Source organism: Bufo bufo, chromosome 1 (genome assembly GCF_905171765.1).
Source record: "Bufo bufo chromosome 1, aBufBuf1.1, whole genome shotgun sequence".
NCBI classification, from domain to species: Eukaryota; Metazoa; Chordata; class Amphibia; order Anura; family Bufonidae; genus Bufo; species Bufo bufo.
This window is the reverse complement of record NC_053389.1, coordinates 605,667,089-605,739,177: the sequence shown is the minus strand read 5'-3', so window position 1 is coordinate 605,739,177 and position 72,089 is coordinate 605,667,089. Positions and strand designations below refer to the sequence as shown.

General features: G+C 44.0%; 1 protein-coding gene across 1 annotated transcript; it reads left to right on the top strand.

The window, feature by feature from the left end:
• The first annotated feature begins 16,087 nt into the window (after positions 1 to 16,087).
• CHRNB4 (cholinergic receptor nicotinic beta 4 subunit) lies at positions 16,088 to 50,891 on the top strand. The gene is made up of 6 exons (XM_040413598.1): positions 16,088 to 16,143; positions 24,462 to 24,603; positions 36,543 to 36,587; positions 40,483 to 40,592; positions 42,534 to 43,482; positions 50,724 to 50,891. The coding sequence occupies exons 1-6, from the start codon at positions 16,088 to 16,090 to the stop codon at positions 50,862 to 50,864; spliced, it is 1,443 nt and encodes a 480-aa protein (XP_040269532.1). The 3' UTR covers positions 50,865 to 50,891.
• The last annotated feature ends 21,198 nt before the right edge of the window (positions 50,892 to 72,089 follow it).

The window sequence follows — 72,089 nt, the reverse complement described above, 5'->3', positions numbered from 1 at the left end:
TATATATATATATATATATAATTACACTGCTCAAAAAAATAAAGGGAACACAAAAATAACACATCCTAGAACTGAATTAATTAAATATTCTTCTGAAATACTTTGTTCTTTACATTTGCTGACAACAAATTCACACAAAAAAAAATAATGGAAATCAAATTTTTTAACCCATGGAGGTCTGGATTTGGAGTCACCCTCAAAATTAAAGTGGAAAAACACACTACAGGCTGATCCAACTTTGATGTAATGTCCTTAAAACAAGTCAAAATAAAGCTCAGTAGTGTGTGTGTGGCCTCCACGTGCCTGTATGACCTCCATACAACGCCTGTGCATGCTCCTGATGAGGTGGCGGACGGTCTCCTGAGGGATCTCCTCCCAGACCTGGACTAAAGCATCTGCCAACTCCTGGACAGTCTGTGGTGCAACGTGACGTTGGTGGATAGAGCGACACGTGATGTCCTAGATGTGCTCAATTGGATTCAGGTCTTGGGAACGGGCGGGCTAGTCCATAGCATCAATGCCTTCGTCTTGCAGGAACTGCTGACACACTCCAGCCACATGAGGTCTAGCATTGTCTTGCATTAGGAGGAACCAAGGGCCAACCGCACCAGCATATGGTTTCACAAGGGGTCTGAGGATCTCATCTCGGTACCTAATGGTAGTCAGGCTACCTCTGGCGAGCACATGGAGGGCTGTGCGGCCCTCCAAAGAAATGCCACCCCACACCATTACTGACCCAATGCCAAACCGGTCATGCTGGAGGATGTTGCAGGCAGCAGAACGTTCTCCGCGGCGTCTCAAGACTCCAGGATAGTGTTCCTGTCAGTTGGCTTGATGTATAGGCCTGTATTAATCAAACCATCAACCAATCTGACATTGGTGTCAAGAAAGGATAATTCTGTCTTGGAATAAGACACAGTGTATTGGAGGTCAGGGTCAATGCTATTCAGATATGTATGGAACTCAACCAATTGTGTTTCTGTACCTGACCACAGGAGGAAGACGTCATCTATGTACCGCCACCACCCAATGACATATTGGAAGTGGTGGGATACATAGATGAAGTCCTCCTCCATGTGCCGCATGTAGATATTTGCGTACGTTGGGGCCACATTGGACCCCATCGCAACGCCACGTTTTTGACTGAAAAAGGTGTCCTGGAAAAGAAAATAATTATTTTCCAGAATAAGCCTCAGCAGGATATTAATAAAATATTTTGAATGTTGTGTGATGGACGACCCATCCAGATATTTGTTGACAGCAGAAATGCCCTTCTCGTGTCCTATTGACGTGTACAAAGATACAACGTCAAAGGACACGAGAGTAGCAGTCTGTACATCTGCAGCATCAACAGATCTCAATTGTTGCAAAAAATGCCCAGTGTCCTGAATATATGACTTTCCAGCTGTCAAATTCTCGCAGGATCCTATCAAGAAACATAGCGATTCTACTAAACACAGAATCAGTACCAGATGCAGCCCAGTACCAACTACAGTGTCCTATCGTATATGCGCTACTCCAGAGACATTATTAAGCTACAGTGCGATGCTGTTTTCTGTATATGTTGAGGGACAATCCCTCTATGACCGCTTTTTCCAGCAAGTGGGTTAGGTAGGTCGGTGGGGCTCATGGAGATGTCCCCCTCCGACGTACACGGCCCCAAGGTCTGGTGTCCCTCCCGAGAGGTGGGGATCCCGGTCCTGATGCTGGCACCTGTAGGAGATCCCTGCTGCGGTCTGCTGCACATTTTCTATGTGTTCCGTTCTATGGTCACGACTTTGAGTATATACTCTGTATGGTTATTATTCACGTGACGAACATAGAGCGGACATCTAGGGCATTCTTCCCTGAACCAAAATGGCGCTGGTAGATGTTACCCTATAGAGCGCATGCGCACTATTTTGACATTGTGATTCACATGATGTTGTTACTCTGGGCATGCGCATTGAGGAGATCGAGACGCATAGGGAGCATGATGGTATATGTGGGCTCCATGGCTTTCCGAATTTCACTCCTGGGATCCCCATTCAGTATGTCTGCACTGTTTTATGATTCTAATTGGAACACAAGTTCTACATATATTTTGTTCTATATAAGAGGGATGGTATCCTGGTATGATAGAACGTATAACACTAGTCACTATGTTAAACATGCACTTTATAATTGTATCACATGTCTGTAATTTAAGATGATTGTAACCACACCCTGATGGGAGTAACACTTTTTGTAATGCTTTAAATGTGCTCACTTTCACTGTCTCCATGCTTGAGAAAGGCTCGCAAGAGCTGAAACGTCGCAAACTTTGCCATAACATGGGTGAATAAACAGCTTTGATTTTTTCATCACATATTGGAGTGCAGTCCTGCTTTCTATTTGATTATATATATATATATATATATATATATATATATATATACAGTACAGACCAAAAGTTTGGACACACCTTCTCATTCAAAGAGTTTTCTTTATTTTCATGACTATGAAGGCATCAAAACTATGAATTAACACATATGGAATTATATAAATAACAAACAAGTGTGAAACAACTGATAATATGTCATATTCTAGGTACTTCCAGGGGACTACCTCTTGAAGCTCATCAAGAGAATGCCAAGAGTGTGCAAAGCAGTAATCAAAGCAAAAGGTGGCTACTTTGAAGAACCTAGAGTATGACATATTTTCAGTTGTTTCACACTTGTTTGTTGTGTATATAATTCCACATGTGTTAATTCATAGTTTTGATGCCTTCAGTGTGAATCTAAATTGTCATAGTCATTAAAATAAAGAAAACTCTTTGAATGAGAAGGTGTGTCCAAACTTTTGGTCTGTACTGTATATATATATTAGTACCCCAGAGGATTAATTGCTGTAATTTTATTGAGTCAAATGTTATGATTTGTTATGTTTGTATACTTAATATCACTGTATAGACAATCGTTAACACCTTGACTGTGTCAGGTTTCCAGGGTGATGGACCAGGATCCACCCTTGATTAGAACAGTCTAAGTATAGCTGAAGAACAGTGAAGGGCAACGTGCACAAGCTCCTTGCAACAAGGCCCAGGTTTAAAGAATCTTCATTTCTGAGACTTCAACAGCCAAGGAAGCAATTTCGCTACCAGAATACTGCAGAGAGAAGGAAGTTAGAGGGGTTAGAACGAACAAAGCCATGCATCGGACTCAGACAGCAAGGTACTGTGCAAATTTATAGATAAACTAAATCTGAGGTCAGTGCAGGCAACGGAGAATGAGAGTCGGTTAACAGGCATAAGTTTGGTACATGTGCAGACAATCAGAGTAGAATACATTCTAACGTAAACTAGAAAACGAAGAACCTAAGCTCAGACGAGTGAGAGCGCTCTGCAGCATTCATAGCAGAAGCTGATTAACAAGTAGAAGCAGCCGTACAAAGGCATGTATGAATATGCACAAGATCCCCAAACATTATTTGCCACTAATTGGCGAAAAGCATCAAGTGAGATTTTTTTTAACCAGAGTTTCACTTTAAAACATATTCTAATAGATTTGCTGATGTGATCACAAGAAATAATGAAAATGCCATTGCAGTGACCCAGAGGATCACTGTAAAGTGTAAATTCACTGCTAAAACGAGTTAATATCCATCATTAAGTGTTAATGTATTTTTTCTGCTTGTTGTGTGATCCCAAGAGCTGAAATAGAAAAACAGCATAGTTACCATGCCCTACTCAGCAGGAGGCTGACAGGACCTGCCCCCTCTGAGGGAGGAGCTGTGTAGTCTGAATGTATCAGCCAGAGAGCCTGGCCTAAGCAGCCGAGGTGAAAGGATGCTTCCTCCTGTTTGTCCAGTAAGCACACCGTCACTGGAAGCTGCTAAAAACGACATAAATCTCTAAATTCAAAGTAGAGTAGTAAAGGACTTTCACAGACTGTTTAGAACAGGGTGAGTTGCAGCATGTGGAACGGTTTGTAGCCTGTGGTACCTACCACATTTTTACAGGCGGAATGAATTGTAGCCTCTGGCGCCTACCATATTTTTGAGAGCTTTGCATGCCTTGGTTATTTGGGAAGATTAAAAATTGTATTAAGAGAGAGAGAGAGAGAGACTCAGCGATTGCTTCCATACAGCCTGCTTTCCCATATCCAACCTTGGAGCTCTGATACCAGGGAGTGCTCTCAGGGAAGAAAGGTTGCCCCCCCATTCACTGCATAGGGAGCGTTGGAGTGAACCACAACAAGTCATATGTGTGCCATATCTACTGCTCCCATCTCCTCTCAGCACTCCCCCTCCAGTTTGCTGCACCATGTTTTTAGAGCTGTCATTTAAATGCAAGGAAGAAACTGTAATTTTACCGTTTAGAAAATGATCTAAGTAAATTAAAGAAGGTACAAGGAATCATCGTGGATGATAGGTACGTGTCACCGAGGTTCCTGGCCTCGGTGGAGTAAGAGCTGGTTTTTATGTGTCAGGAGCAGTTGCTGTTTGACACCTTGATACGTTGTATGGCTGTAATAGCTGATCCGGGACGGCTCTTACTGGGAGTAGTCAAAGTGCTTGGTGGGTGACTACTCCCCATGTTCCAGGCTGGGTTTTGCCAGGCATAAAAACCAGCCAGCACTGCCAGGTGGAGAGGATTACCTCCATCTGACAATGGAGCTTATAAGGTCTGTGTGCTGTGATCTGAGGGCTGTGTTGGGATCCGCGGCTTAAACCGGGCTGGAGGGCTCAGACCCCTGTGAGGGTGAACAGGCCGCCTAACGCCTGCCTGTGGACTTGACAAAGCAAAACTTCCAACAGGGTGTGAAGTAACACCCAGGAGAAAAGTTGACTGTTTTGTATATGAACATTTCATGTGTGTGAATGATCACCAAGGAACTTGCGTTTTTGTTTTTGCTTTCACGTGTGAATAAACACAGATGTTTTGAACCAAGAACTTGTACTTTGTCTCTGTGCTGCACCCGCTAATCCTAACTACCAGAGCGAATCCCCACATTTGGTGGAGGATGCAGGCAAGCGCAGTGAGGCTGGGGTGAACGCTGATATATTTTTTCGGTCTGCATTTTTGGGCACAGTTGTATGTCGTACATCAAACCAGCGGTATTACAACCCATACCCCACAACAAAATAGAGGCTGTTGTGAAGGCCCTGGAAGCTAATCTACAGCAGTGAAAGACCAATCTGCACCAACGGGAGACTAATAAGCAACAGCAAGAGACCGACCAGTTGCTGCTACAACATGTGATGGCTTTGCAGACAGCAGGAGCAACCACAAGCGTCCACGATGCCTGGAAAGCAGTCCGTGCAGCGATCCCTAAGATGACACCCGCAGACGACATAGAAACCTACCTGGCGATGTACGAGAAAGTGGCCACCAGGGAAAAGCTGCCCCAAGACCAGTGGGCTGAGGTCATCGCTCCTTTCCTGGCATCAGAGTCCCAGCGTGTATACAGTATTTCGACTTGCCGGACGATCAAGCGGCCGACTACCCAAAGGTAAAGGGTGAGATTTTGGCAAGATTGGGGGTAAATGTGTTGGTCCGGGCCCAGCGGGTATATCAGTGGGGGTTTATGCTGGCTAAGCCCACAAGATCCCAGTATTATGACTTACTCCACCTTTTGCAAAAGGGGTTACAGCCTGATGTGCTAAATCCCACTGCTATGCTGGATAGACTATTGGCTGACATATTCTGGAGGGCTCTGCCACCCCCTCTCCAGCTCTGGATCGGCCAGGTGTCTCCTGGAAATGCCTTGGAATGGACCTGGTGGAACGCTGTGAAGCCACTAAGAATCTTAAGGGGCGTTCTTTCGGGATGGGGGCAGGTAAACCCCAGAACTCCCCGCCCCAGGCCCAACGGTATGAGCTGGTGAAACCTACCTGGGAAGTTCCCACTATGGGCCGGACCAAGGTAATCTGCTGGCGGTGTTAGGAACCTGGCCATATAAGGACTGAGTGTCCCCATCGGGTTGAGCCCATGGACACTAATTGTGGTTACCATCAGTCACTGTATGCTATGAAACTGTGTGCCACAGGTACCCCGGAGGCTCTACACCACTTGTGCCAGGTGGAAGTGGAAGACACTCAAGCTGAGGCTCAGGGAGCTTGGTGACCCTAGTAAGGGCTACCCTAGTACGGTCCACTGAGTATACTGGCCAGAAAGTTGGGGTGATGTGCATTCACGGAGACTTAAAAGACTACCCCACAGCGCTGGTGACTCTAACCACGTTAGCCAGCAGGTGGACCCACGAAGTGGCAGTCGCTGCACTGCAAACTCATAATAGGGAGAGACTTTCCGGGTTTCCCGGCCCTATGGGGTGAGTCAGGGGTGAGCCCAGGAGATTGGCCTTGTTCAGGAGGACAGCCAGAACCCTGGGAACCTGAGGCTGAAGGGCCAGCAGTAGGGGTGACCACCACCTCAGTGGAAGAGGGGGAGATAACCCTGCGTAGGGTAATGGTGAGAGACGTGTGGGAATTGCCACCGGGACCTGAGTTGGCAGACCTCAACGTCTTTGGGGAGAATTTCGGTACAGCCCAAAGCCGAGACCCAACCCTATCCCGGGCTTGGGAAAATGTGGTAATAGTTGATGGGGTACCCCAACAACCTGGGGCCAAGTCAATGTTTCCCCATTTTGTGGTCAAGTAGAATATGCTATTTTGGGTAAACCAGCTGCGGGGTGAACCCATTGAACAGTTGGTGGTGCCCCGTGCTTATCGAAAACTTGTGTTAGAGTTAGCCCACCAACATGTTCTCGGGGGTTATCTGGGACTGCAGAAGACACAGGACCGGATACTCCAATGGTTTTACTGGAACAGTGTGTTTAGAGAGGTGGATGACTTTTGTAAGTTTTGCCCAACCTGCCAAACAACTAGCCCCCAGCACTTGTTCTGCAGTCCCTTAGTGCCTCTCCCAATTATCGAGACTTCATTTGAAAGAATCACTATGGATCTCGTAGGCCCAGTACCGAAGTCCGCTAGAGGGCACCAACATATCTTGGTAGTCCTAGACTACGCCACTCTGTACCCGGAGGCGGTGCCACTGCGACATACATCGTCCCAACTAATAGCAAAGGAGTTAATGGAGATGTTCTCCAGAGTGGGGCTACCTAAAGAGGTTCTGACTGACCAGGGGACCCCTTTTATGTCCAAGGTCATGCGGGAACTCTGTAAGTTGCTGAACATCAAGCAGATACGGACGTCCGTCTATCACCCACAAACTAACGGCCTAGTAGAAATGTTTAATAAAACATTAAAAACCATGTTAAAATGAGTAGTGTCTAAGGATGGGAAGGACTGGGACCTCCTTCTGCCCTATCTTATGTTTGCAATGCGAGAAGTGCCCCAGGCCTCTACTGGGTTCTCGTTCTTCAAACTTCTATATGGCAGACATCCACGTGGTCTGTTGGATATAGCCAAAGAGGCATGGGAGCAACAACCTACACCATATAAAAGCGTTACTTAATATGTTACCCAGATGCAGAAACGTATGGAAACCGTTTGCCGCTGGTAAAGGAACATATGGAGGCAGCTCAGTGAGCTCAAAGTCGGGTGTATAATCGTCAGGCTCGGGTCCGGATCTTTAACCTGGGAGATCAGGTTTCGGTTCTGGTACTGACAGTGGACAGTAGGTTACTGGCTAGGTGGCAGGGACCCTACGAGGTACTCAAAAAGGTTGGAGAAGTAAACTACAAGGTACACCAGCCAGGGCAGTGGAAGCCGGAGCAGGTGTACAATATGAATTTGCTCAAACCTTGGAAAGATAGGGAGACCAGTACTGATGATGGCCCGCGGGTGAATTTTCTAGGAGGAGAGTTTCTGGCCCCTCAGTCTGATGTAAGGGAAGCGGTTGCCACAGTGAAGATTGCTGACAGCCTCTCCTCTAAAGAGACTCAGGAGGCCAGGGAGTTCATCAGCAGGAACACGGACGTGTTCTCAGACCTCCCTGTACGCACTTCCATAATCCAGCATGACATTGTCACTGAGGCTCAGGCAAAAATCCGGTTGAAACCATACCGGATACCTGAGGCTCGGCGACAAGCCATCTTGGAGGAAGTGCAGCTAGATGTCATTGAGGAGTCCAAAATTGAGTGGGCCAGTCTGATAGTCTTAATACCAAAGCCGGAAACTAAACGAAATCTCCAAGTTCGATGCGTATCCCATGCCCCGGGTAGACAAGCTGATTGAGAGGTTAGGACAAGCCCAGTATTTTTCTGTTTTGGACCTCACGAAAGGGTACTGGCAGGTACCCTTAACAGAGGCTGCCAAAGAGAAAACTGCCTTCATTACACCAGAGGGGCTATACCAGTATAAGGTGTTACCATTTGGTCTGAATGGTGCCCCCGCCACTTTCCAAAGGCTAATAGACATTGTGCTGCGACCACACAGTCAGTACGCTTTGGCTTACCTGGACGATATCGTCACCCACAGTACCGACTGGGAAAGTCACCTGCCCAAAGTGCAGGCTGTAGTAGACTCCCTTCGAAAAGCTGGACTAACCGCTAACCAAAAGAAAGGCGCAATAGGGTTAGAGGAGACAAAATACCTGGGGTATGTCATTGGGCGCAGAGTGATCAAACCCCATGTAAACAAAATAGAGGCGATAAGAAATTGGCCCCGACCTGTCACCACTAAACAAGTAAAATCATTCCTAGGAATGATAGGCTATTACATGAGATTTATTCCCCACTTTGCTACTGTAGCCACGCCATTGACAGGGTTATTGAAGGGACGCAAGTCAGTGATGGTTCACTGGAATGACCGGGCGGAAAAGGCTTTCTCTGCTTTTGGTGATGCCCGACTTCAAGCGGGAATTCATAGTACAGACAGACTCCTCCGAAGTAGGCCTTGGTGCTGTACTTTCTCAGGAAGTCAATGGGGAGGAGCATCCCGTTGTGTTCCTAAGTCGCAAGCTCATCCCAGCCGAGACCAGCTACTGTATAGTGGAGAGAGTGCCTGGCTATCAAGTGGGCACTCGAGTCTCTCCGCTATTATTTATTGGGGAGAACATTCCGCCTGATGACTGACCACTCCCCTCTCAAGTGGATGAGCCAGGCCAAAGAGAGAAATGCCTCAGTCACCAGGTGGTTCCTGTCATTACAAAGCTTTAAGTTCTCCGTAGAATACAGGGCAGGCTGGTTGCAGGGAAATGTGGATGCCCTGTCCCGAGTATACTGTATGGCATGTGTTCACCCCCTCAGGGTTGAACAAAGGGGGGAGGTATGTAAGAAGGTACAAGGAATCATCGTGCATGATAGGTACATGTCACCAAGGTTCCTGGCCTCGGTGGCGTAAGAGCTGGTTTTTATGTGTCAGCAGCAGCAGCAGTTGCTATTTGACACCTTGATACTTAGTATGTCTGTAATAGCTGATCAGGGATGGCTCTTACTGGAAGTAGTCAAAGTGCTGGGTGGGTGACTACTCCCCATGTATACTGTGTGTGTGTGTATGTGTATATATATATATATATATATATATATATATATATATATAAATATATATACAGTACAGACCAAAAGTTTGGACACACCTCATTCAAAGAGTTTTCTTTATTTTCATGACTATGAAAATTGTAGATTCACACTGAAGGCATCAAAACTATGAATTAACACATGTGGAATTATAGACATAACAAACAAGTGTGAAACAACTGAAAATATGTCATATTCTAGGTTCTTCAAAGTAGCCACCTTTTGCTTTGATTACTGCTTTGCACACTCTTGGCATTCTCTAGATGAGCTTCAAGAGGTAGTCCCCTGAAATGGTTTTCACTTCACAGGTGTGCCCTGTCAGGTTTAATAAGTGGGATTTCTTGCCTTATAAATGGGGTTGGGACCATCAATTGCGTTGAGGAGAAGTCAGGTGGATACACAGCTGATAGTCCTACTGAATAGACTGTTAGAATTTGTATTATGGCAAGAAAAAAGCAGCTAAGTAAAGAAAAACGAGTGGCCATCATTACTTTAAGAAATGAAGGTCAGTCAGTCAGCCGAAAAATTGGGAAAACTTTGAAAGTAAGGGCTATTTGACCATGAAGGAGAGTGATGGGGTGCTGCGCCAGATGACCTGGCCTTCACAGTCACCGGACCTGAACCCAATCGAGATGGTTTGGGGTGAGCTGGACCGCAGAGTGAAGGCAAAAGGGCCAACAAGTGCTAAGCATCTCTGGGAACTCCTTCAAGACTGTTGGAAGACCATTTCAGGGGACTAGCTCTTGAAGCTCATCAAGAGAATGCCAAGAGTGGGCAAAGCAGTAATCAAAGCAAAAGGTGGCTACTTTGAAGAACCTAGAATATGACATATTTTCAGTTGTTTCACACTTGTTTGTTATGTATATAATTCCACATGTGTTAATTCATAGTTTTGATGCCTTCATAGTCATGAAAATGTGTGTCCAAACTTTTGGTCTGTACTGTATATATTTGAGAGATAGTTACTGATATATATTATATAGAAAATACTTACTGGGGATCCAGAAGATACGATTTCTCTTTGTGGACAGTGCCTAATAGGCCAAAGTTATGCAATTTAACTCTTTCTTCAAAAAAGAAAGCTGAGCCTCAAATTCCATCAGATGTAAGGAACAGGGACCTGTCATACATAAAATAGTAAAAGACTGCGCTGCTCCCAGCAGATACAGATCCGGCCAGTTCAAAATATATAGACAACTTTTTCTATGTAGTCAATCACTGGATTATCAGGCGTGGACTCCACAACAACACCTATCCGCCCCTCCTGTATTAAAACAGACAGAGCTGCAGAAGATAGTGAATTACTGCAACCACTTTTGCAAATCCAGCATTTATTGTACTTACAAAGTTGCTTAAAACCCAGGCATATCAAATATAAAACCGGTCTCCCGTCATGTGCCCGACCTGGATTTCACCTCTGCTTCATCAGGGGCATATGCAGCACCTGGACTCCACAAGAATGGGTGTAATTTTTGTTTTTATGCTAAGACATTGAAGTGTATATTTTATGGACATAAATTTATGTGGATATCATTTTTAAAGATTCTCTAGGTACTGGTACAGTGCCAAGTGATTGGCGCAAGGCAAATGTGGTGCCCATATTCAAAAAAGATCTAGGTCCTCCACAGGTAATTATAGACCCAGAAGCTTAGCTCTTTACACACTTATATAACACACTGTAGTGGATTTCTGAATCAGGTTCACATGAAACAAATAATTTTCATTTTTATTTAAAATTTTAAACAGAAGTGACTTATAGGGGTTTTCCGAGTTAAATAGAAAAAATAGCAAAAAAAACAAAACAATATTTACCTCTTTTCTGCCTTGTTGCTTCCAGTGCCTAACTTTAGTCTTTTGCGCCACTGATGCCATCTTCCTGGCTGCAGCAGTGATGTTTCATGTACACCGCTCAGTGGGAAGCCAGTAATTGGCCTCAGCAAAGTACAGAACGTCCCTACTGAGGCCAGTGATTGGTTGCAGCAGTGAACTGTGTGCATAGAATATCACTGCTGCAAGCACAAAAAGAAGCAGTGTGGAGGACCAGAGCACAGTGATGGAAGTGGAAAACAAGAAAAGGGGTAAGTGTTGCTTCTTTTGTCATTTTAGACCATTTGCAGTGGCTCAGCAAGTTTTTATTTACCTTGGACAACAGTTTGTATATTGTCGGCAGCACATTACTGTTTATATGGGGAGATGTGCGGACTGCAAACTATGAATTTTGTGGCAGCATAAAAGGTGCGATCAGCTCTCAAATGAGCATTCATCGGTACATATGAATGGGCCTTAAGAGGCACTGATTAAGATTCAACCAAATCTGGGCTCCCCTCATCTTTTATGATCTTCCTGTTCTCAATAATGGAGTTGTCTTCAGATCTCTTTTACATGCTGTTTACACATCACAATCCAGTAGGCCAGATACGTTTTTTGGCGGACTGAGTGAATTAAAAATTGGACAGAAATCTGTATTTGGAAAATCTGTTCATCCCCTTTAAAGTGTAACTGTCATATTTTTTTTATTTGCTAGTTTATTACAGCTAGGCATGTATACCCGAGTTAGTCTGTCAATGATTGTCAAAAGATGTGTAATTACCTTATAATAACAGCTTTCATTAAAGGGGTTATCCAAGTTATATTTATTGATGACCTATCCTCAGGATAGGTCATCAATATCAGATCGGCGGGGGTCCGACACCCGGCACCCCCTCCGATCAGCTGTTTGAAGAGAAGGCATGTGGTGTCAGCGCTGCCTCCTCTTCACTGTTTACCTTCTAGCCGTTGCATCTGCAGTGGTGAGCAGGTGTAATTACACCCAAGCCGTCCCATTCATTTCAATAGGAAGGCTTGGGTGTAATTACACCTGCTCACCACTGCAGATGCAACGGCTAGAAGGTAAACAGTGAAGAGGAGGCAGCGCTGACACCACATGCCTTCTCTTCAAACAGCTGATCGGAGGGGGTGCCGGGTGTCGGACCCCCGCCGATCTGATATTGATGACCTATCCTGAGGATAGGTCATCAATAAATATAACTTGGATAACCCCTTTAATGTTCCCTGTCCCTTTCCAGTGGTCTCTTAAAAAAACCATTGCTAGGGCTTTTCTGTCTTCCCTTTAGTGTAAACAGAAGACAGACACTTCACACTGCATGCCTGCATTAGGCTTCAGAGTGAGGAGTGGTGTCTCAGTAATCCAATTTGATTGGCTGGCAGGAACCTGCTGGCTAAAGCAAGTGTGTCTGTTAAGTGAGGGAAGGCAGTTTTGGCCTCAGAACTGGCATGACAGATGAGCCATCTTGAGAAGATACTCATATTGTAGGGTTAAAAACAGCCGTAACTAAGGGAAAAGCTCAAAGAAAACAGTGGTATGTGAAGAAACTAAAGATTGCTTTATGCATAATGCTGCAGCAGCAGTAACATATGCTTAAATAGATTTTTTTATTAAAACTTGACAGTTACACTTTAATATTAAACAATAAAATCTTGCTACAGGAGAATATACCATATATCAAATATTTTTATATTTCCATAGTGCTTATATCAGTATCACTAAGGAAAACTTGAAACTTAGCTTTAGGCTACATGCACACAAACGATAGGGCTCCATGCCCGTGCTGCGGACCGCAAATTGCGGTCCGCAATGCATGGGCAGAGACCGCGGGGCAGCCGCATGCGGATCGCGGACCCATTTACTTGAATGGGGTCCGTGATCCGCATCCGACAGTCCGCACCGCAAAAAAAGTAGTGCATGCGCTACTTTTCTGTGGTGCGGAGGCACGGCCAGAAACACCACGGAAGCAGTGCTTCCGTGGGGTTCCGATCCGTGCCTCCGTTCCGCATCTCCATGATCTCAGACCCATTCAAGTGAATGGGTCCGCGATCCGTGATGCGGAATGCACACGGCCAGTGCCCATGTATTGCAGACCCGCTGTATGTGGGCCGCAATACGGCCACGGGGTGCACACGGTCGTGTGCATGTAGCCTTAAACTGATATTGAAAACGTTCAAACTAGTGATAAACAGTATGTGCAATATGTGCCAAACATGAAAACACAAGCCGGTCAGCCTGTTCAGCTATTAGATACAGTAGTGTTTGCAGTGTGTATGCAGTGTGTGAATGCGTCTTGACAGTTATTGACAGTGTCAGACAAGTGTGCTGTGCTGTGAGTTTGTATACAGCAGCACAGTAACCTGCTTCATTCAATTATTCCTTGTATCCTACCACTGTCAGTTTTCGTACACTAGGCAACTCACACATTGCCCTCCTAGGTTCTAGCAGTATATATATAGTTGTGGGGAATAGGAGACTACTTACTAGGAGGGTACTTAAATTTTCATGCTCTAATGTGGGAGGGAAACCCCACGCCGAACACAGGAGGGAAAGGGGAAAGGAAATAAGGCCTGAAAACTAGGGAAGGAAGATGGACACCTCCTAGTGAAAACCCTAACCAAGGCCCTGACTATCAGTATGAACAGACCCCAAAAGGTAGGTGAGTTCATACACAGGAATACCTAAGGTTCTATCAAACCCTAAAGGACCCTGGTACTAATGACAGGAATGAGACTACCTGTTCTTCCAAAAGGAGGGATGAATGGGAGACTCCATGAGGCCTATTACAAGACAACAAGGAAATGCAACTAACAGAAAGGTCAAAATAAAATACAAAAGGGAAAGGTAACACTTAACTTCCAAGAAGCTATGGCAGCACCAGAAACTCAGCCGAGATCCAAACACCAGCTATCCACAGGTCCAACTGGAGCTATAAACCACACAGCATTGTGGGAGAAACAACTATAAACAGGGAATGTTAAATGACCACAATAGTAACACCTGAAAGTTAAGGGCGTGGCCAGTACCAGAAACAACACAGACGCCTATTGATCCACAAGGTAAACATGTCAAATCAAACCACGTGTTGCCAGTCTCAAAGATCACCTGCCCCTCACTGTCGCGGGGACGTCATATGACTCGGTACGTCCGTGACAGCAATACATCAATGCACAGGTGGATGTTGGTTGTTACGTCCAAATGCGTTTCCCCAATGTCAGTGGTTCATCAGAGGGCAGATAGCTAAAAGGGTAGGGGGGGGGGGGGGCACCAAGCTATCTGCAAAAATGCAACAAAAAATAGTTACCTAACAGGAAATGGTTGTAGGCTCTGCCAGTAACCGACGATCTTCTTCGTATCTGTTACAGTCAACAAGTTGTGGCTATAATGACTACCTGTACACAAAGTAAAATGGAGCTGCTCATAAAGTATACTTAAGTATACTTTCTGAGATTCTGATATTGATGACCTATCCTCAGTGTGACTTTGCTACTTTCACACTGGTGAGAGGTGGCCGGAATAAAACTACAGCACGCTGCATTTTTTGTTGGCTGCACGTTTGCTGTGCTGCGGCCGGACCTCCGGTGGACTTGCGGTAGCACGGATCCAGCAGGCTGTTTCCCCGCCGGCACAGCCTGCCGGAAAAGGCTACCACCGCAAGTGTGAAAGTAGCCTAACGAGTCCATTGGAAGTGGAAATCCAAGGTGTATACATGCCACCGGGTAATTAATTGGATTCCTTATATCCAAAATAGATGCTTTCAGAAAATAGTTTACCCAGGACATCACTTCTGCAGACAGGGATCCAGGGTTGATACCACAATCAGATTGTTCCTGTTCTGTCTGGTTTCATGGGGATATGACAGTGCCTGCAAATTGCGTTTATGTGCACTCTTGCATCTAGAACTATTCTTCTTGCAGCTCCAGAGTCAAAGCCTCATGCATACAGTAATGTGGATACCAAGCTATTAATTCACCAATTCACCAGCAGAGGGCCTTCCAGGACAACCTACTGTGGGAGATGAACACTGGGCAGAAAGGTCAGGAATCAGGATGCATGCTGCTCCTCAGCAAGCAATTCGTTGCTTGACAGAAAGAGAGAGGGACTCTTACCTATGTCTCCTTTATAGTAAGGAATGTGGGAAAATCAGGGACAGTACATGACGCTTGGTGGTGTGAACTTACTACTTTGCATGCGCAAAAATCATGCATAGTGCTGGCTTCACACAACTTTAGAAGGAAGGGAGGATCCAGAACAATGTGTCTTCTATGTACACCGCCAATATCTTCAATATCTGTAGGAGAAAAAAATTATTACAGAGTAACTGAAGAGAAACAGCCCTGAACAGCTTATACCCTTTATTCTGGAGAAGACAGGAAATAGCTAAAGTGGAAGAGGGCAGGAGGCTGCGTTTACAGAGGTTGTAAAAGAGCAAACCACTTAATCCGAAATTTGTTCTACGAGAAGGATTAACCTCTTTGTGTGCTACCGCTAAGGATGTAAAGGAATGAATAGTTACATATGTGCTCCAGTGAGTGTGGTTACACGGTGCACACCTCAGATCTCACAGCAGCTGGAGACAATAACCATCCAGAGAGAGCTTCTCCCATACATCTGCTGCGCTGCCATCCTGGAGGCACTTACCTGCTGCTGGATCTACCAACCTCCTCTGTGCCTCCCCTCCCTGCTGCTGGCAAACTTTAGCTGCTGTTGTCTATGTGATCCCACAATCAGATCATCCACCTTGCAGATTCCTTTGTCCTGGAGCCTGCCCCATCGTGAGCCCGCAGAGTCCATCCAGACTATAGGACACATCTGATGTACCATGGAGGATCTGACCGCCCTGCTTTTTGTGACCGCTCTCCTCCTGGTCGACTGTGAGTATTGCAGACTTCATTCATTTTTATTGTTAGAAAAATGTGCAAGGTGTCAGCATCTGACATTCTTAGGAGAATAAAACAAAGCAATCAGTCCTATCCAGAATGCCACAATACAAGGTATGGCACATGCCAAAGCACAAAATACTGTGGGACACATATAGTCTATGTGATCTAGTGGATATAGTATCATTTCCTACCTTGGAATATCATCATTCCTATGTTTGTGTCAGGTATACTGATGATGACACTTTGTTTCTTGGCAGAATAATAGCTTCTGGAAGACTAGAAAAACTAAAAAATTGAAATAATGATGTACACAGTTATCATGCCTCAGTTTTCAAGTATATCTCATTACTTATATAGACATTTAATCGACATTAGTTGGATGAAACCTATTCCACAGATACTAGAAGTATTAGAAAAGACAACCGATTACCTTGTCATTCTTCACACATCTAAGTGGACATGAAGTGAGCTGCTATTCATAACGGGTTCTTGGTAAACATTTATCATCATAAGTGGTTTCTATATATGAAGTGTCAAAATCTCCATCATGTCCTGTCTTCTCTTTGGGTCTTCAAGCTTCTCAATGCTTTTTCATCTTGGTTCCTTTAGTCCTCTTTCCCCTTCAGCTCTTTCGAGCATAATTATCTTTTCCAGTGAGCTGAGTCTTAATATAATATGACCATAAATAAGACAGCTCCAGCGTTTTCATTTGAGCTTCATGCGGAGGATTTTGCTTGATTTGGTCAAGGATCCGTTTGTTTTTCATGCTCAAGTCTTCAGCAACATCAAAGTTAAAAGCTTGGCATAAAAAACTGTCAATGGCTCCAATGTATTTTCAATGTCTTTTAAATGGAAAGCCCACTTATGAAGTAAGAATTATTAATTGATTAATTGATTCATAAGTTTTACCATAAAGAATATTTAAAGCCAGTTTTAATATCCCCAGAACATTATGAATTAACATATGCATTAGAATGTCTATTATTATGTCACAGAAAAAGTCAGTGTGGCAGAATACACTTGTCTGTGAGTAAGCCTGTATTACACTGCCAGATTCTGCCACATCACCGCTAATGAGCATTCATAGGAATGCTCCTTAGCGATGATCTGGCAGTGCAATACTGCCGCCAATTCTCCAATCGTCATCGGTCAATCCAGATTTGTAAGCATACGTAAAAATCGTAGTTTGCCGGCAGCAGATCATGCTGTCTAATCACGATCTGCTGCCGGCAGACAACGAGTCTGTATGGTGACGAGCAATGGCATAACGATCGTTCCTCCCCATACTCTGGAGGAGATCACTGCATGTAATAGCAGCGCTCTCTTCCACTGACAAGCAGGCGATTACCGGGAAGGAACGCTTCCCTCCCAACAATCATCTGCCTGATCTTTAATGTAATACAGCCCTAACTATATAGCCATAATAGACTCATTATTATGATGCTGAAATGATCAGGATTGATCAGATTTAGACAATGCTGACATCTAGTGGCTAATAACATGCATACAAGTTATACAATACGTTTTCTATAAATAGTTTATTATTGTATGTGCCATGCATTTTAGCTATAATGAAAAGTCTTTGTCCCTCACTGCAATCACATTTTGTGAGGCTAATGATAAAAGAAATCATATACACATATTCTATCAAATTCAAGGATGTTACATTAGGCAAGTTTACATTCGGTTACTTCCTGTAACTGGGCACACAGACTTTACTATCCTAGTTGCAGCATCTACATGAGATTTCCATACCAATAACACAGCATATTGATTAGAAAAGACGCTGAGTCGTGAATTGCAACTCAGCTCCATCAAAGTGAATGAAGTGATTCATCTACAACATATGGCGGATGTGTGGTGCTGTATCCTTAAGATTGGCTATCAATATCAGGTCAGTGGTGGTCCAGTTTTTGGAACCCCCTGTCAATCAGCAGTTTGAAGGTGAAACAGCCCTTGTACGTACATAGGTAGCTATGAGTCACTGATATGACAAGTACAAAGATAGTCTCAGATAGACACCACTGTGTCACAGCACAGAGATACTGCACACAGTGGTGTCATAACACAGTGATGTCACAGTAAAGGGATAATAAACACAGTGATGTCACAGTACAGGGATATTAAACACACTGATGTCACAGTAAAGGGATAATGTACACAGTGATGTCACAGTAAAGGGATAATGTACACAGTGATGTCACAGTACAGGGATAATGTACACAGTGATGTCACAGTACAGGGATAATGTACACAGTGATGTCACAGTACAGGGATAATGTACACAGTGATGTCACAGTACAGGGATAATGTACACAGTGATGTCACAGTACAGGGATAATGTACACAGTGATGTCACAGTACAGGGATAATGTATACAGTGATGTCACAGTACAGGGGATAATGTACACAGTGATGTCACAGTACAGGGATAATGTACACAGTGATGTCACAGTACAGGGATAATGTACACAGTGATGTAACAGTACAGGGATAATGTACACAGTGATGTCACAGTACATGGATAATGTACACAGTGATGTCACAGTACAGGGATAATGTACACAGTGACTTCACAGTGCAAAGATATAAAACACAGTGATGTCACAGTACAGGGATAATAACACAGTGGTGTCACAGTACAGGGATAATGTACACAGTGATGTCACAGTACATGGATAATGTACACAGTGATGTCACAGTACAGGGATAATGTACACAGTGACTTCACAGTGCAAAGATATAAAACACAGTGATGTCACAGTACAGGGATAATAACACAGTGGTGTCACAGTACAGGGACAGTGATTTCAGAGCACATGAATAATGCACAAAGTGATGTCACAGTACAGGTCTAATAAACACAGTGACTTCACAGTACAAAGAAAAATACAGAGATGTCATAGCACAGGGATAATTAAAGAGGTTGACTCACTTCAGCAAGTGGCATTTATCATGTAGAGAAAGTTAATATAAGCCACTTACTAATGTATTGCTGTTATCCATATTGCTTCCTTTGGCTGGCTGGATTCATTTTTCCACCACATTATGCACTTCTCATTTCCATGGTCACGACCACCCAGCATTCCATCAGCGGTGGCCGTGTCACACTATAGGAAAAAGCTCCAGCAACTCTGGTGGCCGGGACCGTAGAAATGCACATAGGCTAGTGCTTTTTCCTATAGTGTGCAAGCACGACCACCGCTGCTGGAATGCAGGGTGGTCATAAGCATGGAAATGAGAAGTGTGTAATGTGATGAAAAATGAATCAAGCCAGCAAAAGAAGCAATATCGATAATAGAAATACATTAGTAAGTGCCTTGTATTAACTTTCTCTACATGATAAATTCCACTTGCTGAAGTGAGACAACCCCTTTAACATGGTGATGTCACAGTACAGGGATAATGTACAGGACTTTTCTCTTCACTATTTTTAATGACCTCTGTGACAGAGACCCTGAATGGAGCCTTGGACGCAGATGTGAACATAGCCTAAATGCCCCTTACTTCGGTAGAGATGGGTCCCATTAGTTGCTAAACCCACAACAGCTGCTGTGCCTGCTATCCTGGTAGTTACACCCTGTGTTTTAGACAAAATGTGGCCCTGTGCAAAATCAAAAGTGGGGCCCCAATTCTTGTAATAATCTACCAACAATACGGTCACATTCTCAGATTCTGGCCCTCCCCCACAGATTTACATCCTATAAAGAACCACACACAGATCTGCACTCTCATGGCCCCTAGAATACACCAAATGTCCCCCCCCCCACAAATTTACAACCCATAAAAACCCCCACACACAGATCTGCACCCTCATGGCCCCCAGATTATGCCACATGCCCCCTCCCTTCACAAGAATGAGTTTCCCTCCCTCACAAAAAGCTACAGCAATAGAGCGGGTTGTTATACAGCACGTACCCCAGGACTGCTCTGCACACCAGTAGACCTTCCGTCCCATGGCCGTTTGCAGGCATACACAATCCCTCTCTCCCAAAGTTCCTTCACAAGCTCCAGCAGTTCGTGCCGAAAGAAAACTGTCCTATACACATTTGGTCATGTGACCATTAAGGAGCATGTGACCACTGATGTCACAACCCTCCTTCTTCCAAATCCATTCTAGCTTTTACCCTAGCGCAGCAGTGTGGTAAGAAGAAGGAGGAGATGGCACCAGGTTTGCTTTCCTCACAGAACGCCTTGACTCCAGCGTCTTGATGATTTGAGCACTGACTGAGGCTGGGCTTGCTGCAGTGAGCAGGCCTATAAGGTCCTGAGCGGGGGTGCTGTTAGGGTTGCCACCTTTCCCAACCAAAAATAATGGCCAGGTTTACACAGAATAAAAAGGTTGCCGTTGTTTGGGGCATGGCTTAACGCGGGTGTTATTTGATCATATTTTACGTTTTGCTCTTTTTCCCCACAAAAAATCTTTTCACCCTGTGTATTTAACAATTTTTTAGCCTCTGTTATTGAAGTGAAGAGCTATAGAGCTCAATGTTAAAATGCTACAGATATATTATGGCTAAAAAAAACTCAGTAGTAGTTTCCCATGTGTTATGTATTTATATATATATATATATATATATATATATATATATATCAGAACTATAATTTTGTACTTTTAGTTGCATATTTTTTTAGTAATTCCAAATTTATTTTGTGCCATATTTTTTGTTGTTGCAATTACTAAAAAAAATAACATGATACTTCTGCTATATATGAATGCATAATACATGGGAAACTACTACTAAGGATTTTAGCCACAAAATATCTGCAGCAGTTTGACATTGAGCTCTATAGCTCTGTGGTTAAGGCTCTTGACTGACAATGCTTTAGGATACACCTTCATGTTATAGCCCTGACTCCATATATGGACACAGCCATATATGATACTAGAGCAGGGACTCCCAGAAGCACTAACTCCATATATGGACATAAAGCAGGGACTCCAAAGCCGTATATGGAGTCAGAGCACAGACTCATAAGCAGCTGGGATGCCAGCACCAGCTGCCCTCTGTTCCTTCCACCTCCTCAATTGAAGCTGATGAAATACCAGCAATAATAATTTCCATAGAAAAAAAATTACAGGTACCTGCCATCTCAGCACAATACCAGACAGGCCCTCTAACCTGCGCAGCTTAGAAGGAACACTGCCTGAGTCCTGGTTTCCTCATGTTTAATCAGTTGGCTGTGACGCTGCAGTTTAAAGTGGGGCTTTTCAGCTGTCCGCCTGCTAGCTTCCACGGACGTTCAGCTGAACAGCAGCACTGAAGCAGGGGCCCCCTTAGATGATGGGGGCCCTGGGCAATTGCTCAGTTCGCCGCCCCCCCTAACGCTGGCCCCAGGGGCGTAGCTGAAGGCTCATGGGCCCTGGTGCAAGAGTTAGGCTTGGGCCCCCCTTCCCTCAGTGCTTTGTGTGTCTTCTTATGCAGCACAAGGGTCTTTGGGCCTCCTCAGGCTCCTGGGCCCGGTAGCGACTGCTACCTCTGCACCCCCTATAACTACGCCCCTGGCTGGCCCTGTTTACACTCATGCCCCACTGTCTGCTAACAGGTATTCACAGTGGTCTATTAAAATAGCAAGTGCAGTGCTCTATGACAGACACACTCTCCTCATAACTGTGATAGCCATGCTGATTCCAGAAAAAAAGGACTTTAATGGGCCCCCTTAAATAGTATCTGCCAGAATTCATTATAAACAGTGCCTTGCTAGGTGCCCCCTAAATGGGCTACTTACACATTTACATTAGTTACAGTGTCTGTTGCAGCATACATATATAATGCTCTTATGTAGCAATTGACTGGATCCCTCATGTTCTTCCCAAAGTCCACCGGAGAACCCTTTAAGAGAAGCAAGGGTTGTGTGTCATAGTGCTCCATCAATGTAGTTTTCCTTTTTACTATTAGGACTAGAGGCGACTTGTGCTACATAGCAGGATGCACTGAACACACAATGCAACATACTGGATAGACGAGTGCCATGTAATATGGATGCAGCATTGCTAGCTGCAACTGCCTGTTGGTTCACAAGCTAAAAACTACACATTGATGTTCCCATTATTAAAACAGCATTATGTACTGCAGCTAATGTCACGTGTGCTGAATTTCACACGTATAACCGCTCTATATGAATATGTTACAAGTAGTACAGCACCAGAACATGCAAAAGCAATAAATAAAAGATAAATGTAAAATATATAAGCTCTAAAAGATGATTATCTCAGAGCTATAAAATCAAATGAAGAACTCTATGTACAAAATAAATTGCAAAATATATTATATACTGGGTAAATTATTTTACTTGGATAAACTGAATGTATGAACATATAAATCTTTTGAAGTGTTTTTTTTATTGAACTTTGTATAATATGTGAGGTGCAAAGGTTACCGAGTTCTTCACAGGCCTCTGACTCATTGATTTAAAGACAGGCAGACCTTTGTAGATTTACACACTTTTGTAAAATATTCATCAACATTCAAGGGTTAGGCTGAACAGGGGCTATCTAGGGCTTAAAGCATAAAGGAAATTGGGGAGGGGTTGCAAATGTTACTAAGATAATAGTGTCAGGATTCAACCCACCTTGTCCTTTCCATGAGTAACATGCTATGTCAAGGGACTCCATCATACTGTTAGTTTAGTCTATGCCAGTTTAATGTTTCAAGTAAATCTTATATACAGTTTGAGTGTCATTTACTAACAGAAATTCACCTATATTTGGCGTATTTCTGGTGCAGATTGCGACACAAAGGTTATTTGCGCCACAATATGCAAGTTTTCCTCGCTCACGCCAGGTCTAAAAAGGGGTGCAGGACTTAGGCAGGGAAGGGGACGGGCCAGTAGGCCCGTCTCATTTTCTTTTTCTATGCCTGTTTTAGGCATAGAAAACAGTCTAATTTTAAGCCAGTAAGGAAGCTGGCGTAGGTTTTGATCAGAAACGTTATGTACAGACCCGCGCCTCTTCATAACTTTGGTGGATCGACCACCAGCGCACGGGATTATTAAGACCGATGACTAAAACGCTGGTCTTAATAAAATAACCCCTTTGTGTTTACATGTGAGTGCCTATACGAATTGCTTTATGATGAATTCATAGAGTTAAATAAAGGTATCATGTTCCTAAAGCATCTTATGTATGCAATGATATGTAAAGAAAGAGCATCCAGCACTCAGGGATGGGATTTTTATAAAATATAGTAGAACGGTATAGTGCCTTCACTTATAAAATCTTACCTTAAATTTTTGTATTCTAGTGAAAATATTGCTACACTAACAGAAGCAAGAAAAAACAGGTCAGCCCACTGGAATTACCTAAATTTTTACATTGATTACTGTGAGAAAATGTGAGCCGATTACACCATAGTCACAATTATAGAGAGCACATTATTAGTAACATGCAGAAATTCAGGTAATTTCACGCTTCGGTGTGGGAGGGAAACACCACACAGAGCATAGGAGGAAAGGGGGAAACAGGGAATCAGGCCTGAGAACTAGGGAAGGAAAATGGACACCTCCTAGTGAAAACCCTAACCAAAATCCTGACTGACTACCAGTATGAACAGACCCCAAAGGTAGGTGTGTTCATACACAGGAATACCTAGAGTCCTATCAAGCCCTATAGGACCCTGGTACTAATGGCAGGGACGAGACTACCTGTTCCTCCAAAAGGAAGGACGAACAGGAGTCTCCTTCAGGCCTAATACAAACAATAGGGGAATGCAACACACAGAACCCAAACAAAATACAAAAGGCAAAGGAAAGACTTAACTTCAAAGGAGCAATGGAAGCACTAGGAACTCAGCCGAGATCCAACCACAATCTATCCAAAGGTCCAAACAGTAGCTATAAACTGCACAGCATTGTGGGAGAAGCAACTATAAATAGAGAAGGTTAAATGACCCTAATAGCCACACCTGGGGAAAGAAGGTGTGGCAAGCGCCAGAAACAACACGGACATCATTTGATCCAAAAAGAAAACATGTCAGATCAAACCACATGTTGCCAGTCTCCCTAATCTTCTGCCACCTGTCGCGGGAATGTCCGTGACAAGTAATTCCTACTTTTTCTTGCAACTTCGCTGGTGTATAAAAATTTATTATGTATCTTGTCAATGTTAAAATGAACAAATATACCCAATAGGTCTTGTATATGCTTATCTCGTATATTGCATGCATTATAAAAATGCTAAATTAAAAAGTATTTGAAATATAAGGATTGTCTTAACAACACACGTTATAGAATACCTATGGAAATGTTATTTTCTATTATGTAAATTATTTGCTGATACTATATCTGTGTTATGTTGTTCCATTATCTAGATAGCAAAGCAGCGGATTCAGAAGAGAGATTAATGAACACCCTTTTAAGGAAAGATAGATATAATAAACTCATCCGTCCAGCTTATAATAATACACAGCGGGTCTCCATTCAACTCCAGTTGTCTTTGGCTCAACTCATCAGTGTGGTAAGAGGTGTTTTCTACATGTCTACGAATACATTACAAATACATTTTGCCCTTATTTTTTATTTCCTGTTGCTTTTATGATGCCAACATTTCCCACAGCACTGTACAAGGAATACCGTCATTTATATCAGTCCCAGTTCACAGTAGGGTTCAAAATCTTATCTCCTTATCTCAATCACATACACACATTAGAGGTGCATTTACACCTGCCAAGGAGCAGCAGATTGCCAGGAAGGAAGTACTCCTTCCCGCCAGTCGGCTCCTCGCTCAGTGGAGGTGAAGCGCTACAGTATGAGCACGAGGGATGACTAATGCGATTGCTCTTCCTCATACAGCTGCATTGTTTTTGGGCAGTAGACTACTGTTTAGACTGCACAATCTGCTGCCCAGAAACCATCATTTAGGTGTAGGCACGAACGAGCGTTTCGCTGGGTGCGCAACTCAGCATGCAGTTATGTTTCAGATATATATGTATATATATTGTAGAAAGGCACAAGGAACCATCATAGATGGAAGATATGTGTCACCGAGGTTCCTGGCCTCGGTGAAGTAGGAGCCAGTAGGTGCATATGTCCGCAGCAGTTGCTTATGGACACTTTGATAGTTAGCATAGCTGTGAAAAGCTAATCCGGGCCGGCTTTAACTGGGAGCAGCCAAAGTGCAGGGTGGGTGGCTGTTCCCCATGGTCCAGGCCGGGTTTTATACGGGCTTACAAAAAGTCAGCCAGCAGGATCAGGGGTGTGATTACCTGGCTGATGGTGGAGCTCTGTGTAGCTGTGTGTTTTTGGAGCCGAGTGAAAACCGGAGGGTCTCTGCCGAGAGACAAAGGACAAAGCAAGGTCCCTATCCACTCTGTGGGGAGTACGGTACTGTGCCCTAAACCTTCCTATGTGATTGTTCAGATTCAAGACTGAATTGTTTTTCTTTAAAGAGGACCTTTCATTACAATAAAAAATCTAAACTAAGTATGCTGACATGGAGAGTGGCGCCCAGGGATCTCCCTGCACTTACTATTATCCCTGGGTGCCGCTCCGTTCTCCTGGTATAGGCTCAGGTATCTTCAGATTTTCGGGTCAACTGGGAGGAGCCTTCTCTTGTTCTCCTGGGCCTCTCCTTCTCCCAGGCTTTTACGCTGGCCAATCGCAGCGCTCAGCTCATAGCCTGAGAGTTTTTTTTATCGTAATGAAAGGTCCTCTTTAAGTGTCGGCTGAAGTAAGCTGATCACTACCGCCTGTTGAATTGTGGTGTGCCAACAATAAAATACATTTCTTACTTTGATTTCCCCCACTAAAAGGCTACTGTGTATTTATCTGAAGGTTACCATTTGGGAAATCCCTACAATATATATATATATATATATATAGATATGTACCGGTCTGTTAATAAGTTCATGCCTATTGTACTTGTGTTTTTATATTATGTATGTGTAACCCCCTCTTAGATGTATAGCAAGCGTGGAATTGACTTAATTGAATTAATTAATTAATTTCAAATACACATACACCATACACACACACACACACACACACACACACACACATATATATAAATACATTATATATACACTGCTCAAAAAAATAAAGGGAACACAAAAATAACACATCCTAGATCTGAATTAATTAAATATTCTTCTGAAATACTTTGTTCTTTACATAGTTGAATGTGCTGACAACAAAATCACACAAAAATAAAAAAATGGAAATCAAATTTTTCAACCCATGGAGGTCTGGATTTGGAGTCACACTCAAAATTAAAGTGGAAAAACACACTACAGGCTGATCCAACTTTGATGTAATGTCCTTAAAACAAGTCAAAATGAGGCTCAGTAGTGTGTGTGGCCTCCACGTGCCTGTATGACCTCCCTACAATGCCTGTGCATGCTCCTGATGAGGGGGCTGACGGTCTCCTGAGGGATCTCCTCCCAGACATGGACTAAAGCATCTGCCAACTCCTGGACAGTCTGTGGTGCAATGTGACGTTGGTGGATAGAACGAGACATGATGTCCCAGATGTGCTCAATTGGATTCAGGTCTGGGGAACGGGCGGGCCAGTCCATAGCATCAATGCCTTCGTCTTGCAGGAACTGCTGACACACTCCAGCCACATGAGGTCTAGCATTGTCTTGCATTAGGAGGAACCCAGGGCCAACCGCACCAGCATATGGTCTCTCAAGGGGTCTGAGGATCTCATCTCAGTACCTAATGGCAGTCAGGCTACCTCTGGCGAGCACATGGAGGGCTGTGCGGCCCTCCAAAGAAATGCCACCCCACACCATTACTGACCCAATGCCAAACCGGTTGCAGGCAGCAGAACATTCTCCACGGCGTCTCCAGACTCTGTCACGTCTGTCACATGTGCTCAGTGAGAACCTGCTTTCATCTGTGAAGAGCACAGGGCGCCAGTGGCGAATTTGCCAATCTTGGTGTTCTCTGGCAAATGCCAAACGTCCTGCACGGTGTTGGGCTGTAAGCACAACCCCCACATGTGGATGTTGGGCCCTCATATCACCCTCATGGAGTCTGTTTCTGACCGTTTGAGCAGACACATGCACATTTGTGGCCTGCTGGAGGTCATTTTGCAGGGCTCTGGCAGTGCTCCTCCTGTTCCTCCTTGCACAAAGGCGGAGGTAGCAGTCCTGCTGCTGGGTTGTTGCCCTCCTACGGCCTCCTCCACGTCTCCTGATGTACTGGCCTGTCTCCTGGTAGCACCTCCATGCTCAGGACACTACGCTGACAGACACAGCAAACCTTCTTGCCACAGCTCTCATTGATGTGCCATCCTGGATAAGCTGCACTACCTGAGCCACTTGTGTGGGTTGTAGACTCCGTCTCATGCTACCACTAGAGTGAAAGCACCGCCAGCATTCAAAAGTGACCAAAACATCAGCCAGGAAGCATAGCAACTGAGAAGTGGTCTGTGGTCACCACCTGCAGAACCACTCCTTTATTGGGGGTGTCTTGCTAATTGCCTATAATTTCCACCTGTTGTCTATTCCATTTGCACAACAGCATGTGAAATTGATTGTCACTCAGTGTTGCTTCCTAAGTGGACAGTTTGATTTCACAGAAGTGTGATTGACTTGGAGTTACATTGTTTTGTTTAAGTGTTCCCTTTATTTTTCTGAGCAGTGTATATATATATAAATAAAAGTCCAGGCAGCACACCTAGCAAGCATATAGACAGAAGGAGTGCCAGCGGAATTACACTTAACCAAAGTGTTCAATCGATTAACCACTTCCAGTAGGTGAGGGAGTGGTCATGGACTAGCTTGTGTAATTCTTGAATCGTCTTATTTGGATGTCAAATACTGTCACATTGACCCAACTGTTTCAATTCCTGTATGTCTCTCAATACAGCTTCAGAAAATAAATCAAAAGCATTGGAGGGTATTTGTGGAGTAAAATCCCTTTTCAATTGTAACCCCCAATCTGACAAACACAATTCATGTTCAGACGTAATAGCAATATTATGAGTACCCTGAAAATAAATTTTAAATTTTAACAATCTGAAAAAGTATAACAAATCTGCTTCTAGCTGGAACCAGTTAATCGGGCTAGATGGGCAAAAACTCAGACCCTTCTCCAATACCTGTAACTGTATAGGTGATAAAATATGAGAGGAGATATTTACCACAGTCTGTGAGGTCAGCTTCTGGTTTTTACGGTATCGGTTCCTGTTGCGGCCGCCCCTTCTTGTTGCTTTTTTCTTGCACTGGGTGAAGTTACTAAAAATACTGTAGATTCACTCGAGGTTGTTTCCTCTATCTTTTTAGTTTTTCTTTGGCCTTGATTCTGGTTAACCCGGTTACCATCAGTCCAATTGTAGACATGTCCCGTGGTATAATCCATTGCATCACGTTGCCACTTTCCTCTTTTAGTTTCTTAAATCTCTTTTTTTATTTGTCCAAATAAGGTTGAAGCTTTTTATTATAGTCCTCATAGTCATGGGTGGATAATGTTGCTTTAAGTGGTTCCTCACCTTCCTATTTATTCGACTTAGTAGTTCAATGTTTAAAAGCATCAAATCACGTGAATATTTATTTGAAATCTGTTCATATTTTAAACGGAACTCTGGATCATGTGAGTACATAGACGATTTTGGTTGAGTACGCATTCCCCTAGGTATGCGATTAGTTTTTACAAATTCCACCAGAGTCGTAGAATATAGTTCTAAAGTCATACACTTCTTTGCATCACTTTCGTACCTCTTTTTTATATCCAAAAGTGAGGGGACAGAGAGAAAATAAACATCACCTTTGCAGGTCTCAATAATCCTGTCTTTGTCAGCTTCAGTATATGAAAAAACAGTGGGTGAAGATTGACATAGAGATGGATCCATAATGTAAATAAAACAATGAAAAAAAGAATATTTAGGCCATTTCCAGTTAGGCCTTTAAAAACCCAGCCAACAGCTCAGCTGAGTGTGGAAAGTATCCTCCATCTGACAGTGGAGCTCGGTCAGGCTTTGTTTTGGGACCTAAACATTTGGTACCGTGCTGGAGTGACACTGCTGGGAATCAGGCACCCTAAAGCCTGCTGTGGATGGCTGTGGACTGCCGTGGACAAATCAGCCTGCCAGGTAACCTCTTTGTTCTGTGGACTTTGTGCAGTGTGAATTAACACCAGGACTCTGCAAAGTATTTGTGTTACTTTTTTCCTTTGGTGTGAATAAACACTGATCTTTTTGCTTTACTACGGTGTTCTTGCCTCTGTACAGCAAATCCCTACAATTGGTGGCTTGGAGCAGGCAAGCGCAGTGAGGCTGGCGTGAACACCAAAATTTTTTTTGGTTTGCACATGGTTGTATGTCATTTATCAAACCGGCTAGATTCAAACCTGTGTCACGTGACAAAATGGAGGCTGTTGTGAAGGCCTTCATGGAGGCTAATCTGCAGCAGCGAGAGACCAACCTGCAGCAACTCGAGGCTAATAAGCAGCAGCAAGAGACCAACCAGTTGCTGCTACAACACGTGATGGCTTTGCAGACAGCAGGAGCAACCCCAAGCGTCCACGATGCCTGAAAACAGTCCGTGCAGCGATCCCTAAAATGACCCCTGCAGATGACGTCGAGACCTACCTGGCAATGTATGAGAAAGTGGCCATCAGGTAAAAGCTGCCCCAACATCAGTGGGCTGAGGTCGTCGCTACTTTTTTGACATCATAGTCACAGCGGGTGTATTTTGACTTGCCGGACGATCAAGCGGCCGACTACCCAAAGGTAAAGGGTGAGATTTTGGCAAGACTGGGGGTGAATGTGCTGGTCCGGGCCCAGCGGGTGCATCAGTGGGGGGTTCAACCCGGCTGAGCCAGTGAGACCCCAGTATTATAACCTGCTCAACCTGTTGCAAAAGTGGCTACAACCTGACGTGCTGAGCCCCACTGCTATGCTGGACCGGTTGTTAGCAGACAGGTTCTGGAGGGCTCTGCCACCCCCTCTCCAGCAATGGATTGGCCAGGTCTCTCCAGGTAATGCGCTGGAGATGGTCGACCTGGTGGAGCGCTATGAGGCTACCCGGAACTTGCAAGGGGGGGGGGGGCAGTCAAATCCCGTAATTCTCCACCCCGGACCCGGCAAATGGTGCCCACCAAACCCGCCCGGGATGTAACCCCTGTGGACCCCGCTCCAATAATCTGCTGGCGGTGTCGGGAGCCTGGCCATGTTCGAGCTGACTGTCCACATCAGGGGGAACCCATGGACACCGAACTTTGGCTTTCGTCAATCACAGGAAACTGTGTGCAGTGGGTGCTCCGGAGTCTCTGAACCACCTGTGCCAGGTGGAGGTGAGAGATACTCCAGCGGAGGCTCTGTTGGACTCGGGGAGTCTGTTGACCCTGGTAAGGGCTTCCCCACCGGCCGTAAGTTCGGAGTCATGTGTATACATGGGGACTTAAAAGACTACCCTACTGCTATGGTGTCCCTCTGTCCACGGTTTCTGGCAGGTGGACCCACGAGGTGGCTGTTGCAACCAATCTACACTATGAACTTATAATAGGGAGAAAATTCCCGGGCTTCCCGGCACTGTGGCCGGGTTTCGAGAGTGACTGATACCCATGAGACAGGGATAACCCTAGCAGAGTGGCCCGGCTCAGGGGGGAAACCAGAACCCTGGGAACCTGAGACCGAAGGGCCAGCGGTAGGGGTGACCGCCACTTCGGTGGAAGGGGGGAGACAACCCCGTTAAGTGTGATGGTGGGAGACGTGGATGACTTGCCGCCGGGTCCTGACTTGGCAGACCTCAATGTCTCCGGGGATAGTTTTGGTACAGCCCAACGTCGGGACCCAACCTTATCCCGCGCCTGGGAAAATGTGTTAATAGTAGTTGGTGAACCACAACAACCTGGGGCAGAGTCAGTGTTTCGTCGTTTTGTGGTTCATCAGGATATGTTGTATCGGGTAAAACAACTACGGGGGGGGGGGGGGCGGCTATCGAACAGTTGGTGGTCCCCAAGCCTTATCGCAAGCTTGTGTTAGATCTAGCCCACCAACAGGTTCTCGGGGGTCGCCTGGGGCTGCAGAGAACTCAGGATCGTATTCTACAGCGGTTTTACTGGCCCAGCATATTCAAAGAAGTGTAAAAATGTTGTAAGTCTTGCCCGACCTGCCAGATAACTAGCCCCCAGCCACATTTCCGTAGTCCCCTAGTACCTCTCCCGATTATCGAAGTACAGTTTGACCGAATAGCTATGGACCTCATAGGCCCAGTACCGAAGTCTGCCAGAGGGCATCAACACATCTTAGTCATTCTAGACTATGCCACTCGGCACCCGGAGGCAGTGCCACTGCGACATACCTCGGCCAAACTCATAGCTAAGGAGTTAATGGAGATGTTTTCCCGAGTGGGACTACCTAAAGAGGTTCTGACCGACCAAGGGACCCCTTTTATGTCCAAGGTGATGAGGGAACTCTGTAAGTTGCTGCACATAAAAGAACTACGGACGTCCGTTTACCATCCACAAACGGACGGTCTGGTAGAACGGTGTAACCAAACATTAAAAAATATGTTGAAAAAGGTAGTGTCTAAAGATGGGAAGGACTGGGACCTCCTTCTGCCTTATCTTATGTTCGCAGTGCGTCTACTGGATTCTCACTCTTCGAACTGCTATATGGTACGGTCTCGTGGACGTGGCCAAAGAGGCGTGGGAACAACAACCCACTCCACATAAAAGTGTTATTGAGTACGTTACCCAGATGCAAGATCGGATAGAGACAGTGTTTCCTCTTATTAGGGAGCATATGGAGGCAGCTCAGCAAGCCCAGAGTCGGGTCTATAATCGACAGGCTCGGGTCCGGATCTTTAACCCGGGTGATCGGGTTTTGGTTCTGGTGCCGACCGTGGACAGTAAGTTCCTGGCTAGGTGGCAGGGGCCCTACGAGGTACTCGAGAAAATTGGAGATGTAAACTACAAGGTACACCAGCCAGGGCGGCGAAAGCCGGAGTAGGTTTACCATGTGAATTTACTCAAACCGTGGAAAGATAGGGAAACCTGTACAGAAGACAGCCTGCGGCTGGGTTTTCTAGGAGAAGAGGTACTGGCCCCTCTGTCTGATGCAAGAGAGGCAGCTGCCACAGTAAAAAATGCTGACAGCCTCTCCTCTAAACAGACTCAGGAGGCCAGGCAGTTCATTAGTCTGAACACGGATGTGTTCTCGGACCTCCCTGGACACACTTCCATAATCCAGCATGACATTGTCGCTGAGCCTCAGGCAAAAGTCCGATTTAAAACCATACTGGGTACCCGAGGCTCGACGACAAACCATATCTGAGGAGGTGCAGCTAATGTTGCAGCTAGACGTCATTGAGGAGTCAAAAAGTGAGTGGGCCAGTCCTATAGTATTGATACCCAAGCCGGACGGGACGTTGCGGTTTTGTAGCGACTTTCGAAAACTTAACGAGGTTTCCAAATTCGATGCGTATCCCATGCCCCCGGTGGATGAGCTCATCGAGAGGTTAGGACAAGCCCAGTATTTTTATGTTTTGGACTTCACGAACGGGTACTGGCAGGTGCCCTTAACGGAGGCTGCCAAAGAGAAAACTGTCTTCATCACGCCTGAGGGGCTGTATCAATATAAGGTCTTACCCTTTGGTCTGCATGGCGCCCCTGCCACTTTTCAGCGACTAATGGACATTGTGCTTCGTCCACATCGTCGGTACACTTTGGCTTACCTGGATGATATTGTCATATACAGTGCAGACTGGGAAAGTCACCTACCCAAAGTGCAGGCTGTAGTGGACTCCCTTCAGAAAGCTGCCCTAACCGCTAACCCAAAAAAATGTGCGATAGGGTTAGAAGAGACTAAGTACCTGGGGTATGTCGTTGGGCACGGAGTCATCAAACCCCAAGTGAACAAAATAGAGGCGATACGGAATTGGCCCCGACCTGTCGCCACTAGACAAATAAAGTAATTCCTGGGAATGGTGGGCTATAACATGAGGTTTGTTCCCCACTTTGCTACTCTAGCCACGCCCTTGACAGGGCTCTTGAAGGGATGAAAATCAGTTATGGTTCGCTGGGATGATCGGGGCGGAAGAGGCTTTTGCCGCTTTGAAGTTGGCCCTGTGTGGGTCACCGGTTTTGGTGACGCCTGACTTCAAGAGGGAGTTTGTGGTACAAGTAGGCCTCGGTGCTGTACTGTCTCAGGGAGTCAACGGGGAGGAGTATCCCGTTGTCTTCCTAAGCTGCAATCTCACCCCAGCCGAAACCAGATACAGTATAGTGGAGAGAGAGTGCCTGGCTATCAAGTGGGCACTTGAGTCTATCCGCTACTATTTGTTGGGGAGAAAGTTCCACCTGGTGACCAACCACTCCCCTCTCAAGTGGATGAGGCCAAAGACAGGAATGCCCAGGTCACCAGATTGTTTTTGTCTCTGCAGAACTTTAAGTTCTCGGTAGAACACAGAGAAGGCCGGTTGAAGGGAAACGCAGATGCCCTGTCCCGGGTGTATTGTCTGGCATGTGTCCACCCTCTCTGGGTTGAACAAAGGAGGGGGGGGGGGTATGTGACACAGTGAGGGGTTGTGTCTGGCTAGACAGGTATTTTGCTCCCAGCATGTGCGGCTGGGCTGGTTTCCAGCCAGGTGAGGTCAAATACTTGACCAGAGTTTAAGTGCCGGTCCGGGTTTTGGCAGCACCTGGCTGTCCTTCAATAGGCAGCTGGGCTCAGCAGAGATGTCTCTGTTTTTGGGTTCTGAGGCTTTGTGCCATGCTGGAGGTCTGAGAGCCACATGCTGGGGAAACAGGCCCCCTAAAGCCTGCTGTGGACTACTGGGGGCAGAACTGCCAGCAAGGTGACTTGTGTTATATGAACTTTCCATTGTGTGTGAATTAACACCAAGACTGCAAAGTTACGTGCTGTTTTGTGCAATTGCCTCAAGTGTGAATAAACACTGACATTTTGAGTTAAGAACTTGTATTTTGCCTCTGTACTGCGCCTGCTTACCCTATCTACCAGAGCGAAACCACACTATATATACACTCACCTAAAGAATTATTAGGAACACCTGTTCTATTTCTCATGAATGCAATTATCTAGTCAACCAATCACATGGCAGTTGCTTCAATGCATTTAGGGGTGTGGTCCTGGTCAAGACAATCTCCTGAACTCCAAACTGAATGTCAGAATGGGAAAGAAAGGTGATTTAAGCAATTTTGAGCGTGGCATGGTTGTTGGTGCCAGACGGGCCGCTCTGAGTATTTCACAATCTGCTCAGTTACTGGGATTTTCAAGCACAACCATTTATAGGGTTTACAAAGAATGGTGTGAAAAGGGAAAAACATCCAGCATGCGGCAGTCCTGTGGGCAAAAATGCCTTGTGGATGCTAGAGGTCAGAGGAGAATGGGCCGACTGATTCAAGCTGATAGAAGAGCAACGTTGACTGAAATAACCACTCGTTACAACCGAGGTATGCAGCAAAGCATTTGTGAAGCCACAACACGCACAACCTTGAGGCGGATGGGCTACAACAGCAGAAGACCCCACCGGGTACCACTCATCTCCACTACAAATAGGAAAAAGAGGCTACAATTTGCACGAGCTCACCAAAATTGGACTGCTGAAGACTGGAAAAATGTTGCCTGGTCTGATGAGTCTCGATTTCTGTTGAGACATTCAAATGGTAGAGTCTGAATTTGGCGTAAACAGAATGAGAACATGTATCCATCCTCTGATGGCTACTTCCAGCAGGATAATGCACCATGTCACAAAGCTCGAATCATGTCAAATTGGTTTCTTGAACATGACAATGAGTTCACTGTACTAAAATGGCCCCCACAGTCACCAGATCTCAACCCAATAGAGCATCTTTGGGATGTGGTGGAACGGGAGCTTCGTGCGCTGGATGTGCATCCCTCAAATCTCCATCAACTGTAAGATGCTATCCTATCAATATGGGCCAACATTTCTAAAGAATGCTATCAGCACCTTGTTGAATCAATGCCACGTAGAATTAAGGCAGTTCTGAAGGCAAAAGGGGGTCCAACACCGTATTAGTATGGTGTTCCTAATAATTCTTTAGGTGAGTGTATATATATATATATATGTGTGTATGGCATAGAAATACCAAGTAACTAGCTTTACCTCTTGCTTCTTGCTTTTTGACTTTCAATATAAATCAATATTCTTGGTCTAGTCTAGGATAATGAGACAGATAAGAAGAAAATAAATGAGAAAAATAATAGAAGGGATTTCTAACACTAATGCCCTTTATGTATTGTATGTTGTATGACTAAATTAATGTGATCTCGTCAGGGTATAATCTGATTCTGAGCATCCTTGATTATGTTAGCCTCCAGTACATGTTCCTCTCTGTAAGAGATTGCATCTGTTTGCTGTCATGTTCTGTGTTGTGTTCTTTGCTATCCAGATGTCCATGCTTGTTTCATTCTTACTGATAAGTATCTTTTTGGTGACAATGTGCAGCATGATCCTAGAGTCTCCACGTGTCACATAAACAAAAGCCCTGAAGGACATGTCCCCCAAAATGTTGAATGTATGTTGACACATAATTTGATGTCAGATCTTATGGCATGTATTTACAATACATATCAAAGGCCAGGAAAGTGCTACTAGAAAAAAATATATTAGTGAAGTATGAAGGTACACCAAAATGCACCTTGCGGCAAATGTTCCCCTAGGTTACCAGGATGTCTGCTAGCAATATGTTTTGATTTGCTAACAGTGCAACTCCATTACAAGCCTTCCTCATTATTAGGTAATCTGAGACACTGTTATCTGCCCAATTTCCCAAGTGACTGTATAAAAAAGTATAATTGAAGTAATGTAGTGTATTTTTCTGGGGAGCTTTAAAAAACCATGCTGTTATAAAACAGTAAGTTACTTTGAAATGAAATTACAAGGTCAATTAGATTTCATATGCATTATGTCTTTATTGAATTTAACGACAAGCTCTGTTCTGACTCAGACAATATACTATTGTGTTACAGTAAAGCTCATCAATATTGAGGTCACTGCCTGGTAAATATTTGCTTCCTTATAACAAGTGTAAAAGACATATCTTGCTTTAGAATTTTTTTTGGTTATACCCAGCTGTTAGAAAGTGGGCTTTACATTAGATTCAACTCATTACTGTATATACCTTAGCAAATGTCTCAAAATGTTGTAAAATGTATTATCAAATTTATAGATTGCCAGCAATGGATTTTTTGGGAATAAAGTTACACTGAAAAAACCAAGTTATGTATTGGGTTTCTGATGTAAGAGGTTCTCTGGTTTAGATGCAGAAAAAGGGGGAAGTAAAAAGCTGACGCGTAAAACAGGTATATGGGACAAAATATGCACTGTTTGGGGTACTCTGAACAGATAAAAAAATATCATTATGAAACTATAACCGTTTCAAATACAAGCTAAGACATTCTGTGAATGCTGACAATGACATCAACATGGCATTTTCTTAATCATCGATTTGTCCCTTTTGTCCTAGAATGAAAGAGAGCAAATCATGACAACTAATGTGTGGCTCAATCAGGCAAGTGCAAATCATGTTCATTTTTAAGATCCTAAAACATTGCAATGTGTAATGGGGAAACAATGTAGGAGAAAATATAAGAATCATAAAGACTCTGCAGGAGGCTTAATTATAAAACCAATGCAAAATATAAACTGGGGAAACCAATCCCATCACAGCTGTGATTTTACTTCTAGTTGTTGAATGTTATGGGCAACACTTCACTTCATTCTTTTTTCTGATAAACTAATGTTGTTGTATCAATTTCTCTTGGAGAGAGTGTATGTTCTCAAATCATATTGATGCCTATGACTACTGATCTACTCCCCAGGTAGGGGTACATACATGTGTAACACGTGTTGGACACTTCTATTGTTTTGGGTTGCATTGGATTAACCTACCGTGTGAAGATCTGGCCACGCCCTATAACTTTACGCTCTAGGCTGTCTTTATCGGACATGATCCAGATGTCCACTTTTTGTCCATTTTTTTTAAAATTGGTGGACAGATATTATTTTAGAAATATATAGCCTAACATGGAGCCAGGAATTTCCCTCTCAGTTACAAACCTGGGCAAGTTTTCAGAACATTTCCTGCTCATACCTAGTGTTAATTGATCACATACTGTATTTCCTATCCTCCAGGGTAAGGATGAGTGGATCGATTCTAGTGAGTTGATTCTTCAGATCAGAAAAAGTTCATCTGTAAGGTGCTGTTCCTGCAGGTGAGTAAAGGACCCATCCGCCTCTTGATTGACAGGGCCGAACATTTTTACCTTGTCCTGATGATCCCCCACCTATACCACTACTCCGAGTAGCAACACAAGCACAGAGATTCTTCTTCCTCTACTGGAGCAGTGTCTATGCATGCTAGCTACACTTGTAGCTGAACAGTCATTGCTTCAGAAGTGGAAGCAGAGTCTGTGGCGCAGGCACAAGATTGTCAGGGCCAGGTGAGATGTCCGGGCCTGTGAATCAAGAGGCAGCCCCTCACAGGTGAAGAACTTTTGCTGATGAAAAGAACAGATTCATTAGAATGAATTTTCTCATGCCTACTCCAGAGCTTCTCTGTGATGCTTCAAAAGCTCATATCACCGAATCAATTTATAACCAGTGGGAAAAAGAAAATGTGCATACATTATAAAGCTTTGTGTTTTAATGTACTTTTCATGTATGTTTTATGTACCTATACTGTCTATAATTCATGCAGTATGAGTAAGACATGTTAAAGGGTAGTACACCATCAGATATGAATGATGCTGATTCCAGTGTAAAATCACGAAACGGATGTGGACCCAGAATTATGGTCATGTTAATGGACCTTAAGACAAATTTATGTGACATCAGTATGGTGAGGGAAGCAGTAACCTTCACACAAGAAGAAACCACATAGGAACATCACTAAGAGCTTAAAGGCTATGGCCCTGATTTATCATACCTTCACTCCAGAATTCTGGAATCAGAAAGTCGCAAAATAGGGCTTTTGCGACTTTTTTGCACTCGCTTGCGCAAAATTTTGTGACTTTTTGCATTAACACCACTCACTCCAGTTTTGTAATATGGGTGGAAAATTGGGCGTGGTGAGCTATGTTAGAGAGTTTCACTCCAGATTTATCATTGAAACTTTTTTAAGAAGTTGCAAATAAGTCGCAATCTCACTCCAGGAGCAGGGTGGAGTAGGAAAACTGGAGTAGCTTCGATAGATGGAAGTGTTAGGTTTAAGGACAAGCCAAATGTATCAAGCTACATGCAACATTTGATAAATGTGGCACAAAGTACTCCAACACAGACTGAAGCAAAACAGACTTCAAATATTCTCCTAATGATAAATTCCCCTTGGGGGCACTTTTTATTATTGCATTGTACTTATTTTGAGCTAAAAATATTATTTTTCAATTGGTCTTTATTAACAATATGGAATTGGAATCCTTTTTTCTGTACAGGGCTGAGATGCTCTAGTAGCAGCCTGTGGATTTTCTGTCTTTTCCGTCATCTGGGGAGCAGACGGACTCCTTATATCTGCTCTCTGACATTATAAACACTCACAATAGCTCAGTCCTTATCTAAGGGTAGTTTTTACACGTTGCCGGAACTGCCTGCCGGATCCGGAAATCCGTGTGCAAACGGATAGCATTTCTAGACGGATCCAGATGTGCATCTGTCTAACAAATGCATTGAAACACCGGTGTCATCCGGAAAAACTGATCAGTTTTCTTTTTTATTCTCTTGCATTTTTAAAGGTCTGCGCATGCGCAAACCGGAAAACCAGATCCGTTTTGCCAGAACACTTGGTGCCGGATCTGGCATTAATGCATTTCAATGGAAGATAATGCATAAGGCAAGTGTTCCGGAATTTTGGACAGAGAAAATACCGCAGCATGCTGCGGTATTTTCTCCGGCCAAATATCGTAAGGGTGACTGACCTGAAGACATCCTGATGCATACTGAACTGATTGCTCTCCATTCAGAATGCAATGGGATAAAACTGATCAGTTCTTTTCTGGTATTGAGCCCCTACCGGAAAAGAATAACGCTAGTGTGAAAGTACCCTTACTGATAAGGGCTCTTTCACACCTGCGTTATTGTCTTCCGGCATAGAGTTCCGTCGTCGGGGCTCTATGCCGGAAGAATCCTGATCAGGATTATCCTAATGCATTCTGAATGGAGAGTAATCCGTTCAGGATGCATCAGGATGTCTTCAGTTCCGGTACGGAACGTTTGTTGGCCGGAGAAAATACCGCAGCATGCTGCGCTTTTTGCTCCGGCCAAAAATCCGGAACACTTGCCGCAAGGCCGGATCCGGAATTAATGCCCATTGGAAGGCATTGATCCGGATCCGGCCTTAAGCTAAACGTCGTTTCGGCGCATTGCCGGAGCCGACATTTAGCTTTTTCAGAGTGGTTACCATGGCTGCCGGGACGCTAAAGTCCTGACAGCCATGGTAAGTGTAGCGGGGAGCGGGGGAGCAGTGTACTTACCGTCCGTGCGGCTCCCCGGGCGCTCCAGAGTGACGTCAGGGCGCCCCAAGCGCATGGATCACGTGATCGCATGGATCACGTCATCCATGCGCATGGGGCGCTCTGACGTCATTCTGGAGCGCCCGGGGAGCCGCACGGACTGTAAGTATACTGCTCCCCCGCTCCCCGCTCCTACTATGGCAACCAGGACTTTAATAGCGTCCTGGGTGCCATAGTAACACTGAAAGCATTTGGAAGACGGTTCCGTCTTCAAATGCTTTCAGTACACTTGCGTTTTTCCGGATCCGGAGTGTAATTCCGGCAAGTGGAGTACACGCCGGATCCGGACAACGCAAGTGTGAAAGAGGCCTAAGAATGTGGCTAAGTGTTTATGACCTCTCAGTAGTTTAGAGATAAGGGTTATTAGATGACCAGCACAAAGTGAAAGTGAAAGTACCAGTCACACAGCTAGAAAAACAGTTAACCCTTTGTGACAGAACAGTAATGTAGCTGTTATATGAAGACCATGGTGCAGAAAATACCTGCTGCAACCAGATGGAAATGCAGTGAAACTATAGCCACAGATGTGAGAAGGATCTTATAGAAGTGTGCAGTGACTACTTACTGTTTTTCACAAGTGGCAGATCTGTTGCAGAAATTTCTGCAACGGTTCCATCCTTATGAATGGAACAAGTGTAAATCCATGCACATGCTGCAGAAACAAACTCATTCAGATGTACAGAACAGATTTTGAGCTGCAGAAATTTCTACAACAAATCTGCTGCATGTAAACATTACCTTATACTGTTTATGATTAACATTATTTAAATATACAGCATCTAGGTGTGTTTATCAGAGGGACATTGTGGTATTATTACAATGATTTTGCTTACAAGATTTTTTTTGATTTACAGGAGAGTTAAAGAGAAGCATATGAACTTTTCATTTTCTCCATTTTAGGAATGGGTAGATTATCGTTTGACGTGGAATCCAGCTGAATATGATGGCATAAGAAAGCTTCGCATCCCATCGAAACAGATCTGGCTGCCAGACATTGTGCTTTACAATAAGTAATAACTTTATATTTGCAGCTTGATAAATGCTGATTTAAGCTAACCATAACTTTGCTTAAACTTAAAAGTTATAGTGCATGCAACTTTGCACTAATGTTTTTATTATTCATTTGCTTCCTCATTAGATCATTACATAGTATTCATTAAAGGGTTTCTATCACTTTGTTTCACCTATTTAGCTTTCAGACACTAGCGATCCGCTAGTGTCTGCTTTATCTAACCATCCTAATATAAGAGCTTATTGTCCTGCCGTTTAGCTAAAAAAATAACTTATATCGATATGCAAATGAGCCTCTAGGTGCTATGGGGGCGTGATTAGCACCTAGAGGCTCCGTCTACCTTAACAAACTGCCGCCGCCCAGCGCGTCCCTCCAGCCCGCCCATCTCCAGCTGAAGCGATCCTCTCCGTGCGCGTCTCTGTTCTGCGCATGCGCAGTGAATGTCTGATCGCTTCCCTGCTCAGACATCTCCACTGCGCCTGTTCCTCGGAGCACTATGACGTCATCGGCGCAGGCGCAGTGGAGATGTCTGAGCAGGGAAGCGATCAGACATTCACTGCGCATGCGCCGAATACGAGGAGCATTGCATTCCGGAGGAGATGGGCGGGCTGGAGGGACGCGCTGGGCGGCGGCAGTTTGTTAAGGTAGACGGAGCCTCTAGGTGCTAATCACGCCCCCATAGCACCTAGAGGCTCATTTGCATATCGATATAAGTTATTTTTTTAGCTAAACGGCAGGACAATAAGCTCTTATATTAGGATGGTTAGATAAAGCAGACACTAGCGGATCGCTAGTGTCTGAAAGCTAAATAGGTGAAACGAAGTGATAGAAACCCTTTAAAAAAAAATTCTGCTGTAGAGTCTGTACAACTCCTGCACATAGCTAGTAGCTGTGGTGCTGCTTCTGACATACAGGTGAAACTCAAAAAATTTGAATATCGTGCAAAGTTAATTTATTTCAGTAATGCAACTTAAAAGGTGAAACATATATATGAGATAGACTCATTACATGCAAAGCGAGATATTTCAGACCTTTATTTGTTATAATTTGGATGATTATGGCTTACAGCTTATGAAACCCCAAAGTCTCAATTTTGAGGTACCCTTTGCTCAGGGGATATGGATTAATTAGCTAACTAGAGTGTGACACTTTGAGCCTAGAATATTGAACCTTTTTACAAAATTCGAATTTTAAGCTGCATTAATGCAATTCCTTTTAATTTGCATTACAGAAATGGACTTTTGCACGATATTCTAATTTTTCGAGTTTCACCTGTAGATCTGACACCACAATTTTCCAGGCTGCTGTGGGTCCAAGGTCTGTTCTCTCTCTCTCTCTCTCTCTCTCTCTCTCTCACCTTTCCCCCTCTCAGTGTTAGAAATGCCAGACCAGCAGGGTGGAGAGGAATAAAGTGTACTGTAATAGAGAATGAGGAGAGTACTTAGAGTCTGGATGGGATGGGTAGATAATGATATCACACAGGCAATATCAGCTTAGACTGAGAGAGCGAGAGCGACAGAAGAGACAAACAAACCACATCATCTGCAAGGGGAATGGGAGAGATATCTTACATTCAGCATTGGTTTACAGAGAGAGCAGAATCTGCAGGTTGAGGGAGCAATCACACAGGCAACACAGGTATCTCGGAATGAAGCTAAATATAAAACAACATCAAAAACACCCTAAAAACAGCAAGATACATTTAGAAATACACTAGCTGCCCCCAAAGAAGGTAGAGGATTATACACTTAGAAAATGCATTCATTTTCTTGTCTTCCAGGGCTACGTAATATCTACTTCAGAAACTAACATCAGTATAGAAGTAGCAATGCTCTGTGAGAAACATTTACATTAAATGTACCATTTATGGGGTCATTTCTGATGTTAATGCAATATTTTGTCTGCCATATTGTCTAATATGTGCTATTTATGTTACCAGTGCTGATGGAACATATGAAGTCTCCCTGTTCTGCAATGCAGTGGTGCAAAATAATGGCAGCATTGCTTGGCTACCTCCAGCCATTTACAAAAGTGCATGCAAAATTGAAGTTAAGCATTTCCCCTTTGATCAGCAGAACTGCACTTTGAAATTCCGTTCTTGGACTTACGATTACACGGAAATTGATCTTGTACTTTCCACAGACTCGGCCAGTATGGATGATTTCACACCAAGTGGAGAATGGGATATTATTAAACTTCCTGGAAGGAGAACTGTTAATCCTCTTGATCCGACCTATGTTGATGTTACCTATGATTTTATCATCAAAAGAAAGCCTCTCTTCTATACCATTAATTTGATTATACCCTGCATCCTTATTACCTCACTAGCAATATTGGTGTTCTATCTGCCATCTGACTGCGGACAGAAGATGACTCTATGTATATCCGTTCTTCTAGCGCTGACTGTATTTCTGCTTTTAATTTCTAAAATAGTCCCGCCAACTTCTCTTGATGTTCCTCTCATTGGAAAATACTTGATGTTTACAATGGTGCTGGTGACATTTTCCATAGTCACTAGTGTATGCGTCCTAAATGTCCACCACAGATCTCCGAGTACGCACACAATGCCACTATGGGTAAAAAAATGTTTTTTGGAAAAACTTCCAGTCTTCCTTTTTATGAAACGCCCAGAGCACAATTTACCCGGTTGTAAACCACGGGGAAAACTCTTGACGAAACAGATGGACTCATGTAAAAACTCTGGTTGTCTTGTGAATGCTGCAACATCAAGACCACATGATTTGAGAGTTAATGAACAGGTGGAACATCATAGAAATCCAGATTTACGATACAGACACTCTAGAAAGTTCTCTCCACAGGTTCAAGAAGCAATGGAGGGTGTGAGCTTCATAGCAGATCACATGAAAAGTGACGATGAAGACCAAAGTGTAAGAAACATCCTAGTATACATAAAATGCATTGTCCTACATGGAGCCAATTCATAATAATGGCCTGTAGCCAACAAATGAAAATCCATATAAAAAAGGGTTTTGTTAGAGATCAGCTTGATGGTTTAAAAGGATTAGCATTAGATACAGTGATGGTCAGTTCGCAGTGTTCGCCAACGAACACATGCGGGCTGCCATCTTGACTCACCCGTCCGGCGATGCACAGGTAAGCCCTTACCTGTGCCTGTCCCGGGAGCCGGTCTGAAATCAAATGCGGTCACCGGGAGCAGGCAGTTCTGAGAACAGCCGCCAGGGGCCTTCATCAGGCTGTTCTTGGAACTGCCTGCTCCCGGTGACAGCATTTGTTTCAGACCGGCTCCCAGCACAGGCACAGTTAAGGGCTTACCTGTGCATCGCCGGACGGGTGAGTCAAGATGGCAGCCCGCATGTGTTCGTTGGCGAACACTGCGAACAGACCATCACTGATTAGATACTGTATACCTGTTTGTAGTTAGATCAAATATTTTAGTGTCCCTTAGACAGTGTACAAGAATGAAGGTATTGAAACAACTGATGGGTTATCATGGGTTCTTCCAGAGGTTGACCTTAATTTCAATGCTAGTGAAAAACATTTTGTGTATATTCTATTTGAAATTGTATTGTTTCTGTCTCATGCATGGTTTTAATTAACTCCCCAAATTTGTTTACCTCACCTTATTGATTATCAGGCATAAATCTGCAGAAAAGCCTGCTTTTTCCTCAGTGGGACCATAAAAATTGACAAGTGTGAAATCAACATACTTATTGATTGTGTAACCAACAAATATTACCGTTCAAGGACTTAAGCTGTATCTGTACAACTGAATGGTCATGGAGGAAAACATAGTATTAGGGCTTTATAGAAATGTCGATGTCCCATTACATGGACCAATGATCAGGGCAATTATCAGGAAGAAGAGTTCACAATAATTGCCTTGTGTAAAGGTGTCACTGATCACCCAATGAATGAACAACACAGTTTATCAAGTGACAGCATTGTAGGTTCGGACACCAGAATCATGTATCAGGGATCTGCTTCCTCAAAACAGTGAATCTTTATGGGGATGTGCAATCCCAGTAGAGATCGCTTGTCCCCATACAGTGGAGATGATTGCTGTATGTAACTGCAGCTCTCACCAATTACAGATAATTTCCTACACAAGTCAGCCCATGTAAAGGGGCCTTTAATAGAAGACATGGTGATGGGCCAGGCAATCTGAAGTTGGTTGACGCAGTAGTCAACCCCTCAAATTAAAAGCCTTTTCTGGGGAGATAACATATTTTTTAAAGGTCTACAAAGGATTCAAAATAAAAAAATAAGCCATACTCAGCTTCACTAATCTCTCACTGCTGGTTCAGCCCCCAATGCTCTCCACTTCCTGGTCCCAGCTCAATACTGGAAACATCAGGAAAGGCCCACTCATTCACTGGCCAGGGTCACCTGGTTATTTTATTTTTAACCCTTACTGGTCCTTTTTTCCTTTTTTTTTTAAATCTCCCTGGAAAACTAATTTGAAGCAAAATTCAGTAATAATTCACTGCAATAAATGGATTCCAAGTCATAAGTTATGTTGGAATACCTTGTTCATTTATGTATTCAAAGACATTCTCATGGTATTTTATGGACTGTATTATAACAATTATATTCACTGGTGTAGAGACATTTTGGCTCCTTTAAATCTGTTTTCCCTCGTGGGCAAAATAGCTAAATTTGTTGCGTTATACCTAGTAAAAAAAAAAAAACACAAACCGAATAAATCTCTTTATAAGTTAGGCTATATTCACACAACAGGGATAAACACATCAGTTAAAAACTGATAAACTGTCAGTTTTTAACCAACGTTTCTTTTCACTGATGCCCTTTTAAGAATTTAAAAACTGTCCTCTTCAATTGTATGGGGGCTGTCGGTCAGTGAAATGGACAAGATAGGACATGTTCTATTTTTTGACTTCCATTATCCACTGGCCGTCAAAAAAAATAAAACGCCATGTGAATAACCTCATAGACTACAATTGTTCTTAAAATGGACGTGTGACGGCCGTTAAAAAAACATCATCACATGTTCCTTTTTTCACTGTTGTGTGAATAAGATAATCAGTATCTCAATATAATTAAATATCAAATTTTGTTTCATGATACATTAAAACATCCCATATAACAGGAGAATCCCATAATAGATATAAAAAAGTCCATACATTATAAACTAACCATATATAGTAGTAAATAGCTATTCTCAAAACTTGGTGATTTGGGGTGTGAGATCCCATTTATTTTGTCAGTATGTGATAGTGTATTCCATTGTCTCTTGGTTTGCTGCCCAATATGCTCCCTTTTTGAATGGAGATTCTGCAATATAAATTTATTTTACATATTGTTTAAGCCAATCATGTACTCTTATTATCTATCTACCGTATTTTTCGCCCTATAGGATGTAGTTTTTGCAGCCCAAAGTGGTTCCTCACTGATTCCTGGTCTTCCTCGGCTTCTTGCTTTTCTGTGTCCTGTGTACAGAGTGAGGAAACCGTCACTCTGTGACCTCACACTGTGCGGTGTCGGGTCACTACTCAGCGTGGCAGGAAGACTAGGAAGAGCTGGGTCTCAGGAGCGGCATCCGGAGCAGGAGAGGTAAATTTATTTATTTATTTTCTCTGATCTGAGGTCTGCTTCACATGTACTTTTTAACATGAAGATCTGATCTGAGGTCTGATTGGGGGTCTCATAAACATTGGAGGACTGAGGTCTGATTGGGGGGGGTCTTATAAAAATTGGGCATCTGATCTAAGGGTTGATTGGGGCTCTGAGCGGAGGTCTGAATAGGGGCCTTATTAACATTGGAGGTCTAATTTGAGGTCTGATTGGGGGTCTTATTATCATTGGGGGTCTGTTCTTAGGTCTGATTAACATTGGGGGTCTGTTTGGTGTTCTGAGCTGAGGTTTGATTACCATTATGTATATATATATATATATATATATATATATATATATATATTGTGGCGATGTTTACAGTAAAAGTCCTGGAAGGGGTGTATATCTCACTCAGGTTCCTCAACTGGGTGAGATAAGTAAAATCCAGGAGGATGGCGCTGGCTTAAGCAAACATAGTTGCTGGAGCAATTTGTTTTGTTGGAGTACAAGGGCTGGATTTTATTTGGACTGGGAAAGTAGGTTTGGTAGTGGGACCTTTCCAGTCCACCCCCCATTCCACGGCAGGATTTCCCCTACCCTGAGGTCATCGCAGATGAGGCCTGCTGTAATCAAGGAGGCATAAAACCAACCCCCTGTGTGTCAGTCTGAGAAGAGAGGACTTGTAAACAGAGGCCTAGTGAGGCTCTGGGTGGTCTCAGCCAGAAAGGCTGAGGGGCCACGAGGCTACGTGTAGCCGGACCTCTTCCCCGTATGGACTTGTGTTTGATGACCGGTTCTGCTAAGGCTTGGAGCCTGAGACCCTGTGATTAACCTGTGCTTAGAGGTGAGTCAGGGAAAACTACTGTTGTATTAGTTAGAGCCCAGACGGTCAGGAGTTTATTTTGATGCTTTATGTTTGTGTTGGTGCTGAAGTGCCAAAATAAAGCACCAGTTGGGACATTAAATCCAGTTGTCTGCGAAGAAGTCTGTGATTGCGACCCCCGAGAGAGAGCGATCCCTTACAATATACATATAATGTATATATAAATATATATATATATATTTTTATATATATAAAATTTTCCTCCTCTAATTTTCCTCCTTCGTCTTATAGGGAGAAAAATATGGTATATGTTTTTTACACTTGTAAGTCATACTCTTGCCATCACCAAGTTCTGAGAATTGCTATTTACTACTATATATAGTTAGTTTATAATGTATGGATTTGTTGTATCTATTATGGGATTCACCTGTTATATGTAGTTTGCTGCCTTTTTTAAATATTTTTTTGTATTATGAAATAAAATTTGATATTTGATTATATTTGAGATACCTTGTGGTCATGTGTATAGGCGATTATCTTAGATTACAGTTTTCCACTAGGGACACATTATTGCATTAGTCCAGGTTATTTTTTTGGAGTGTATACTGTCATGTATTAGTAATACACATTAAGATCCATTACAAACAGATTAAACTAGAAGCATCATATTCACCAGGAATCCTTGACCTTCGGAAACCATAATGCCAATATGAACAGAGCCTAAAGGGCCCTTTACATGGACTGTGAATCCCGTAGATAATCACTAGCGATTATCTGGCAGTGTAAAAGTGCCACTGATTACCCAATGAACGAGCAAAACGCTTGTTCATCGGGAAATAGAACAATTATGCAGACACAGAAATTATTGTTTGCTGGCAGTAGATCTTGCTGTGTAAACTCGACCTGCTGCCGGCAAATAACAAGTCTGTATGGCAGGAGTCGGCAACCTTTTTAAGATTGAGTGCCAATTTTACCCCTTAGTGACCAGCCTGTTTTGGGCCTTATTGACCAAGCGTTTTTCTTCCCTTTTTCATCGTCGCGTTCCAAGAGCTATAACTTTTTAGTTTTTCCGTCTATATAGCTTTATGAAGGCTTGTTTTGTGCGAGACAAGTTGTAGTTTTTAATGGCGCCATTTTAGGGCACACATAACTTTCTGATTAACTTTTATTAACTCTTTCTGTGAGGGAGATGGTAAAAACAGCAATACTGCCACTACGTTTTTACGTTATAAATTTTGCAGCGTTCATTTTTTGGTATAAATAACATCATATCTTTATTCTCTAGGTCAGTACGATTACAGTGATACCAAATACATATTTTATTTTTTACATTTTACAACTTTTTTGCAATAAAGCCCCTTTTTTTTTTAAAGAAAACAATTTATTTGCATTGCCGCTTCCCAAGACCCATAACTTTTTTCTTTTTCTTTCTATAGAGTTGTGTGAGGGCTTGATTTTTGCGGGACAACTTGTATTTTTCATTGGTATCAGTTTGGAGTATATGGCACTTTTTGATCGCTTGTTATTATGTTTTTTCAGTGGCAACTAAGAATAAATTAGGCTACTTTCACACTTGCGGCAGGACGGATCCGACAGGCTGTTCACCCTGTCGGATCCGTCCTTCCGCTATTTTGCCGTGCCGCCGGATCGGCGCTCCGTCCCCATTGACTATAATGGGGATTGGGGCGGAGCTCCGGCGCAGCATGGCAGTGCACGGCGAAAGTCCGCCGGACTAAAAGTCCTGCATGTCCGACTTTTTAGTCCGGCGGCTTTTCACCACGAACTGCCGTACTGCGCCGAAGCTCCACCCCGTCCCCATTATAGTCAATGGGGACGGAGCGCCGGTCCGGCGGCACGGTGAAATAGCGGAAGGACGGATCCGACAGGGTGAACAGCCTGTCGGATCCGTCCTGCCGCAAGTGTGAAAGCGCCCTTAGCAATTCAGTCATTTTTTTTCCAAATTTCTTTTTTACACCGTTCATCGTAGAGGATTATTTAAATGATATTTATGTAGTCCGGGTCGTTACGGACGCGGCAATACCAAACATATGGGGAAGATTTGGTTTTTGCAATTTTTTTCATTGAAAAGCGTATTTTTAAAAGGAAAAAAAAACGTGATTTTTTAATGGGATTTTTTTTTATTGAATAAATGAGTTTTTTTGTTTATGTTTTTACCATTTAATTGTCCCACAAGGGGACTATAACAGACAGCTTTTTGATTGCTTTTAAAATGCAATGCACTATCCCTATACAGTAGTGCATTGCATTTTAATGGCAATGCTATTCTGACATTGACCAGCAGCCTGCTGGAAATTACTGAAGGCTGGTCTTGGCCTACATCAGACCCTAGGAAGCCTTCACACACATCGGCACCCCGCGATCGCATTTGCGGGGTGCCGATGGGAGACTGAGGGAGTCCGTTCCCTCTGTCAGCAATTTACATGCGGTGGGCGCCATTGCCCATGGAATGTAAAGTGTTAAACAGCCCGAATCGGCACTTCTGACGGTCCAGGCTGTTAGAGCAGGGCCTCGGCTCTCATGTGAGAGCCGGGTCTCTGCTCCCCGCTGCACGCTTAGACTGGGCGACGTAAAAAAGCGGGTTAAGGGTTAAAAGGGGTTAAGAAAAAAAAATTGAAGCGCTCAGCGTGCCGGGCAATACAGAAAAGTCATATAACACAAACTGTACGTGACAAAAAAACTAATCAGTTTAACTTACCACTCAATGCGACCCTTGTTCCTGACTTTCTTTGCAAAGACGATCCAGCTTTATTTTATGCAGAGACTTTTAGGTCTCTCTGGCAGTCACATATAGGCTCACTATCCTCCACACCCCCTAAAGTTGTCAGAAACTTGTTCCATATTGTCCCCCCATTTTCCCCAGCAGTCTCGCCATTCTCCCGCCCCACCAAGTTGTCAGAAGCTTGCTCCACATTGTCCCTCCATAACCCCCAGCGGTAACATGCACCCCCCAATTTAGTCACACAGTTTCCTCCATTCCCCAAGCACACCATCCCCTGCTGTCACATATGTCACTACTACTTCTAACCCTCTGCTGTCACCTGTGCCACTACTACTGCCGTCTCATTACCTGTCACTTGTGTTACTATTACTCCCATCCCTGTCACCTGTGTCATTAATCCCATCTCTGTGCTGTTAGCCTGCGCCAGCAGAACAGCAGTCGAGGAACACTAGCGGTACAGCAGCCAGCCCGTGAAGTAGTGGAGTGTGAAGCTGGCTGGCACGGCGGGAAGCGTGAGGGGTGGGCCTTGGTGATGGGTTCTGTGCAGCGCATCAGTACTCAGCCAGCCAACCAACCGTGAGGCAGTGGAGTCTCGTAGCTGGTTAGCACTGCGGGAAACATGTGGGACGGGCTTAGTAGACGCACCCTGTGTAGCGTGTCTGAATTTTTTTAAATTAAAGGTGCAGTGCGTCGCGATGCAGTGTGACTGCGTGCCAGTAAAATATGGCCTGCATGCCATCTCTGGCACGCGTTCCGGGATTGCCAACCCCTGCTGTATGGGGGCGAGCGATTGCATTAGCGATCACTCGTCCACATACTGTGATCGCTGCATCCTGATTGTCTGGATGGGAGGTTCCTTCCCGACAATGTGCTGCTTTATCGTCCCATGTAAAGGTTTAGTACCATCCTATTACCAGACATCTTTGCTATATTTACTACTAAATTTATATAATGAATTCAGTACAATTCAATAATTTGATATTAACCAACATGCATATGGATGTTTCTTACAGATTATTGAAGATTGGAAGTATGTTGCCATGGTTGTGGACAGACTCTTTCTATGGATTTTCATCATTGTATGCGTCGTAGGAACTGTTGGACTTTTCATGCAGCCTCTGCTATATAACCAGACACCAACTGGAAGTCATTAGTGGGAAGAACACCGTGCAATATTACCTTAAGGCTTCCTGCACACGACTGTATATGTTTTTGCAGTCCTCAAATCGCGGATCCGCAAAACACGGATACTGGCCGCGTGAGTTCCGCATTTCGCGGATGGGTATGTACTGCCCATGTCAGAAATGCCTATTCTTGTTTGCAACATGGAGAAGAATAGGACATGTTTTATTTATTTTTTGCTGGGCAACAGAATGGAAATATGATGCACACATCACACGGAGTGCTGTCCGCATCTTGTGTGGCCCGTTGAATTGAATGGGTCCGCATTCAATCTGCAAAAAATGTGGATCAGATGTGGACCAAAACTACGGTAGTGTGCATGAGGCCTAATAAGGACAATGCTTCCTAATTTATATCCTTGCTGGACTTCAAAGGATAATTGTTTTTTTTTTACAATGGAGATAAGCTCTTTTTTTTTCTCATATAGCTTACTTTTCAATGTCTAGATTTGTTGTGCATTTATATCCAATAAAGAACATTTCTTTTTATGATGGAATACAATCATTTATCAAATAAAACATTTTCAGACAAGTGATAAATGGCAATTGATAAAAGTCTGGCAGATGTTAATAAGACATTAGGCAACTTTCACACAGTCAGTGTTTGATCAGCGATTGTCATCTGTGATTGTGAGGTGCGGGTCAAAGACACAGAACAAGAGCAATTCTTGTGGGGCCAAATACGCCCATTGAAGTCTATGTGTCCTTGAAAAAACACGGACACAACAGTTTTTCACTGACCACTAATAGGAGATGCTCTGGAAACTAACTTTGAGCTGAGCAGAGTCCATGAAATACAGATGACACACAAAGGGCAAAAAATGGACACATGAACCAAACACGGATCTTTCATGGACATCTGAAACACAGATTAATTTATTCACAGACATCAAACAGACACAGAAATGTGTACGAAGCCTAAGGCATCGTTCACATTTCACTGTCTGTGAATAAATCTGTACGTGTTTCATCTGTGAAGGTGTCCATGTTTGGTCCATGTGTCCGTTTTTTTCCCTCCATGTGTCATCCGTATTCAATGGAGTCTGCTCAGCTCAAAGTTAGTTTCTAGAGCATATCCTACTAGTGGTCAGGGAAAAACGGACCAAACACGGATGCCATCCGTGTTGTGTGTGTGTTTTTTCAAGGACCCATAGGCTATAATGGGGCGTGTTTGGTCCTCATCATGAATCAAAGTAATGCATGTCTCTGAGATTTTTTCACTGACCCATGTTCAGTAAAAAAAAATACTGATGTGTGAACAGAAACATTAAAATCTATGGGTACCGGTGCTGTCGACGGACAATGCGAACATCACATGTCAGTGAACAATGGAAATGTGAACAAGACTCTGTTTTCAAGGATGGCAGTGCATGGGTGGTAACCTTTTCTTTTAAAGGGAACCTGTCATCAACTTTATGCTGCCCATACTAACGGCAGAATAAAGTAGAGTTGATTTCAGCGGTCTGTCATTTATAAGTTAAAAGTAAGTGGTTGCCGAGAACCAATATCGGAATCATATCAGACTGGGCCTGGAAAAGAGTCCCGGCCACCTGAGAAGAGTCATGGGTATTCATGAAATCTTGCTCTCTCTGCCCACCTGCTCCTACTGTACCTAGTTTTCTCCCTTTTTCTCTAGGAGAGAACTGCCAATCATCAGCAGATGGGCGGGGAGAGCAGGAGATCATGAATAACTATGACTCATCTCGGGTAGATATGACTCTTTTCAAGGCCTGGGCTGCAATGATTATGAGGCTGGTTCACGACAACCACTTACTTTTAGCTCATAAATGACACACCGCTGAAATCAGCATTTCTGTCACTATTTTATGCTGCCCAGAGTGAGGTCAGCATAAAGTTGATGACAGGTTCCCTTTAAATCAGTCCAACTTACGCCACAATACCAAACACTGCCCGTGGGCAAATGTGGCACTGTTTCTAGTACAAACATTTCTTCAGCCTAGGACCACCCCTTTAACCAACATTTTTAAAGCTTCTAACTTAGAATTTCTTAAGAAGATAGAACAATAAAGGCCAGAGCACATGGTCTACAGCTTTGTAGGCAGGGCTGATACTAGCTGTTTTGCAGCCTGAGAGGAAAATTTAAATAGTGCCCCCCCTCATTGAAAATCAAAGGCAAGAAAGTAGCCAACTGAATATACCATGCACATAAATATGTACCAGTAGTGAATATACCACACACACCAATATATACCAGCACTGAATAAAGTGCACCCACCAATATCTACCAGCAGTGAATATACCACACATATACATATATACCAGCAGTGGATATACTGCACACACCAATATATACTAACAGTGGATATACTGCACACATAAATATATGCCAGTCATGAATATACCTCATACATAAATATGACAATGAAGTAGCAGTTCTGGATTGGCTCCCACAGTACCCACACCTTAACCCAATCGAACACTTGTGGGTAGAGTTGAATAAAAAGCTGTATTCGTACCCAAGTGAGTTGACCAGTATCCACCAACATTGGGAACATGTAGAAGAGACCTGGGAACAGATTTCGGGCGAGACATGCTTGAATCTGAACGAGAGCATGCCCAGAAGGATTCAGACAGTGTTGAAAGCCAAAGGTGGATTTAGAAAATCATAAAAATTAAAATTTAGAATTTTAGGAGCAAAACAGTAACAATGCAGTTACATGCCAAGAATCTGCATAACTAATCATATGCTAAATACTGTAGTTACAAGTCCAATTTATGTATGAGATAGCCAAGATGATGGCCTATAAAATTATTGTAGTCTCTCGTTTAAAAGCTGTAGTAGATAGTGAGATATGGAGCCTGAAAGTCAAAAGTTTAAAACATTGTTACCCTTTTGCTCATCAGTGTATGCCAACAGTGAATATACCTGTCACGAGGGTGTTAAAACCTATCGCTGACCCTGTTGTGCCTGGGGTCAGAAGGTCGCAGCGGGTGGCTACTCGCTCAGTTTCATGAGATCGCTCCATGACCTAGTAGTGGGAATGGATTCCAATCCAGGTTTTCCTACTTAGGTTTGCGATCCTTTTTGTCCCATTTAGGAATCTGTAGCTTTTCCTTTCACTTGTTCTCTGTCAGCCACTCCCAGGTACTATATATTCTCCCTTTCTGCTTCCCTTGTTGCCAGATATAGACCTTCTTTGCAGATCTTCTATGCTGACCTCTGGTGGAGTTGGAGTTGCTGTGGAGCTGTTGAAACTGGTGCTGTCAGATCTCCAGTTTTCTCCTTTTTGTTGTCTCCCTTCTTGGATTGTTTGTGGTGTTTGTGTTGTTTGTCTTTTCCCTGTTGTTACCCTAGGTGTCAGTAGTGAGGAGTAGTGCTCCCACCGCCCTACTCACTACCTAGGGCTTATTTCAGGGTAAGCCAGGAACGAGGCACTTGATCGGCATATGCGTTAGCAGCCCATCTAGGGACGTCAAGGCAGCCACGTGCCAGTGCTAGGTGAGTTAGGGGTCACCACTCCTCCCTCTCCCTAATAATTTTCTTTTTTTTTATGATCCACTATGGATCCTATTGCTGCTTTGGAAAAACAGTTGCCTGGTCTGTCTCTTGAAGTGACAGAATTGAAGGCGTTGGCCCTTCAGCAGCAGCAGCAGCAGCAGACCTCAAGCTCAGTGGTTGCTATGGGTAACCAGGTCAATCTGCAGCATGCCAGTCCGCAGGGGTAGAACACGTGAGGTGCACGGTGGGCCGGAATGTACATACAGTTTTTCAGTTACTCATGGTTTAGCAGTCGCCTCCCGGGGCCAGCAGTGCAGTGAAGGGGAGAACAGCACTGAATTCTCCGGAGCACACTCGGTTACAGGGGACACCGGCCAGGTGGTGATTGAGGTGCCCTTGATGGTGGATGGTTGCTGAGTGCTTGTGCGGCTGGGCCCCTGGTTTAGGTTTTGTCATGACGCCAGCACCTTGGTGGTGCAAAATGTCGAGAGTAGTAGTGGTGTGGAGTTAGAAGAATGAGGCAGGTTAAAATCCAACGGTAAACTTGACTATAACCAGGTTTTTGATAACAGTTTACATCCAGCAATAAAACAGTCTCTGATACACATGCAAGTTGGATGTGATGAATCCCAGTAACAGGCTGTGCTGGTAGTATTGTGTCAGACTAGGGTAGTTAGTTATGTACTCACTGAGAAACAGCTCTTTGCCTTACTTCAGTCTTAGTTTAGGTAGTCCCAGTCTTGATCTTCTACACAAGTGATATGACAGAATCCTTATCTGTCTTAAGAATAACGGTGAGGCTGCCAGAAGCTAATAAGTCCTTCACCTTATTACAAAGGCGCCTAGAGCCTATAATAATGGCCTTGTCCTTCCTTTGTCTTGATCCAATAATACAAAAAATTAACTCCTGAAGAATGCATAATAGAATGTAGACTTTCCTCTGTCTGTCTTCCTGGCTTTGATGCTGAGATGCACGAGGGCTTCTGTGGGCCGTGGAGCTCTAGAGAGAGCTGAGAGGAGAGGGGACCTCTCCTTCCCCCTTAGCTCCTCACTCCATCTCCTTCACACTTCAAACTCTCAACTGAGAGACCCCTAACTAGGCCTGAACTACACTATTTATACTGTGGTGCTACCCAATCTAGTGGTGGATGTATGTAGTGCACCTGAGAGCCTGGTAAAAAGGAATATCACATGATAACACAATACAGCATGATATTACAGATGACAACAAAAAGCTTTTGCAGTTCCCACATAAGCTAGTGGGACGCTGCATACACCCTTTGTTTAAGATGTGTCGATCTCGACACATTCTGGACGAAGTCTCCTGAAAGATACGAAAGAGACAAGCATGCAAACAAGCATACAGGTATAAATAACAAGTAACATGAAAATGCAAATTATGAAAATACGCTTTATAGATGGATATGATAACTTAAGTGATTACAGCGCAAAACGGGATATGGGCCGACGTTTTCTTCTGATCTTGCCGGTGACACAAATGGGCGTTGATCTCACACACAAAATATAAAGTCCATGGCAAAGTCCAAGTAAATAAGTCTTTAGCATATGAAACTTTTAAGTGCAGCATAATAAGAAAAGTGCAAAAAGTCTGTTGAAATTGCAAACATAGGAATTGCCCATAAACAAGTCACAGAAAAATGTCTTTCTGAGTAAAATGACTTTATAGAACATGATAGTCCTGTTGCATAACCCTCATCAACCCGAAGAGGGAATGTGAAAGGAATAACTGTGCGCAAACCAGGCACCACTCGGTCAAAAACAGTGGTTATAAGGCAGGGAGTCCTGGATGTTAAAGGGCCAGCAGGCTGTGTAGTGGCCTAGTGAACTGCCACTTGCCGTGGTGAACTGGCATCAGTCCATGCTGGGACAAAAGAAACATTGGCTCCATGTTTTTGTAGAATGGCCTACAGGCCTACTTACAGATAGGTATCTTCCTCCTCTGGGTCCAGATAAGGGCCAGGGGCACAGACAAGGGCCAGGGATGGGGCACAGATAAGGGCCAGAGCCCAGGGCGCATACAGGGGCCAGGGGGGCGCAGACAGTGGCATGGGGGCCACAGGCCAGGGCGGGCACAGGCAAGGCCCAGAGGGGCACAGATAAGGGTCAGGGACTGTGCTGAAAGAGCCAGGGAGGCACAGACAGGGGCCAGGAGATGCGCTGAAAGGGGGCACACAGGCAGCGGGCACAGACATACCTGAAAAGCCAAGTGACTGATGTGCACACCTTGTTTTTGCAGTTGACAACATTAAGTGATCTCTTAGTGCATGGTGATGCTGGAGCACCGACTGCAGGATATTAGCTGACACTTAGAAATCCAGGGGCCAGAGGTGGGAGGAGTGTGTGTGTGTGGTGGGGGTCATATATCATTGCCAAAGACCCCATCGGAAGAAACTGGAGAGAAGTGGGGGAGGGTTAAGGCAAGATAAAGCTGTGGCGGGCACTGAAAAAAAATGTCAGGCATATGCAGCTTGTGGCTGGAGTCCAGGGTCTGCATGACGGACAGCAAGTGCAATGCAAGCAGACAGTGAGTTCCCTCTAAAGTGCCCAAAAACGCATCCCACTCAGTGTTAGAGAGAACCTTTCATGTGTCCAAATAATATGAACTAAGTAGCAGGCTACGTAGAGCGGCGCCCAGGGATCTAAGTACACTTACTTTTATTCCTGGGCGCCGCTCCGTTCGGCCACTGTGTCCCCCGTTAATTTCTCAACATTCAGAGCAGGGAGGAGGAGACGCCAGTGCCTCTCCTTCTCCCTGACAGCAGCGCTGCCCCATCTTAGCCCAGAGCTCAAAGCCAGGGAGATTTTTTTTCCTCCCTAGCTCTAAACTCTGCGCTGCGATTGGACAGCGCTGCTGTTAGGGAGAAGGAGAGGCACTGGCGTCTCCTCCTCCCTGCTCTGAATGTTGAGAAATTACCGGGGGACACAGCGGCCGAAAGGAGTAGCGCCCAGGAATAAAGGTAAGTGTACTTAGATCCCTGGGCGCCGCTCTACGTAGCCTGCTACTTAGTTCATATTCTTTGGACACATGAAAGGTTCTCTTTAACGCGTCTGCTCTGGGCGAAGACTGTACTTTCTGCACAACAGTTAGTCAAATGTCTTCCCCTCTACCTCCTCCTCCCCTACTGCTCCCTGTTCGGCCACCCAAGGAAGTGACCTCTGGTGCTTTAAAAGCTCTCTAATACCTAACAGAACAACCCTTCTAGAACACGCCCCCTCAACAACCATTGGCTGCGACGCCGGTAGGGCCTGCCCTGATTGCCTCCGTCTCTTTGCCCCCTCCCTTATTGAACGTTCAGAACTCTGAGACAGACAATATTCTGTAGCGCTGCTGCCTGCCGTGCTGCTCCTCTGGCCTGCCAAGCTATTTCTCCCGCATGCCGGGGGCGGGCGCCACACTGTATGTGAAGGGGCCTGCGCCTGAAAACTGTAACTTGTCTTGCCTGACAGGCTGCCGGGCGCCGGGCCCCTTGTCAGCCCGGGCCCCTTCCCTGGTAGTTACGCCACTGCCAGGTAGGCTTGCAGATTTTCCTGCACTTCCACCTCGGCCATGACTTGGGCTTGCTAACTACGGTCAAACGCTGGGTAAGGATTGGCATTTCCCTCCAGCACAGTCGGCTGCCAGAAGATGTCGGGACCTATAAAAGATGACTTCTGCTGATATGTGGACCGGACAGGCCCTGGCGGGGATTCGGACATGCCCTCCGATTCCGCAGGATCATGTGTGCAATCCCAGTCCTCTGGATCGGCACGCAGTCTGGATACTGCTGTCGCGTATGGACCCCGCAGGCCCTCAGCAAGGGTGACCTCCACCTTCTCTCCTGGTATCAGGTTATGCAGGTAACCCGGCAGGTAATTCCGCTTCATGGACCGGTGACTCACGTAAAAGTCCCTACCGGTACCGCGATCCTGTATGAAGCCATAGCCTTTCTCTTTTTCAAAGGCTAGTACAGTCCCCGTTCTCCGTTCCAGTCTGGGCTGGTTATCTTCTGGATGGTCAATCAGTCTCTTGGTGAGCTCCTCGAAATAAATCTTAGTACGATTAGTTTTCCTTATCACGGCCTCACGAATTTCAGCCATCAGAGCAGGCCACAACGGAAAACCCTCCTCGCGGTGGTGAGCAAGGGTAAGGCAGCAGTCTCTCATCTTGGCTGGATGCTGGCGGCGCACCCATCTTATGCTCTGGGTCAGGCTGTGACATAACGGTAAGCTCTGTGTTTATCTGCATGTCAGCAGCCAATAGCACATCTGGCAGTTTCGTCCACTGATCGCATAGACTCCACCTTTCTTTTGGAAAGCCCCCTAGGTTCTGCAGCCTAGGGGAGGCGGTGCTCATATTGTAATCCATGGTAATGAGGCAGTAGTGGCGCAGCAGAAATTGCTTTCCCGCACTTTTGCAAGGGGCAGCACTCTATTTTCCCACCGTACAGGGCGTTTTGCAGAGTGATGGCACAAAAATCCAAACAAGAAGGCCTCCGGTGGCCATTTTAGGTTCAAGGTCAAAGTCAATTAAATTTCAGCAAGCAGTTTTAGTAACACAATAATCTGAGATTTTCTCAATTTTAACTGTGCAATTTTAAAGCAGTCAATTGGCACAGTATATTCTTGCAATTTTAAGCAGTTTAAACAGTTCTTTAGCCCAATAAAAACTGGCAAACAAATGGGGCTCATTCACATAAGGCACAGAGGATATTGATCCTGTTCGTGACGCCAATTTTAGTTGCAGCGTGCCAGTCTGCAGGGGTAGAACACGTGAGGTGCACGGTAGGCCGGAATGTACATACAGTTCATCGGTTATTCAAGGTTTAGCAGTCGCCTCCCTGCAGTGAAGGGGAGAACAGCACTGAATTCTCCAGGGCACACTCGGTTACAGGGGACACCGGCCAGGTGGTGATTGAGGTGCCCTTGATGGTGGATGGGTGCTGAGTGCTTGTCCGGCTGGGCCCCTGGCTTAGGTTTTGTCGTGACGCCAGCACCTTGGTGGTGCAAAATGTTGAGAGTAGTAGTGGTGTGGAGTTAGAAGAATGAGGCAGGTTTAAATCCAATGGTAAACTTGACTATAACCAGGTTCTTGATAACAGTTTACATCCAGCAATAAAACTGTCTCTGATACACATGCAAGTTGGATGTGATTAATCCCAGTAACAGGCTGTGCTGGTAGTATTGTGTCATGCTAGGGTAGTTAGTTATGTACTCACTGAGAAACAGCTCTTTGCCTTGCTTCAGTCTTAGTTAAAGTAGTCCTAGTCTTGATCTTCTACACAAGTGATATGACAGAATCCTTATCTGTCTTAAGAATAACGGTGAGGCTGCCAGAAGCTAATAAGTCCTTCACCTTATTACAAAGGCGCCTAGAGCCTATAATAATGGCCTTGTCCTTCCTTTGTCTTGATCCAATAATACAAGAAATTCACTTGTTACTCCTGAAGAATGCATAGTAGAATGTAGACTTTCCTCTGTCTGTCTTCCTGGCTTTGATGCTGAGATGCACGATGGCTTCTCTGGGCCGTGAAGCTCCAGAGAGAGCTGAGAGTAGAGGGGATCTCTCCTTTCCCCTTAGCTCCTCACTCCATCTCCTTCACACTTCAAACTCTCAACTGAGAGACCCCTAACTAGGCCTGAACTACACAATTTATACTGTGGTGCTACCCCATCTAGTGCTGGATGTATGTAGTGCACCTGAGAGCCTGGTAAAAAGGAATATTACATGATAACACAATACAGCATGATATTACAGATTACAAAAAAAAGCTTTTGCAGATCCCACATAAGCTAGTGGGACGCTGCAAATCCGGAACCTAAGGTTGCTCTCCCTCATAGATTTTCTGGAGGGAGAGACAAATCTGTGGTGTTCCGAGAAGCCTGTAAATTATATTTCAGGCTGCGCCCAAATTCATCTAGTAATGAGGAACAGTGGGTGGGGATTGTTATCTCCCTTCTTCAAGGGGACCCTCAATCCTGGGCTCTTTTGCTGCCAGCTGATACCCAGGCCCTTCGGTCGGTAGATGAGTTTTTGAAAGGGCCCTGGGTGTCATATACGATGATCTTGACCGAGTCTCCCTAGCTGAGTCTAGATTAGGGCGGCTTCAACAGGGAGATTGGTCAACAGAGGTTTATTGTTCCGAGTTTCGAAGATGGGCCACGGATACTCGGTGGAATGACCCTCAGGAGCCAGTTTTGCCAGGGGTTGTCAGAGAAAGTAAAAGGTGCGCTTACCCTGTATGAGACTGCTAGATCCCTTGATATTGTCCTTGAAGGTCTTCCTACTCCTATGGTATTAGGTCTTCCCGCATGATCCTGTTGTTGATTGGCAGGCCGGCGAGATATTGGAGTGGAGTGAGCATTGTAGGGACAATTGCTTAAGTAGCAGTTGCTCAGCCACCTCCATTACAACCTTACCAGCATTTGTGTCCGACTTTGAAGATGTTTTCTCTGAGAAGGGGTGTCAAGAGTTACCACCCTATCGTCCGTATGATTGCCCGGTTAACCTGCTGCCTGGAGCAAAGTTACCTAAGACCAGGTTATATAATTGTTCTGGCCCTGAAAGAAAAGCCATGACTATATTTCTGAGAGTCTGGCTAAAGGACGTATCAGACCCTCCTCTTCATCCGTGGCTGCGGGGTTCTTCTTTGTGAAGAAGAAAGATGGGGGCCTGCGTCCTTGCCTCGATTTTCGTGAACTAAATCAGATAACTATCCAAGATCCCTATCCTCTTCCTCTCATTCCAGACCTTTTTAATCAGATTGTTGGTGCGAAATCCAAAATGGATTTAAGGGGAGCCTACAATTTGATTCGCATCAAAGAGGGGGATGAGTGAAAGACAGCGTTTAACACTCCTGAGGAGCATTATGAAAACCTGGTTATGCCATTTGGCCTGACTAATGCTCCTTCTGTCTTTTAACACTTTGCCAATGATATCTTTTGTCATCTTGTCGGCAGATTTGTGGTGATATATCTTGATGATATTTTTATCTATTCACCCGATCTGGAGACACACAAGGCACATGTCAGGCAGGTTTTACGGACAAATAACTTATATGCTAAATTGGAGAAATGTGTATTTGCCGTACAGTAGGTACAATACCTGGGGTATCTGCTATCAGCTTCGGGGTTCCGTATGAATGCAGAGAAGGTCCATGCAATCCTAGAATGGGATCTTTTGGAGAGCCTAAAAGCTCTGCAGCGTTTTTTGGGTTTTGCTAATTTTTATAGAAATTTCATTCAGAACTATTCTTCGATTGTCAAACACCTTACAGACATGACAAAAAAGGGGACTGATTTTTCTAAATGGTCTGACTCTGCTAAACTGGCGTTTTCCTCTCTGAAGGAGAGTTTCACCTCGGCACCCATACTGATCCAGCCTGATGTTTCTCATCCTTTTATTATGGAGGTCGATGCATCGGGGTTTGGGTGGGGGCTGTACTGTCCCAGGGTCCGTGTCCAAGTAAATGGCATCCTTGTGCTTTATTTTCTAAGAAATTGTCAGCAGCTGAGAAGAATTATGATATAGGCAACAGGAAACTTTTAGCTATTAAATTAGCGTTTGAGGAATGGCGTCACTTTTTAGAGGGGCCAGCTCATCCCGTCACGGTGATTACGGACCATAAAAACCTGCTATACCTTGAGTCTGCTAAACGTCTTACCCCTAGACAAGCTAGGTGGTCTTTGTTTTTTACCAGGTTTTATTTTGTTATCACCTATCGTCCGGGTGCAAAAAATACCAAAGCTGATGCGTTATCCCGAAGTTTTCCTGGAGGGGGTGATGTTGATGATCCAGTGCCGATTTTACAAAAGGGGGTGATTTCCTCTGTATTACACTCAGACCTGGAGGTGATGGTGTTTCAGGCTCACCCTGGTCTCCTGTCCTCCAAGAAAGTTGTTTGTGCCTTTCAATTTGCGCCGTGAAATATTAAAAGAACACCATAACTCTGCACTCGCTGGGCACCCTGGTAGTAGGGCAACCTCAGAGATATTGTCTCATCATTTTTGGTGGCTGAGGTTGCACCAGGATGTAATAGATTTTGTTTCAAATCAATAGGCCACAGCACTCTTTTCAAATAATGGCAGGGGTGGGTGCACGTCCGGGTTGTGTTCTGTAGCTCCACCTCAAGAACTGTAGATATCACACAAATATTTAGACAGCACTCCTTGATGATGATAAATAGTGATTTATTTAATTTTATTTCAGCCGGAGACAGTGGTATATCAGTTGTGTGCAACGTTTCGGGCTAACATACGCCTTTCATCAGGCACTATTGAGACCACAGCAGGTATGCAGCCGGCGCGAAATAATATGAAATAAATCACTATTTATCATCATCACGGAGTGCTGTTTAAATATTTGTGTAATAGATTTTGTGTCTTTCTGCACAACCTGTGCACGCGCTAAAGTCACTCATACTCGTCTGGCGGGGTCTCTGTTGCCACTGGTCATTCTCAACAGACTGTGGACACACCTGTTGCTAGATTTTGTTTCTGATCTACCTGTATCTGCAGGTAAAACTGTTATCCTGGTAGTAGTAGACAGGTTCATTAAAATGGTGCATTTCATTGCCTTACCCGCATTGCCAAATGCTAAAACCCTGCTCAGGTTTTTATCAGTGAAACTGTGAAGCTTCACGGGGTCCCTTCCGATGTTTTGGATCGGGGAACCCAGTTTATTTCTTAATTCTGGATAGCTTTTTGTTCTCGTCTTGGGGTTGTCACACCTGTGACAGTTGTTAGAAAATCTGAAAGATGACTTCACATGAGTGATCTTACAGTTTCTTTTGGTTTCACATTGTCTGTGTATTGCTGGTATGTCCACACCTCCTGTTCAGGTGTGCATCATGTGACCTTTACCTCTCCCTATTTAGTCTGACTTTACTCATCACTCCTTGCTCTGGATAGCTTCATTTGGTTTTGGAAGAGCTGGAGTGTGGTTCTTGTTGAAGTCCTGTTCATCCATCATCCTCAGAAGTTAAGTGTTTCGCTTGTTGTGTTTTGTATTCCCCCCCCCTCTTGGTTGTTTACTAGGTCTCAGCGAGACACTGGTTCCTTCACCAGGGAAGTAACGGATTGTCTCTGCCCTGTCATTACCTTTAGGGCATCCGAGGGTTACCATGGTTTTCCTGGTTCCTATGTATGGGCATCTCTACCATCGAGAGGTGCCCATATGGATAGGAGTTAGGGCCAGGAGCAGGGTTTTATAGGTGGTGACCCTTTTCCTTCCCTAGCGGTGAGGCCTAGTGTCTTTCCTCTTCCTTCTTGTTATCTTTTGGTGTTCTCCCCACTACATCCGTGACAGGGGCACATTTGTCCTTTTCCTCAGCCTTCCATCCAGTGTCGAACGGCCAGACCGAACGCACTAACCAAAACCTAGAGACTTACCTTAGGTGTTTTGTGTCTGAAAATAAGGAGGAATGGCCATCTTACTTACCTTTAGCAGAGTTGGCTATAAGCAATCGCCATCAAGAATCAACTGGTAAGTCAACATTTTTGGGTGCATATGGTTTTCATCCTCAATTTCAGTGAGGGGTTTACGTCATCACTCTCTTCTGTATGGCGTAAGGTTCAAAGCAATTTGAAAAATATGGGAGGCAGATATAAACGTATGGCTGATAAAAAAACGTTTGCCAGGTCCAGACCTAGGGGTGAATGATTGTGTGGTTGTCGACTAGAAATATTAAGTTAAAGGTTCCCTCTTGGAAATTGGATCCTAGGTTTATCGGTCCTTATAAAATAGTTGTCGTTATTAACCCCGTGGCATTTCGCCTGGAGCTGCCTCAAACTTTGAAAATTCATAATGTATTTCATAAATCGTTGCTCAAAAAGTATGTTGAACATCCGGAACCATCACCGTTACCGCCCCCTCCAATTATTGTCGATGGCAATTTGGAGTTTCAGGTGGCAAGAATTGTAGATTCTTGTTTCATCTGTCGCTCCCTTCAATATCTGGTGCATTGGAGGGGTTATGATCTGGAAGAAAGAATGTGGGTGCCAGCGTCAGAAGTAAACGCCAGAAGGTTAATTTGTTCTTTCCACATTTCTCATCCAGAGAGACCTGGTCCTGGGTGTCCGGTGGCACCTACTTAGGTTTGCGGTCTATTTTGTCCCATTTAGGAATCTGTAGCTTTTCCTTTCAGCTGTTCTCTGTCAGCCACTCCCAGCTACTATATATTCTCTCTTTCTGCTCCCCTTATTGCCATATATAGATCTTCTTTGCAGATCTTCTATTCTGACCTCTGGTGGAGTTGGAGTTCTTGTGGAGCTGTTGGAACTGGTGCTGTCAGATCTCCAGTTCTCTCCTGTTTGTTGTCTCCCTTCAGGGATGGTTTGTGGTGTTTGTGTTGTTTGTCTTTTCCCTGTTGTTACCCTAGGTGTCAGTGGTGAGGACTAGTGCTCCCACTGCCCTACTCACTATCTAGGGCTTATTTCAGGGTAAGCCAGGGATGAGGCACATGATTGGTGTACGGGTTAGCAGCCCGTCTAGGGATGTCAGGGCAGCCAGGTGCCAGTGCTAAGTGAGTTAGAGGTCACTACTCCTCCCTCTCCTTAGTGGTAGGGTACTTCCCTTCCCTCCCCTCTGCGCCGCATGTCTGTTACCTACCTAATCAGACGTAATAATACCACACACATAAGTATATGCCAGCATTGAATATACCGCACACACCAATATATACCAGCAGTGAATATACCGCACACATAAATATATGCCAGCAGTGAATATACTGCACACACCAATATATACCAGCAGTGAATATACTACACACACCAATATATACCAGCAGTGAACATACCGCACACATATACGCCAACAGTGAATATACCGCAAGCATAAATATATGCCAGCAGTGAATATACCACACACATAGATGTAAACTAGTAGTGAATATATTGCACACATAAATATATGCCAGCAGTGAATATACTGTAAACACCAATACATACCAATGGTAAAAGAAAATGGTGCCTTAGTAATTCAGACCACTTTACTCTTGTTCTTTCTACCCCCACAATGCTTTTTCCTGAACAATAATAGCCTGACTCCTCTATGGCTTTGGCTGCCATATGTGACTCAAATGTCCTTTCCCTCTTCTATTCCCACCCACCCCTCCTCTCTCATTGGAAGATTTCAGTAGCCAGACCACAAGGTACAGGGCAGTAATGGCATACCAATGGCTACTGCTCATGTCACCCCTGTGGCCATGTTTAAACTTCAAGTGTTTAGGTAGACCATGAACTACATGTTTGTCTGACTGGTGGACTTCTTGCACTCTTGCACAGCCAGTAATAGGCCACCCAACCCCACATACTCACTGTAATTAAGATGCCTGTACCTGCTCGTCTGCACCAGCCTGCCAGGCACTCAAAAATTCACTGTAATTAATTAAGATGCCTGAGCCTGACCCTGCATGCCAGGCACCCTTACACACCTCAACCTTGGGTGCCATTCCTCCTCAGCCTATCCAAGAAATTGGAGCAGAATTTACATATTGCTTCTTGCTTTGATGAGCTCTGTGGAGGAGGAGGGCAGAGCAGGAATGAACAAGAGTGCCGAGTACAGCCCATGGAGCACATCTGGAGCTGCGCAACGACAGAGGGCTGAGAGAGGACCCCTGCCCTCTCTCTGTGGCACTGGGCGCCTACTTGGACCAAATGCCTACTTGGACCAAATGCCTACGGATGCCTACTTGGACCAAAACTACCCAACGCGTTTCGGAACTGCCGAGTTCCTTCCTCAAGGATGATTCTGGTCCCTCCTACTCACGGATAAATAGGCGTTCTTTTCCATGATTACCAATCCTATTCACCTCATTGTTCCGTAGACCACCTATCTACATTATTTTTATGTTTATATTTGTGTTTATGAGAATGCAAATAGTTCTGTCCATCTGCTCAATTGCAGAAACAGTGGCTCTACAGTCTAGACAGCAGTAAGTTAGTTCCTGCGCTCTGCCCTCCTCTACTACTTGTGATCAGATCACAGGTCAGCTCCCTTGATAGAGTCAGCAATGCAGAGGAGGGCAGAGAGCAGGAACTAACGAGTGAAACATGGAGGCAGGTAGCAAGCACAGAGGAGGAGGCCAGTCATCAATATCTGATCAGTACCCGGCACCCCTACCAATCAGTTGTTTCAGGCAGCTGCCATTCCTGGAAACAATATAGAAGACTCTGTCCACTGTGTGGTTTCTGTTGCCAGAATAGTGCAGCTCAGTATCTATTCAATTGAATGGGAGCTGTGCTGCAGTACCCTGGCACAGCCACTACGCAATGTATGGAGCCTTCTGGTTCTGGCTCCGTCCAATGCTGTCCACAGCTGCACCTCTATTCCACGGCCCCACAAAAAAAATAGAACATGGCCTATTCTTGTTCATTTTGCATACAAGGATAGGGCATTTCTACACAACTTAGAAAATAAATGGTGGCATGCACTCAGCCGGATCCATGATTTGTGAACCGCAAAACACGGCCGTGTGCATGAGCCCTTAAGCTTTAAGCCTACACTGGAATCATCAAAAGTTAAATTCTTCTCATTGATGATCTCTCATGTTGAGGTGGCCGTTTCAAATAAAGATTGATGAGGTCTCTGCAAATGCCACAGAGTTTTAATATTATGAAAAAGATTTCAAACACAAGGGTATGATCTTGACACACATTATACTTTTTTCAGAAGGCCATCATTACACAGAGCCCCAACAACATCATAATTTATAGGAAAACAGAATCCTGCATCTGCTAAAAGATTTAGCATTGCTGAGAATGAAACTGTGTGTGCTATTACATTAATGGAAGCAGGAAACCATTAATATCTAGTGCGGGAAATTAAGTCAGAGGTTAATTGTGGATTATAAGGAGGTCCTGACTCCTGAGGCTTGTCAGTGTGGCATAGACAAGGAATACATGGCCATAGTCGGCAAGAGGAAAAAAAAGACATTTAGAGAGTGCTGCCACACAAGTTTTTATTCTCAGCATCGTTTCATCTTCCCATACTCTGGAACTCGCTACCCCAACATATCAGACTCTCACCTACATTGGAATTCTTCAAAAGAAACCTGAAAACCCACCTCTTCAGACAAGCCTACAACCCGTGACCCTGCTGCCTCTATACCGCCATGACCAACTTAACTCGCACCTACTGTGTCCTTCTCCCATACCATGTAGATTGTAAGCCCTCACGGGCAGGGCCCTCTCTCCTTCTGTACCAGTTTGTAACTTGTCTTGTTTATGATTAGTGCAATTGTCTGTATTATGTATGTGCACCGCTTATCATATGTACAGCGCTATGGAATGAATGGCGCTTTAATAATAAATAATAATAATAATCTTGTAAAAAATTGCCAGAAAATTCATGTTTTTTTGCGAGCTTTTTTGGTGTGTCATTTTTTATGTTCATGTATTTTGAGCATTGTTTCAGAGGTCTGTGGGAAATGGCTGAAATACAGTCAAGTCCATAAATATTGGGACATCAACACAATTCTAACATTTTTGGCTCTATACACCACCACAATGGATTTGAAATTAAACGAACAAGATGTGCTTTAACTGCAGACTTTCAGCTTTAATTTAAGGGTATGTACATCCAAATCAGGTGAACGGTGCAGGAATTACAACAGTTTTTATATGTGCCTCCCACTTGTTAGGGGACCAAAAGTAATGGGACACACTAATAATCATAAATCAAACTTTCACTTTTTAATACTTGGTTGCAAATCCTTTGCAGTCAATTACAGCCTGAAGTCTGGAATGCATAGACATCACCAGACGCTGGGTTTCATCCCTGGTGATGCTCTGCCAGGCCTCTACTGCAACTGTCTTCAGTTCCTGCTTGTTCTTGGGGCATTTTCCCTTCAGTTTTGTCTTCAGCAAGTGAAATGCATGCTCAATCGGATTCAGGTCAGGTGATTGACTTGGCCATTGCATAACATTCCACTTCTTTCCCTTAAAAAAACTCTTTGGTTGCTTTTACAGTATGCTTTTGGTCATTGTCCATCTGCACTGTGAAGCGCTGTCCAATGAGTTCTGAAGCATTTGGCTGAATATGAGCAGATAATATTGCTCGAAACACTTCAGGATTCATCCTGCTGCTTTTGTCAGCAGTCACATAATGAATAAATACAAGAGAACCAGTTCCATTGGCAGCTACACATGCCCACGCCATGACACTACCACCACCATGCTTTACTGATGAGGTGGTATGCTTAGGATCATGAGCAGTTCCTTTCCTTCTCCATACTCTTCTCTTCCCATCACTCTGGTACAAATTAATCTTGGTCTCATCTGTCCATAGGATATTGTTCCAGAATTATGAAGGCTTTTTTAGATGTCGTTTGGCAAACTCTAATCTGGCCTTCCTGTTTTTGAGGCTCACCAATGGTTTACATCTTGTGGTTAACCCTCTGTATTCACTCTGGTGAAATCTTCTCTTGATTGTTGACTTTGACACACATACACCTACCTCCTGGAGAGTGTTCTTGATCTGGCCAACTGTTGTGAAGGGTGTTTTCTTCACCAGGGAAAGAATTCTTTGATCATCCACCACAGTTGTTTTCCGTCGTCTTCCAGGTCTTTTGGTGTTGCTGAGCTCACCGTTGCGTTCGTTCTTTTTAAGAATGTTCCAAACTGTTGTTTTGGCCAGGCCTAATGTTTTTGCTATCTCTCTGATGGGTTTGTTTTGTTTTTTCAGCCTAATGATGGCTTGCTTCACTGATATTAGTGACAGCTCTTTGGATCTTATCTTGACAGTTGACAGCAACAGATTTCAAATGCAAATAGCACACTTGAAATGAACTCTGGACCTTTTATCTGCTCATTGTAATTGGAATAATGAGGGAATAACACACACCTGGCCATGGAACAGCTGAGAAGCCAATTGTCTCATTACTTTTGGTCCCTTAACAAGTGGGAGGAACATATGTAAACTGTTGTAATTCCTACACCGTTCACCTGATTTGGATGTAAATACCCTCAAATTAAAGCTGACAGTCTGCAGTTAAAGCACATCTTGTTCGTTTCATTTCAAATCCATTGTGGTGGTGTATAGAGCCAAAATTGTTAGAATTGTGTCGATGTCCCAATATTTATGGACCTGACTGTAAATGCCAAGGGACAAAAAAAAAGAAACTGCCTTAAAACATGTAGGGCCAGCATGTAACATCTAGGGAAATTGATGTTTAGAGGAGGGACATAGCCACCCCTGGCCTGACAGATTTACTATAGATTACTATAGATTACAATTTCTGGCAAATGGGCTACAAAAAGATGCTCCAAATTTGTTAAGAGATGCCTCTTAATGATTTTGGCATTTTATGCCAATGGACTTGTCACTTACACTGCTGTATGTAACGCCAGTCTTAATATATCTGCCCCTATGAATTTGAGATAAAAGAGAATAAAAAGAAGGTTCTATGGAACCCGCGCTGCCGTAGTGAGTAGAAGGAGAATACTGCACTAATTAACACTCCAAAGAGTGTCTCGCTGCTTGGTCTAGAGAAGGTTAATTGCCTGCCTCACCCCTCAATTTAATTCAAGAAAGAAAAAGATAACCAACTAGACCCGCGCTGATTGTTCAGTGCTGTATGATAATATAAGGATAATATGACGTGAATAACCGCCACTTAAGTATGTGACTATATATTTAGCAGTAATACACTTATTAAAGATACTATATATATTGAATAGCTTTCTTTTTATTTTTTATAGTGTATTTTATCAATTGTTACAGGCTACTATCTTCCCTGCTGCTGCTTAATAGTAATGAAGGGGTTACACCAGTTTAGGTTGGTGATCCGAGAGAAGCACACTACTTGCCTGTGTTGTTGCGAGCGGTGTTTCTCTAAACAGGAGCGGTGGTGTTGTTTCGCTATTCAGCTGTAAGTTTAGCAGGTCTTCAGCCTCCACTTCCAGCGCGCGCGGTCCTGGCCGGTGACACATGCCCGCGAGGGAAGCCGCGCTAGAAATCCAATGGAGCGAATCTTCTGTGTGACGTCACACCAGGTACAGATGCCTACTTGGACCAAAACACTCCCCAACACGTTTCGGAACTGCCGAGTTCCTTCCTCAAGGATGATTCTGGTCCCTCCTACTCACGGATAAATAGGCGTTCTTTTCCATGATTACCAATCCTATTCACCTCATTGTTCCGTAGACCACCTATCTACATTATTTTTATGTTTATATTTGTGTTTATGAGAATGCAAATAGTTCAATCTCTTGGTTAAGCCCTGCTGGTACAAGGCTATTTAAGTTTTTAATCCACTTTGCTTTGTTTCTTGACATTAATTTAATGAAGTCCCCCCCTCTAGGGTCAGGTTTTATTTGTTCCAATGTTCCGAACCTAGACCCCCCAAATTTCCCATTATGTTTCTCTTTGCAGTAGCGTGAGAGTGGATGGCCCTCAAACTTTTTATTTATATTTCTAATATGTTCCCCTATTCTGGTTAATAGTGTTCTTTTGGTTCTGCCCACATATAACTTTGCGCACGGGCAATTTATAAAATAGATAACGCCCCCAGTGTGACACGTGAGGTGCTTCTCTATTCTATAACTGTTGTGTGCAGTTTCTATTGTTTTTAATGGTTCATTCTGTTTTACAAGATGGCAGGCCTTGCATACTTTGCAAGGGAAGAAACCAGGATTAGTGTTCTGGACTATTTGAGATTTTAATTCTTTGAAATTAATTTTAGTAGAAGGGGCAATTACATTTCCCAGATTTTGTGCTTTCTTAAATATGAAACATGGGTTTTGAGGTTTATCCCCTATGATTTTATCTTGTTTTAGGATCTCCCAGTGGCGTTTCACAATTTTTTTGAGAATAAACTCCTTTTGGTTGTATTCGGTGATAATGGGGACTTTAAATTCAGTGTAATCTTTTCTGCTCTGTTCTAATTGGTCTTTTTTTATTTTATTCAGCAATATCTTCCTGTCTGTTTTTCTTACTTCCTCTTTAATTTTTTCTAATTCGCCTTTTCTATAAACCTTTTCTTCAAATATGTTCTGCAAATTATCTGCCTCTTTTTCAAACTGATCCAATACTGTACAATTTCTCCTCAGTCTTATAAATTGACTCCACTCTATCAACACAGGTAAATATCAATTAGAGAAATGAAAATAGAAGACAAGAAGTGCAAAGGGACAGTAGCCCTCTAAAAACAGCTAACAGATTTAGGCTCCATTCACACGTCCGTGGTGTGTTGCGGACCCGCAACACACCCGCCCGGCACCCCTATAGAAATGCCTATTCTTGTCCGCAAGCTGCGGACAAGAATAGGACATGTTCTATCTTTTACAGAGCTGCAGACCTGAAGATCGGGGCCGTGCTCCGCAAATGCAGATGCTGACAGCACACTGTGTGCTGTCCGCATCCATTCCGTCCCCATAGAAAATGAATGGGTCCGCACCCGTTCCGCAAAATTGCGGAACGGATGCGGACCCATTTGTGGACGTGTGAATGGAGCCTTAGTCCACTGGGAGATTTACGGTACCTGTGGATATACAGGAAAACCTGAACCTAGATACACAGGAAAACTCAGCATCATTAGTAAGAAAAAATATTAGCTATGGTGCCGCAGTGAAAAGTAAAAGTAGGAATAAGAACTATACACCCAAAAGTACAACCGAACTGAAGACAACTAATAATAAAATTAAGAAGGGTATCAAGGATTATTTTCAGGCACGACCATCAAGAAAACAACAAAAAGAGGAAAAAGAGGAAAAAAAAACTCCAAAAAGGAGATCAAAAT

What these genes read in the sequence shown, in the direction of transcription:
- CHRNB4 (XM_040413598.1), top strand. Translation starts at nt 16,088, where the DNA reads ATGGAGGATCTGACCGCCCTGCTTTTTGTGACCGCTCTCCTCCTGGTC. An exon ending in CTAATGTGTGGCTCAATCAG is followed by an intron (nt 36,588 to 40,482) that starts GCAAGTGCAAAT and finishes TCTCCATTTTAG; the next exon opens with GAATGGGTAGATTATCGTTT. An exon ending in GACATTGTGCTTTACAATAA is followed by an intron (nt 40,593 to 42,533) that starts GTAATAACTTTA and finishes TTATGTTACCAG; the next exon opens with TGCTGATGGAACATATGAAG.